Raw genomic sequence first — 72,089 nt, 5'->3', positions numbered from 1 at the left:
TGCTCTTTGAAGCTAGGAGGAGGCAGTGGTGCAGCAGGGGTGTGGCAGGCTAAAAAGGAAAGAAAAAGCAGCGGTCGAGGAGAGGATGAGCCATGGTGTGGAGACTAAGATGGAGGGGTCCCAGGAGCCAGCTCTAGCTAAAGGAGAGGGACTCAACTGGGAAGGAAAACCGGAAGTCTCTGAAGAAGACAGAACAGTCAACTCGCCTAGACAAGGTGAGAGACATGGCAGAAGCTGCGGGAGAAACAATCAAACAAACAAACAAAAAAAAGAGAGACCCACGGTGGATTCCCAATGGGGCAAATTCAGGTCGAGTTCATTTTTTTTTCTGTATTGTTTCCCTGGTATTGTTTGGGGATCTTGATATGGACAGATGGTGTTCAGGGAGCCAAAAGGAAAAGTGAAAAAAGAAGCAAGAGACTGAAGAACGTTCTTTGTAGTTTAATGAAAGAAAGACAAAACAGTTAAAATCATTGACTTTACCTATGTTCATGCATGTTGTTTGCATTAAATAAACGCACTGAAGTGTCCTGGAAAACTGAAAAATAAAAACAATTTAAAAGATTATTTTGTTTTACAATAAAGCAAACTGATTGACCACATAAAGCAACAAGTGGATTCTTTTTAATGGCAAAGGGCCTGGGGTTTGTCCAGAAGAGGGGGAAGTGAGATCAATTGACAAGAAAAATTTCTATCAATATTGCTGGGATCATTCTGGGCAGGGAATGGGAGGGTTCCAATGGCTCCCATGGGAAATTGTATGAAAATCAATGAGCTTGGGAATGCTGGAAAATGTAGTTAAAAAACCCCCCAGAAAAATAAAAGCCAGAAGAGCTCACCACCACCACCTACAGTGACAGCAACCACCAATCAACCGGGCACCAACAAACACCCACCCACCCACTACTCTAAATCCTGAACATTTTATATCATAGCAGTTATAGTAAAAAAAAGAAAAAACACATATATTTGTAAAACGGTGGGATGGGAAGGCAAAGAAATGGAAGGGGAAGATTCATGCCGCTTGTCTTCAGGATTGGGTTGGCGTCTTTGGAATCGTGTACTGATAGAGAGAGACCAGACAGACTAAGCATAGGCAGGTGCAAGTGACAGGGCTTTTGGGGTGACCATAATTGTGCCCAGGGGAGACTCCCAGTGAGACTCAGGACTGTCTAGTGAGAGTCCAGGGGTGGGGACTGGGGAGGCCAGGTGGTTTACATGCACCTCCTGCTGTAATACATTAGGAAAGACATTACAGGAGGTAAATTATTATTTGATTCCCCCTACTGTAATTTTCAGGGAACAACACATGGGGCTTAACTCTCTTGAAAGCACCATTTGTACAAACATGAACACCGTGTTGTGCTAACACAAACTCACTGCACCAAAAAAAGCCATGTTAAATTTTTCAGGCACTCTACATTAACACTTGTGTTATCTACACATGCCCTATAGTACTATCTCTTCCATAACTTGCAGAAGAAATTAATAAACTAAATGATAAATAAAGTTAAATCCACTTATAGTACTGGACACTACAAAGTAGCAATGCTTGCAGTGGTCCAGATTAGTGTTTGTGTACATATTTAAGTGCTATTAGATGTCCACTTCTAGACCAAATGCAGTGACAATATTTAATTCTTGGATTTAAAAAAAAAAAACTGTTCAGGAGCAGACACATGGGGCCTGAACTTTTTCTTACCTATACATACTTTACATGGGTGTAATTCCCAGATTGAATTAACTTTCTTTTGTTGAGTCTTACACCCATTAAACTGAGAGGATGATAAGGCCATTATAATCCATAATTTTCCCCTCTGTATTTTTCCCTTGGGAACACTTTTAAAGCCATTCTGATCTACTTTTTGAGTATGAGCAAAAACATGCATGACATAGTGATATAGAAACATATGAATTCTGTGGAAAAAATAATGTAAAGGAAAGTTCTTTTTTTTTTGATCTTGAACCAAATCTATTTTTTTGTTCTTAAGAACATGTCTCTACATATTGGTACAGTAATTTACCAGCTGTTCATTTCCAAAATGAAAATCTATTTATAAAGTGATTTCAAGTTTAATGTGGTGGAAAATGACATCATGCATCAGTTTAGGCAGAACCTCAGAAAGGATGAAGATGAGAAGGTGCCCATGGTTCAGAGAATGCAAAGTTTTACCTTGTTAGTGCTTGTCCAAACTGAGGTTGATGTCAATTCTGGAAATAATTACAGACCAGACAAAACAAGTTGTAAGTCTATGAAGTGATTCCAAAGTAAGGTTGTAAGATAAGAATACTACTTATGGAAATAGAGCAGGGGGTCATCAGCATCATAAAATAAGTAAGCATCATGTGTTCTTTCTAGTTTGATTAAGTATTGTATAGGTAAACCATTTTTTCTTGTAGAAATTCACTATATTTTCATTTTCTTCTGCCCTGATCTTCCAGGTAATAGTACTGTCTACAGGGTTTCTGTCAACATGTGTTTTTCCTCTAGATGATTTAACTGGTAAGGTTTAATTCTATTTTAATTCATACTGGTCACATCTAGGAGTTCATTAATGAACCATAATAACAGTCCATTGAGTTTAGTAACTGTTACTATTTAGTCCAATACACATTACTATTATTAGTACTGAAGTGCAATTGTACGGCATGTCCAGACACATGTGCATGTGCCTCTTGCAGCATCTCAAAAGGCTTTGGGATGCTGCAAGAGACATGTGCGGGAACAAAAAAACCATTCCCCACACTGCAAATTTGCAGCACGGGGGCAAAAATAGACCCCTGGATATTCAGGAGTCAAAAAATAGCCTCGGTGAAAAAAACAGGGCAAGGTCCAGTCTGGACCTTGCCCTGAGGACTGGACCTTGCCCTGAGGCAACCAGAGGTTGGGTCCTCCACAGAGACACTCTGGTAGCCAGCCAGAGCATCCTATGGCTAGTCCTCACCCCAGTGCTGAAGCACGCTGCCTGCCAGCTGCAGGGAGCTGGACATGGCCTCTGTGCCAGTAAGTGGGGGGGCCGGAGGAGGGAGAGGAGACCATGGGACTCCACTGGTACCATCCCCTGCCCACTCCCTGAGCTCCCCGGATCACTGCCCTGCCTGGCCCCATCCACTACCAGCTCCTGCAGCCCTCCTGATGGCTGCCCTGGCCAGCCTCAGGATCCCAGCAGTCCCTGAGCTGTGGGGGGCTGCACCATGTGGGGGGCAGGGGAGACACCCCTCCTGAGCAGCTGTCTTCTACAGTTCCCCCACAATCCACCCACACATACCCACACACCCCATGGCCCCCCACATCTGTTCACAGCCTCCCACATCCCCCCACCCCTTTTCCCACCCCCCTTCTGCAAACCCCACATCCCCCCCAGCACACACCCTGCATGCCCAGCTGCAAGACAGGATGATACCTGCTGCCAGGAGCTGTGGCTGCAAGGGCAGCTGTCCTCACATCCTGGTTAGTGAAGGGGTCAGGGAGAGTTCTAACTGCTCTATGGTAAGAAAAGCAAAGGTATTTAGAATTCGTTGTATTATGATGGTAGAGAAACTGGTAGGCTTCCAAATTGCATTAACACTTTAGATACACAAATAAAGCACTGCCCAACTGATCACTGTCTCTCTCTCTCTCCCTATATAGTGGTCTTTTGTTTTAATTATGAAGGAACGTGTATTTTGAGGTATTTTACAGAGTGACTTTGGGATTTTTTTCTCAGGGATTTTTCAGTTTTCAAATAGGGAACACCAGAATTCCTGCTAGGGAGGCAAGTGGCAGGACCCAGGCAGAGGAGCCTGCTCAGACCTGGCACCTTGGACCCAGCTGGAAGTGGCTGACTTCCTGGCCAGTTGAGGCCAGAAGGATGTGCTTTGACAGTTTAAAGCAGGCCACTGCACTGGGAACATCTTCTGAGCGATAGCTGCCCAGATGGCCAGGCAGGGGCACAAATGGCAGTAGTGCCTCACAAAAGCCAACTCTGAAGCCACAGCCCACTGGCAGCTGGCCCAGAGGAGCAGATGCCTCTACTGGCTGTGCAGTCCCCATCTGGGTCTGGCAGGTGTGCAGCAGGTCACAGCCAGGCAGCCAGTCCACACTGCCATACTGCTGCAGTGGGTAGAGGGTGCAGGGAACTCTCAAGGTTGCTTTAGCAGTCCAGCTGGCACAAGGGGTAGTGTCCCCAGGTACCAATTGGCTGGGCCCCAGAAGCTCTGGAGAGTGAATAGCCAGGGCAGCTTTTTGTACCCATGGGGCCAAGACAGGCAGCTTTGTACACTGCTGGGGACAGCGCAGGTGCTGGCCCTAGGCTCTAGCTCCCCTTGGCTGCAGATCCAGGAGGAGCTGGGCAGGGTTATTTTGCCTCAAGTGGCACAACTTGCACCACAATAAGTGCATGTCCAGGCATGTGCACTAAGGCAAAAAGCCCTGGCTTAAATTTGCACCACTTCTTTTTGAGCTGCTGCAAGTGCATGTGCCTGCATGTGTGGATGCCCCCATATAGTCCAAGTACCATTGTTTAGTCCAATGCAGTAGCACCAATTATGGTGCTTTAAGTTTAGTACCTGTTATTACATGCAGGTTTTTACCAATAAGAGGTACTAAACTTAATGTGACATAATCAATGCTACTGCTCATTAGCACAGATGAACACTTTCTGTGTGGCGCTTAATGTTTATTGGACTAAATCTACTGTGCATTAGTGCATTAGCACACTTTTGCCAGCTGCACTGGCAAATGCACATTAGAATTAGTCCAATGAACATTAAGCATATCGTGTAGATGCATCCACTGTTTAGGACATGGCTTTCTATGTGCCTGTCTGGGCTATTTGCTCAAGATAAACTTCTCTAAATGTCCAGTGATTAGATTGCCTAGCTTTTTTTTCTGTGCCCAACATGATGCAGGTGAGGCCTCACTTGAGAGGCATGAGGCATATCCAGCTTCCTTTGATTTCAGGTAGATTTGCAGGTGCTCACCAATTCAATTGTTCCAGGTGCCTCAGTGTACACAGTGAGAGTAGGCCTCCAAATTTAATGATTTATTTTTTAAGAGTTTTTTTATTTGCAGCTCACTCTCTGCAAAGTTAGGGTAATAATATATGCCTGCTTTGTCACACTGAAGATGGAAAGTGGTAGTCTTTTCCTTTTTCATGTTTGTATTGTACATCTGTGAATGTCATCTGAGACAGGCTGGGAACGTGCATATGCTGCAGTTGGAGTACTGCATCCAGTTCTGAGCACCATACTTCAGGAGGGATGTGGACAACATTGAGAGGGTCCAGAGGAGGGCCACTCGCATGATCGGGGGCAGCAGGGCAGGCCCTATGAGGAGAGGCTATGGGACCTGAACCTGTTCAGCCTCCACAAGAGAAGGTTGAGAGAGGATCTGGAGGCCATCTATAAACTGCCCAAGGGGGACCAGCAGGCAATAGGAGAGTCCCTGCTCCCCCGAGCACTACTGGGAGTAACAAGGAATAACGGCCATAAGTTGACAGAAAGTAGATTCAGGATAGGCATCAGGAGGCGCTACTTTGCAGTCAGGGAGGGTAGGACCTGGAACCAACTTCCATGGGAAGTGGTGCTCACCCCACCCTGGGTGTCTTCAAAAGGAGGCTAGACAATCATCTAGCTGGGGTTGTTTGACCCTAACATTCTTTCCTGTCCATGCCGGGAGTTGGACTTGATGATCTGCTTAGGTCCCTTCTGACCCTACCAACTATCAAACTAAGAAACTATGAGTTCCAGTTTGATGTATCTGGGGAGTAAAGGGTCTGGTTGGTCTCTGCCAGAGTCTTCCCACCCCAGAAGCCTGGTGAAGAACTAGAATCATTACTGCAACAAGGGAGATTCTAGGAGACGCCACAGATTGGCAGTGTTTTTGGCAGCTATAATTCCTGAAGCAACAATTATCTCCATGTTTAGCAGGGTGAGGCTACTGAAGACTCTAATGAAGCCAGGGATATGGGGCAGATATTCTTTGCTTCTAGAACAGAAGTTCCCCAACTTTTCTTATTGAATGCCCCCTTCCACATTTACCAACTTCCTGAGTATCCCTACCAGTGTGTTTTATATTTTAACCTAGTGTTTCCCAAACTTTTCCTCAGTGTGACCCCATTTATGACCCCATTTCCTCAGCATGATCCTATTTCCTCAGCATGGCCCCTCACTCCCAACCCACAGCCCTCCATGCCCCCAGGTGCCTCAGGGATAGGGCTCACAGACCCCTGCCCCCTACCCCCTGCCCCAAGCAGTGCCCAAGCCCCAGCTGCCACCTGTGGAAGGTGGCAGCTGCTGTGGCTGGAGTGGAGTGCAGAGCCCAGCTTTGCCCCCCCACACACATTGTCCCCTCCCCGATGGGCAGCACTGCAGAACTGCTACCCGCTGAAGACTTGGGGCTTCTCACCCTGCTGCCCTTCCCTTCCTTGGGCCAATGGGTGGGACCCAGCATGGAAGAGAGGGAGCACCATGATGTGCCACACCATGCTGGCATGGCTTTTAAGTTGAGGTGTCCCCTGCTCATCTGGAAGCAGTGGGGGCACAACTCTGAGCTGCCACCACTGCCATGCCTCACTTTGGGAACCATGGTGGTGCGGCACTCCCTCCCACAATGTATCCCACTCTCTGGGCTACAGAGGCAGCTCCTACCCAGAAGTGGTTTATCCCAGCTGCAGCCCTGCACCCTGCTGTGGGTGCAGAACAATCAGGGGGCACATTTATTGCAACCCCATCAGTTGATGTTGCGACCCCACTTGGGGTCATGACCCACAATTTGGGAACTATTATTTTAACCCTATAAATACCCCTTATATTAATGAAAGTTAAATCTGACATTACACAATTTCTCCTGTGTACCCTCCAGATATGTCTTGCCTTTCCCCCAAGCCATGGTTTGAGGACCCCTGCTCTAGAAGATTCATGGAGCTGATCATTTCTGAAGGGGGCCTCTCCTTTGAGATAGAGGGATCAGTTTAAAAAATCAGAGGTGTAAATTCACACCATGTCTAGTCTTATTTAGGTTACTTCTGTAAAGGGGAATAGCATGCTGAATTGTTTCTATTGAGTCCCTTCTGTAATGCATGCCAGAGGCAAAATGCTGCATATTTTAAATAAGCCATTCATAATTTTTAGCGGCAAACAGAATGTTCCCCATAGCAGGGGTGATATGGGCTGTAGAAAAATTACTTTGAAGGCTTCATATGGGTAGTGCATAAACAATCATTTGGTTAATCTATCATTAGTGATAGTTTCTTCAGGAATAAAGTAAATCCGTGAAAAAGATTTATTTAAGTTTTGTTCATTAAGCCACTCTACACTGGGAGTTAAATTAACATGGAAAAATCATAACAAAGCATAAAATCAGTAATATTGTACTTCAGTCATATGGAATGCAAATCTCTTTTGCTGTAAGTGAAAAGAATTATGTAGTTTGTGTATTTGATGTTGTACATAAAATATAAAGCAACTAATCAAAATATAGAGCAAAAGATCCTTTTGTATCAAATACTTTTATAACAATATTTTTTTTGCAAGTGCTTTATTTACATTCTGTTCTCATGTGTCTCACAATGATGTACTCAGGAAAAAAAGTTCTGTGAGTGAGTTTTGTGTGTGTGTATATGTGTAGGGATGAGTATATATTTATGTGTATTAACTTTATACCCCATGTATACAATTTTAAAAGATACATGTTGTCTTTAAGAAAAAGTTAATTTTGCTCAGTATCACTTCCAAATGATAAATTGTTTGCATTAACATCTTCATATGGGCAGATGTTCAAAGGCAATTACTAAAAACAGTGCTGTCTTGCTTGTTGGAAGTTATGCTACAGTGCCTTGACCCTGCACTGTATGTCAGCATATGATGTGTCTGTATCCTAAAGGCATAAATGAAAAAAAGAAAAAGAAAAAAAGAAAAAAAAAGAATGTGGTAAACCAACTGTAATGACGAGTTGTAATAATAAGAATTCATATGATCCATGATTGTAGACCGGTATGAAGCCACCATAAGTCATTTAGACTCCATTTTATTTCTGCAGTTTTTTAGGTTACTTTTTTCAATAAAATCAACATGTTTGAGTCAGCTAAAGTGATAAAAAAATAAATAATTTTTGCTCTTCCACCTTTTAAACTGTAAACAGTTCAGTAGTCTGAGCAAAAGGTCCTGTTACGGGAAAAATACACATTTCCATATGTATGGTCTGGAATTTACTTTGCAATTTTGGCAAGTGTTGCATGCCTTCCTTATGGTGGAGTACCACAAGTATTTGAATGCAAGTGCTAAGGAAGACAAATTGGGATTAGAATATATTCTGTATGGGGAAGTTCATTTTGGAAAGACTGAAAACCAGGATGGATAAATTATCCTATGTTAATTATTATTTTTTTAATAAGAAACATCATGCGAGCAGATGAACAATCAGTAAATCCTTTTTCATTTTTTGTTTTCTGGGTATCTCTACTAAAGTTATTCAAGAGAGCAGGCCATTCATAGAAATCCACATTCAGACACTTATGTTTTGTAGATGTACAGTGTGCTCTGGGATATCACTACTGGGCAAATCAAGACCATATTTCACTCATGATCCTTCTGTTGTTGGAGGAAGATGCTGTTGAGTTTCCAGCAAAATGAAAATAAAACCTGTGATCATTCATTCTACCAAGCCGTGCCCTTCCTGTTCTATAAAGGTGAGATTCCTATCCTTATATGTTCTTTGCTATAGGAGAGTACATCTACACAATCAGGTAATTAGACTATCCAATGAGTGCAGATTTTTGTCAGTGAAGATTTGGACTACCACTGTGAGGAAGTACTACAGGCCATAGCCTCTGTAATCACTGCCTTTAACTTCCCAACTTTGACTGGCCAGTCTCAGCACTGAAATCTTTTTTTCCCTGTGTGAAGAAACAGGGGTAATAAATAAAACACTCATGACAGGAAAAGGCTCTGAAGAAGACAAGGACAGCAGAACAGGAGGAAGGTGCAGATTCCAGAGCAGCTGTTCTGTGAGGATTGAGAGACCAAAGGCAGAGATGGGTGGGGCCCAGGAGAAACGGATGTCAGAAGAGGGCAGAGAAAATAAAACTAGTGAGAAAGTGGGGAACCCCCCTTCCTCCATAGGACCAGGCTCTAAGGTAGTGAAGGAGGCAAATGGAGCTAATAAAATGGGGAATTGCTGATGAGGAATCCTTAAAAGGTAACTCTGCAAGAGAGAGAAAGTGGCATTTGAGGATACTGGGACTGGGGTTTTGTTGTTGTTTATTGTAGGGCTTTGTTGTGAACCAATCAGGCTCTAGATAAAAGGAAAAAAAAGAAAAGGAGATTGGTAAAAGACACAGCAAGTCCTTGGGAAGAGAGACCATGCCCAGATAGGAAATAAAGAAATAAACCCAGGGCGATATAAACCCGACTGACTAAAAAGTGTTAGATAAGCAGTAACACTGTTAAAGTAAAATCATATCCATGCTGTATTCTGTTTAAGTCGATATTAGTACTTAATTAATGTAAACAAGTAATAACAGTCATGCAAACAGGAAGTTGACTGTGGATGTAAGTTTATGGATAAATAAAGAACATTGTTAAGCTAAGCCACATAAGACTGTGATTTTAACTTGATGGTCAGCATTAGTAATCCTACACAAGAATTACCAGAAAAAAAGGGTAACTCAAGAAGATCCTCTTCCTTACTACAGATTAGCAGGTTTTCGCTGCGGTAAATAACAAATAACACCTCCCGACTTATAACATCGTATATTACTCAAGACATGGCAAGCGAGAGTCAGAAAATACTGTTATTATTTCAGACAGTGCAATGTGAGAAAAAAGAGTCTAGAATATTGCATTAGGTTAGATGCTACCCCCTCACTGCCCCCCCCGCCCCGCATGATGCCACCACAAAAGGATGCTACTGCCAGCAGCTCAGTTCTCTGCAATCAGCAGCTGATGGAGTAGAGTATCTCCACCTGTGACTGACCAACTTTCTAGTGCCTCTGTATTCCAGACCCTTGGGTGAAGAATGGCACAAAATTAGAAGTTGTCCAAGTGTACCTAATAGCAAATTATACATACGATTCTAAAGTAATGTATATATATATTTTTAAATCCTGGTGTGTCAAAAACAAACAAACTTTGGATTGCTCCAATAAAAGGAGACAACACATTACATTAATTTGTCTTGTACATTATATATTCTAACACAATCATTATGGCCAGTTTTCTGGTATTGTTTTAAAATATTGCTTCATGTGCAAACAGTGTTGCATATTTAAGACACTTATTCCTCATTTTTGTTCCATTTCCTTTTCTGGAAGTATTTTTTTTTCTTTAAAACAGTATACTAGCTTCTGTCCCAAGCCATTATACTTTGGATGGAGTTATTGACATCTTGCAATTTCTTATATTAAGCTTTTTGTTTGGAATACCTGTCATTTCTTTTTTATTATTTTCTTGTCTTTCTCTCTCATGTATGAACAGACACACAGGGTTTGGGTTTTTTTTATGTGTGGTCATTTTGTGTATCCTGAATATTTCAGTTTAAAGCCACCATTTAGAAAGAAACCTTTGATATCAAGGCTGAAGAAGTGAGTAGTAGCATATGCAAATATGCAGTAAGACCCATTACCAAATTGAAAATGATATCCAAATTATCTTTGGCTATATGCATTTCATCTCTCAATCAGTATTCTAAAAATTAACTGCTGCTTAAATTATGAAATAAGGTGGGGATACCTCACTAAATGCAAATTAAAGAAATAGGCATCCATTCTATAAAAAAATTTCTAGGGTCTATTCAACCTTAAACCTGCTATTTGTAATATTGCTAAAAGCTTGAGCGGGCAGCTAGTGGGTTATAACCACTGCTTATCACACTGATCATAATCACTTCACATAGTTAAACTTAAGCATGTATTGAAGTGGTTACCCAAATGTGAAACTATTTAAATGTGTGGTCTCCTGAAATGCGGCCTAAAATGTTACATAGTTTTCCAAGAAGAATCTGATTCTGCAGCTTTCCTCAGCCCTTACTTAGGCAAAAGTTGTAATAAAGTTAGTGTTTGGTTCTATATACATAAAAGATGTACACATTTGGACACATTTTTATTGTATGACATTTACAATCAATGTTATACTATATTTCTATAATATTATTATTCCCTGCTGATCATTACACAAAAGTGGACTAATATAGTGATGAATCACTCCCAATCAGTGGTGACTCATAGGGATACATGGGGGTACACCCCCTGAGAGCACTGGTGCACTCCCTGACAGGCAGTGTTCCCTGCTTAGGCGATGGGCAGGGAGAATCAGCGGCAATGCCAGTGCCTCCACTGCAAGTGCCGGCTGGGGAGTGGGGGCGCCAAGTGACGCGCTGCAGCCGCTTCTGGGAATACAGCAGCCACTTCCGGGACTGCAGCTTATGCTTCCCAATCAGTGCAATCAGCCCATTGGCAAGATTGGCCATGGGGGATCCTGACTCAGGTGGCACCAGTTGCCCATGTTCCCAACTATTTTTAAACTAACTCAAAATGTTGTCATCCCAAATAGTTTTTCCCTTTTAATAAGAAATTATTAACATTAAAGTATTACGTTTCTCCCAGACTTGACATGTAAATTTAAACCTTTTATCAAAGGCTATAAATTGGCTGTTTGAGATCTTGCCAACTAGTTACTCAGTCATTTACCTTTTTAAGTTGGGCCTTGTCTAAGGAAAGCTATATTTAGCTATTACTTTTTTAGGGGTTATGAAACTTTTCATTTTGCTCAAACAGCTACATTGTACTGACAACTCTGTTGTCAACTGATCTAATTAAAAGGATTATAGTAAAAGAGATTATTTAGACATGCCTAAAAAAAACTTGGCTTTTTCTGAACTGCTTAAGTTGCTTCAGAGGAATACACTAGCAGAGTGCTGAGAAAAGCCAAAGCTGAATGGACTGAAAGAATTCATCAAATCCTACAATGGAAACATTCAACTTGAGGAAAGGGTCAGAGCTTTGCCTCATGTTAGAGGAACTCAGCACATTTTATACCCCCTCCTCCACCCTCCTACACAGCTGATATGGCTAAAATTAATAAAAAATAATTTCTGTTTTAAACTGTTCTCAGTTGGCCTGTGATACAGTTAAAGTTAAGTTTCTTTGTATTAAGGATATTCCTACTAGTCTAACTTAAATTACAGATGCTTTACATAAAACCTCAATTCTAGTCCAAATAGTACTTCAGTTATTGAAGTTTTATTGCCTGTGTTTTTGTAGCACATATTTCAATTCTGCTTCACGTGCTTTTCAGTCAGGAAGAAAGTTCTCTTTAGAGAACTATCTCTGTCTGCACAACAGTGGCCCTGTTGCTTCTTGCAGCCTTCAGCTTTCATTTTAGATGCAGCCAGTCCTGAAAAAGCAAGATCTTCAGAGTTACCAGTAGGGATATATATGTATACAAATGGAGGGCACATGCAGCCATTACATTTGATTGACCTAGGATTAGGATTAGGTCAATATAAATGCTTATCTGTGCAGAGTTGGGGAGGGGGGATAAATTAGGCCAAAATGGCAGGTCATATCTAATTAGTTCACCTAAGTAGGTGAACTTAATTAGGGTGCATACAGACATTCAGAGAGGTTAGATCAGGTTAAAATGGCTGCCCAATCTAACTTAGTACTATCCCACTGTCCAAATCCAGTTTACCTTGCAGCCACCCTCAGTTGAACATTCTCATACAAAGAACACATCATGAAGACAAAAGCAAAGCTGAGCAATCAAAACAGCATTCTCTATAAGCTCATCATCTCAAAATGGGAAGCTAGCCCCTCAACCATCCAAACCACTGCTCTGGCTCTTAGCTTCTCCTCTACTGAGTATGCGTGCTCTGTACAACCCCATTCTGAAGGATAGCTGCTGATGCATCACAGGATGTAGAAAGCCTATCAGCCTAGACAGTATGTACCTGCTAGCTGGCATCGCTCAGCCTAACGTCAGAAGATAAATGATCAAGACAAGCTGAAAATGTGAGACACTCACTGTACAACCATCCCACAGTGCACAAATGACTCAAATCATACAGGAGCTTCCTCACCAATATCCAGCCTCTCAATGCCACACCCAAAGAGACATGACTACAGATGTGGAATGAAAAGCTGAAAAAAACACTTCACAGCAAAAACATGGACATTCCTGTCGCTGAGTCCTTACCACTGGGACTGACGAACCGTGGCAAAGGTGGTGATATCTAAACCACCTATGTATCAGACTCAAGCGCTCCAAGGAACTAATGAAGAAGTGGGGCTATACCATTGATTCAGTCACCTGTGACTGAGGCACAGAGCCTCAGACTTTGCAACACCTGCTGCAATGCCTGCTGCTTCAAGGCACATGTAGATTGAAAGATCCTGCAAAGTACAATAAATGAGCACAGCATGTTTAACAAAATGGTAAAATGTGGCATAGAGACACAAAGACAAGAACTTGAATATCTAACTTAGTTTGTCAGTGTGTGGACCTTGCACTTACATCCCTAGTTAGGTCAATCTAAGTACAGACATTCCCTGAAGGTTAGATCAGTTAAAAATGGCCAGCCCAATCTAACTTTAGTGCGCCTCAGAGGTGCAGTAAATTAGCCACCCTGACTAAAATAGTGCCTTCTAATGTCCAGCCTGAACCTACTCTCAAACAACTTATGACCATTATTCCTTGTTACTTGGGAAGATACTCGGGAAGATCGGGTGAACAGGGTCTCTCCCATTCCCCACTGGTCCCCCTGGTAAGTTTACAGATGGCCATCAGGTCCCCTCTCAGCCTTCTCTTGTGAAGGCTGAACAGGTTCAGGTCCCATAGCCTCTCCTCATAGGGTCTGCCCTGCTATCTCTGGATCAAGTGAGTGGCCCTCCTCTGGACCCTCTTGATACTGGCCACATCCCTCCTGAAGTGCGGTGCCCAGAACTGGACACAGTACTCCAACTGTGGCTTGACCAATGTTGCATAGAGGGGGAAGATCACCTCCTTGGCCCTGCTTGTGATGCATCAGTGGATGCATGACAAGGTGCAGTTGGCCTTACTGACCGCATCCTCACACTGGCGGCCCATGTTCATTTTGGAATTGCTAATGACACCAAGAACTCTTTCTTCCACTGTGCTTTCAAGAAAGAAGTTCCCCAGCCTATAGGTTTGCTGCTGATTTTTACCGCCCAAGTGCAGTACTCTGCATTTGTCAGTATTAAATCCCATCCTATTCTCGTTCGCCCACCCCTGTAATCTGTCCAGGTCCAGCTGTATCCTGTCCCTCCCTTCTAGCATGCCCACCTGGGCCCTAATCTTGGTGTCATCAGTGAATTTGAACAAGGTGCTTTTCACCCCCTTTACCAAGTCACTAAAAACCAAATTAAACAGTGCTGGCCCAGGGACTGAGCCTTGGGGGACTCCATTGCCCACATCCCTCCAGGTCGAATATGACTCATCCACTACCACTCTCTAGGTGTGGCTCCTCAGCCAATTTGCGACCCATCTGACTGTGTAGGCATCAATGCCACAGTTGCCTAGCTTTTTAATGAGAATGAGGTGGGAGACAGTGTCAAAAGCCTTCCTGAATTCCAGAAAGAGTACATCCACTATGACACCTGCATCCAATGATTTTGTCACCTGATTATAGAAGGCAATCAGGTTGGTCTGACAGAATCTGCCCCTAATGAACCCATGCTGGTTGCCCCTGAGCATCATCTCCTCTGCTGGTCCTTTGCAGATGTGCTCCTGGATAATCTTCTTAAAGAGCTTCCCCAGGATTGAAGTAAGACTAACAGGCCTATAGTTGACCAGGTATTCCCTCCTCCCTTTTATGAAAATAGGGACCTTATTGGCCTTCTTCCAGTCATCTGGCACATGGCCAGAGCACCATGAGTGCTCATAAAGCTGTGCCAGGGGCCCCTCAATAACCCCTGCCAATTCCCTCACCACCCTGTGATGGAGAGCATCTGGACCTGCTGATGTTAACATGTCCAGCCCCTCCAGAAGTTCCCTAACTCAGTCCTCCTGGAACCTAGGCTGGCAGAGACTCTCCTGAGTCCATCTTGAATCTCAGTGGAGGAGTCCCGGTCCCTGCACAAAAAAATGGAGGCAAAGAAATTGTTAAAAAGGTCTGCCTTTTCCTCTGGTGCAACCACCAGATTGCAAAGCATATCCTGCAGGGGCCCCATGTTACCCAGTGCCTTCTTCATACTCCTGATATATTTAAAAAAGGGCTTTTTGTTATCCTTGATGCTAGCCCTAGTTTTGTATCTGCCTTAGCTTTCCTAACAGCCCCCCTACAAACCCGAGCGATGGAGGTATACTCCTCTTTGGTGATAGCCCCTCCCTTCCACTAGGTGTACACCTCTTTTTTGGCTTTCAGGTGTTCCTGAATGCCTTTGGTGAGCCAGGGGGGGCTTTTGAGCACACTTTCCCCCTTTGATTCTCATTGGGACTGTCACCCCTTGGGCCTGGAGGATCATCTCCTTAAGGAACAACCACTCATCTTGGACACCCAGTTCCCCTACGCTTCAGGACCCAAGTGCCTCTCCTACCAATCTCCTTAACTCATTGAAGTTGACCCTCTTGAAGTCAGGAGCTACTGCCTTGCTGCAGGCCCTTGACACCCTGCACTTGGTGGTGAATTCCAGTAGACAATGATCACTGTCACCCAGGTGGTCAAGAACCTGGAGTCCCCTCACCAGGTCATTGCTTGTGGCCAGGAGGGCATTCCCCCTGGTGGGACTGTGCACCTCCTGGGTTAAGTGGAGGTCCTGTATCTCAGCAAGGAACTTTTGTGAGTGGTCTGACCTGGCTGACTGCTCCTCCCAGCAGATGTCTGGGTAATTTAGATCACCCATGACAAGTACATCCCTTGCCTTAAATGCTTCCTCAAGCTGACCCGAAAATTCACGGTCCAGCTCTTCCCCTTGGTTGGGTGGTCTGTATTAGACCCCCACTGTTAAGTCCCTTTCCCCATGACCCCCCTGTATGCTGACCCACAGCACTTCAGCCTGCCTCTCCTCTGACCCCATCCTGTTAGTTGAGGGTCATCCGGGTTATGTGAGGGTCAGGGGGATAAAAATAACTGTGGAGGAGAAAGAGAGCCCCCAAACCCTCCAAACCACTCCAACCTCCCCCCAGACAACAGACCACCAATCCCACCAGCCACCCCCCTGCAGAGCTGCTAGTTGCCCTGATTCTCTCTGCTCCTCCCCCAACTCTGACTTATTGTAATCCGGCTCCCAGCACTGGCAAAAACTGGTAAAATTGGCTTCAGGGGGTGGTTTTTGGGATCAGAGGGAGGAGAGTGGAGATTTGCGGGGTCCAGATTGGTATTTTGGCAGGATTCGAGAGCCTCTCCAATCCCACCAACCCTCCCCAATTCCTACAAGCCCCCTGTGGGCCCTGCTAGCTACCCGGATCCTGCCAAGCCCTCCTGAACCCCATCATCCACTCTGCAGATACCACTAGCCACCCTATCCTCCTAAGCACCCCTGCAAACCCCACCAGCAAGCCCACCCCCACCAAACCCGCCCACTCCTCGTTATAACTATATTTACCCTATCTATGGCTCCCAGCACCTATCTGGATTGGGAGGCCATTTATAACCTGATCTAACCTCCCAAACTTCTAGTGTAATGTCAGTACACACCCTTAGACTGGGAATAAATTAGCTCAATCTGCCAAATATCCACATATGTTCAAAGCACAGCTCCAGAGCTGAGAAAGCTCAGATAATTACACCAGCCTCAGGACTGTGCTCTTCCTACCCGCTTCCTGATCAGGCTATTTTTAGCCCCCAACCCCTTCATACCAGAACAAACAGCCGCACAGACCCATCAGCTCCCTCCCTCCTGCGGGCCTGCCAATCCCCTCCATCCTGCTAACTCCCTCATCTGTCCCCTGGACCTGTCAACCCTCCTCCTGCAAACATGCTTAAAGTAAATTGCATGATTATAGACTGGGTCCAGAGAATGTCTTCACATACCCAGAGACTTTTTTTAATGTATGTTTGACTTGATCAGTGATTAGTTACTGGCATGACAAGTGAGTTACAAAGATTCAGAAAGAGGGGAAAAAATAATATTGGTCTCAGTGGGTCTGTGGCCCTTGCAGGTACATGTAGAAACTGATATTGCTGCTCGGAAAAGAGGGACAACAATCAGGGTCAAACAATGCCCTTTCTGTTAATATTTATTGGTTCTGTGTGATGTTAGACTGTAGAAGAATGCAGCAAGGAGAAGCAAGAAGGAAGAATATCAGGCATAAACAGTGGGGAAAGTTTTCTACACCTTGACCCCTGCTTGTGAATATCTTCTCCACAGGTCTTCTATTTTCAGCGTTTGAAACTTATACGTCTAGATGAAAATGAAAAGTTAATTTGTGAAGCAAAAACCAGCTTCCAAAAACTTGATAATAGCCTAAAGTATTATTTTATTATTACTTGCAAAATTTGATGTTAGTAGTGATGACAGTTTTCCTAAAGGGGAAGGTTAGAAGTGTGAAAAACATCAGATTGTGTAATTCTTCAGGTTTTTTAACCCAATGTAGCAAAGAGGAAGGAAGAAGAAATTCTAGGTTTTATGTCAGCTGGAAATACAATTTTCTTACGTGCCAAAATTTATAGTTTTTCTATTAATAACTTTCTTATGGAGGTCAAAGTACATACTTCCAAATAGAGATACCTATATAAAGATTTCCAGCTATATAAAAAAATCCCAAGCACTTCATTTAGCTACAATAGCAGTCTGACAGAAATTAGCATTGTTTATTTGTAATAAGCAGTTTTTCTGATCTGTCCATCAAGTTTTAAGTTTCTTTAAACAGAATATAATCCTCCCATAGTTTTGATATAAAACAACAACCCAAGCTGCTTTGATGAATTTTACTCTTCAAAAAAAAGCAAAATAAATAACTAAATAAATAAGATCAAGATGAAACTGTTAAAGGATAAGACTTTCTAAGGAAATACTGTAGGATATGGATAGTGAGATGCACAATGATTAGACATGAGATGACTTGAAAAGGAATGCCCATAAATTTATTCAAGGTAACATCACAGGAAGGAAAAAAGGAAAATTGAGCACAAAATCATAGAACAAACAAATAGTTACAGAGGAACACTAACAGAAAAAAGAAAATGGGAGGGTTTAATAAACAAAGGATGTTAGAAGAGAGAAGGGGTAGGAATTTGTAATAAGTCGTGGGGAGAGACAAGAAAGATAATAAGGAACATTGTCTGGATCCTGTTCCCACTGAAGTCAAGGGGAAACAGGATCAATGCCAGAAGGAACTGAAAAGGGTGGGGAGGGTTGGGGGGGATTTAATGGATAGAAGACAGAATTGAAAGAAAGATGTCAGGGAGTAAAACAGAAGTGGAAATCTAAGAGGACAGGTAGAAAAAAGGAAGAAAACAAGTGTCCAGAAGAGAGGAGCTGCGGGGTGGGAGGACTCACATGAGATGAGTCCTCTTCCATTTAGTATAGAAGAGGAAGAAGACTTTGGAGCTTGGTGCAGATCTTTCACTAGAAGGGCCAAACAAAAAAAGGGTTGAATGGCCTTGAGCCTGTAGCTCTGATTCCTTCCTTCCATTACCCTTCATTGTGCTCTGATTCCTCTACCTTTCACCTTTCCTTCCAGCTCTTACACACATCCCAGGTCCTCTTCTCTCTCATCTCCAGTGCTCGCTTTCTCCATCCTTCACTTTCATTGCTCATCTTCATCTGTCTTTCACTTAATGTCTCTGCCTAGTAATGAAAAAAAAATGCCATAGTAGATCTAGTGTTGCAGGAGTTTTGGTTGTAGCTGTGTTAGTCTAAGGAGATAGGCAGGCAAGCTTCTTTGAGTAGATGTGATACCTTTTATTAGACCAACTGAGTACTTGGGAAAAAGTTCTTTGCAATCTTTTGAGCACAAGCAACCTTCTTCAGGTATAGTAGGGAGTCATAGTAGATCCAATGTCATTAAATCATCTGATCTAGTACCTGTCTCCAGCAGTGGCTGGTAGCAGATGCTTCAGTGGAAGACAGAAGGATCTCAAAGTGTTACCCTCCTTAAGCGATAACCTGTCCATAGAGGAAGTCTTTTTTTCCTAACCTCTACTGTTAGTTTACACTGAAGTCAGTGTAATTTTCCAAGTGTGAATAAGGCCCATTATTACTTCCTTAAAAGCAGCTGGCAATATTTATTACCAACTGATCTCTCCAAGCAAGATTAGATCTTAGATAATGGAGTTTTTAAAACTGATCATTTAACTTGAGGACCACTTATTAGATGTTAATATACAATACATTTTAAACATTGGGGTGAAATCCTGATTCCACTACTTCAACACAGCTAAGATTTTACCCTAAGCGTCTTACACCCAGAATGCCATTGAATAATTGTTTCTTTGTATCTTTGAGGGTGAGGGATCTTGTCTAACAGTGAATTATTTCAACACGAAAATACTTGAGCTTACCATGCACTGGAAATTCCTCATAGATTTCATGGGAAAGCTAAATTTATAGTGAAAATGTATGGTCACCAGATGTCCCTATTTGTTCGCTATGTAAACTAATGTTGTGACTCAGTGGATCTTCTATATGTTGGAATGCAAATACTGTCTGAAGGTCAAATGAACACTAGATTATCTAGCCAGTTGGTTGTAGAAAGCTGGTTCTTGTACTCTTGTATTCAGGATTATTGTACCCCAATAAAGATATTTCTCCTGCAAATCCTTTTTTTTCTTTTTTCTTTTTCTTTTTCTTCTCTTTCTTTGTTTTTCTTTTCTTTTCTTGCCTTCCTTCATAAAGACCTCAGGAATATATATTTTTCAAAAATCAGTACTAATCATAGCTTTAGGCTTTGTTGTATTTGTAGTGGATCTTTGTGGAACCCATCATGCTTAAAGTACGGTATAGCTGAAGTACTGTTATAACTAAGAAAAGGTTAATAAAAGAAAAAATTTCAAATAAATGTCAGCTATTCATAAAAGAGAAAGCATGTTCAAGAAATGGCAACAATGAGAGTTCCTCACAAGTTTAAATAATTGACTTCATTTACTGCTCTTGTTAACACAAGTTGAGGAATGGGTCCAATAGGTGCATTGTATATTTAGTTGGTTTTGGATACAGCTACAAGGTAAATAAAAAAAAGGACAATCTTTTTGGTTCAGTGTCCTTAATTTTCAACTGGTTTGCCTTTTTTCAATACAGTCATTTTCCTGGCCTTAGTTCCATAAAATTGTTTATATTTTCAGTCAGCTTTTATTGTGTGGCTCATGGTGGAAATTTCTAGGCTACCGTCTCCTTAGATGAACACTGATGAGTGAAATAGGTATCTCTTCAGGCAGCTGTTGAGCCCTTATACTGCTAATAAATCACAAGAAGGAATGTTCCTTTCCATGGCTAAGTGTCTCAGATTCTCAGTGTCTGAAAACTGCTTCTGTTTGCTGACTGTTGCTTTCCGTAGTCACAGTCAACTTCAGACCTACTGGAGAACAGAAAACTCGGGTACAATGAATCATTCAGCCTGCCGCACAAGGAAGGAAATACTTGGATGGCTAAAGGCAGGATAGAGTTTCACTTAGAGCTGCATGAATTTCCCTGAAACTTTCTTAAAAAGAAAAAATACAGCTTAATGCTGTTTTTAGTGTGTTCTGTTTGTCATTCAGGGACAACACATTAGCAGCTTTGAACCCTTGGGCACTAAAAATATTTAAGTTACACAAGCAGATGGAATGAAGGACTGAATGAAGCTTTTTAATTCAAAATATTCTCAAGCATCTTTCCACTGCCTCTGTTAAATAGTGCAGTTCTTGTAAAGGGCTGGGCTATCAACTCTGGGATGGCCAACCTATACTAGACAGGCTAAAGAAGGATTTGAACCAAGATAAATAGCAAAGCAGATTTTCAAGCTTAGGAATGAGGAGGAATATTAAATATAACTATATATAACATGCTTTTAAATAGCAAAACCTAAGATTTCATAATCATCAGCTGGGGGAAGGGGTTCTACCTATATTTTTGTCTTAATCTTTCTCACAACCATTTATTTTCCCAATCCGTTGTTATGGAGCAAAGAGGTGATAAAGGAGCTGAAAGGCAAGACAATGATGCATTTAAGTACTATTTTAGTTTGGGTGTCTCAAAACAGCATGAAGTTTAAAATTTAAAATAAAACTTTTGAATCATCATTTTTCAAGTAGGCTGAGCCATTTACACTTAAATGTCTCAGCCTGTTTGAAAAATAATTATTCAAAAGTTTTATTTATGGGATATGACAGGAAAAAATACTCAAGAATGATGACAGGATGTCCTTAATTTTTAGCTCATTGAGACTTGTGCATTCATAAATTGACTCATTTATTGTATCGTTACAGTGCTTCCCCAGTGCCTGGTCTCAGATGTATGCCACTGTATATTTTCATGTTTGCTCAGAGTTTGCCAAAAGAGTAGGGCTTCTGTGTATAGAAGTCCTTTGTGGATGCTGCATCATGGGGGGGAGGGGGGAAGGTAGGGAAGCAGAGGCAGTTGAGAGGGTTTATTTAGTGTTACAGAAGTTTATTCAATGTATATACAACAGTACAAGGCAAAAGTGCAAAGAAGCATAAGGAGGCCTTGTACAATGTTAATCAAATGACAAAAATTTTTAGTGTCCCAAATATCTTTAGGTGTGTTTATTGTCAGAAGATGTTTTCTTAATGCTCCATGCTTCATGTTATAGTGGTGCTGGATTCGTGTTGTAGTTATGATGGTTCAGGAAATATGCAAGAGACAAGGAAATTTTGGGTGATACCTTTTATTGGACCTAATCCATCTTTCATTTTTTAATTTCTTCTTACCAGTAAATCTTTGGGCATGTGTAGATGAAATGGGGGCCCTAAATTGAAGTGATGGATTTTTAAAAACACCACTTCAATTTAGGGTGAAGTAAACCCCTGTGTCACGTACACCCGTGTCTTACCTGCCTCTCTGGTGGCAGGGAAGGGAGGGCAAGGTGCCACTAGGCAGAGGAGTCTCTAGGCTGAGGCTGGTGCTTCCCTCCGTGGCAGCAGTGCCCCCCCATGGGTGGCACCTGCCTGTAGGCACCCCAAGGGGCACTGCAGCTGCAGAGGGAAGGACTGGGTCCCCACACAACTCATGCAGGCAAGCAGGCTCCAGGGGGAAAAAAAGATCAGGCTTCCTGGGGTTTTTGCGGGGGGGTTTTGGTTTTTTTGTGGACCTGCCTTCCCAGGCTTCTGCCAGGCTGCCTGCACGGGCTGCCTGCACAGTCCCTGAGCCACACAGAGCCTGGTGCTTCACTCCATGGCTGTAGGACAGCAAACTAAAACTCCTCAGAGGTGTTTTAGTTTGCTGTGCCCCAAAGTCATTTAAGGCGCATTACGCTGCCAAATGAGCTTCAGCGGCTGAAATGAATGCGCAATACACCAATAACATGTGCAAACATCAACATCATTAAAGCAGTTCAAAAGCATTTAATCTGCTTTAAGGTGTCATGCCCCACATTCCCTTTGTGCACGCCCTATTTGAGTGAAAAACCTCTTCAGCTGCAGCAGATCGTAGCACCACATACAACATGTCAGCACTTGTCTGGACATGGCCAGGGATTTTATTTTAAAGATGTCCCTCACAACAAAATTTTTTAAGCAAACTTTGTTCCCCAAAAGGAAGTTTGAAATTAAAGTTTAAAGCAGCATGGACCAAGCAAATAAAGCAAATGCTGTTACCTTGCTCTAAATTTAGACCAGCCTATGTTCATAGTTTTTCACAGGAAAACCACAAACCCGTGCTAGATAGGGGAAAAAATACATGTAGCCAAATTAACCCAAATACCAATACAATCAATAGTTGTGCAAATGAAATGTCTTAGGGAGAAAAATGTATGCAGTTTAAATGTGAAATCTCTAAATCTGAAGAATGAGAAAAAAAAAGATGGTCTTAATTAGCACCAGACACAGACATGAAACAAAATGAGGAGGGGCACAGGATATAGGAAACTATTTCAAATATGTTAGCACTTTAAAATGTCAGCCAGTTTGAGGCCATTATGGAGAATTTATTCCTTGGTTTGGAAGGCCTAGCAGGCATGGAATAAAATTCGCAACAGTATTAATATAGCAGGAAGAGACAAGTGTAACAATAATCCAATCCAGCATTTCCATTTCTGAAAAGAAGGTAATTACTAGCAGAGACTTAGTATGTGTGTGCATCTGTGGGTATACAGACACACATCAACCGTACAGAGGCCAGAAATTCTGTTTCACGATGGATTCAGAGACCTCAAAATTTGCCTTCAATTCAAACTTGATTGAAACTTGAAAATGTTTAACATCTCTGAGAAGGAAAATTAGGAAGAAAATCTATTTCAATACATGAATGGTTGTGTTTTGGTTTTAACTTTTGTATTTAATTTTTTGATTAAAAAAAGAAAATTCAAAAGGCTTTTTTCTGCAAATGTTGAAATAGAATCTTTTTCCGCTGAAAAAATGCAGTTCTGTTAAAAGTTGAAATGCTTTATCAGACTTTGTTGGTTTTATTGATATTTTGTTTGGGGGAATCCACCAACATAAAAAAGGGTTCTAACAATATCCAAATTTTCTATCTAGGGCTCTCAATTAATCATAGTTAACACACCCGATTAACACGTTACACGGTTCTTGCAATTTTTTTAATGTATTAACCTTGCATGTGGCTGTGGAGCCTGTGCCTAGGCTCTGCTCCACCACCATCACCACCACCTCTGGGATGCCCTGTGCAAGTGGCTCAGGCATGGGCTCCAGGCAGCTGCAGTGGGGGGAGCAGAGGAGGAGCCACTGGTAGGCTTCAAATTGCTTTAAAACTGTAAATGTATCAATAAAACATTTCCCAACAACCAGGATTCCTGCTAGTGAGGCAAGTGGCAGGACCCAGGCAGAGGAGCCAGCCCAGGGCTGGCACTGTGGACACAGCTGGAGGGTATATGAGGTGGCTGACCTCCTGGTCATTTGGGGCCAGGAGGGCATGCTTTAACAGTTCAAAGCAGGACACCACACTGAGCACATCTTCCAGGTGACAGCTGCCCAGATGGCAGGGTGGGGGCATACATGGCAGCAGTGCCACACAAAAACCAACTGTGTAGCCAAAGCCCATGGGCAGCTGCCCAAGAGGTGCAGACAGCTCTGCTGCAATGACCATGCCACAGCCCAGGCAGCCATGCGGTCCGCATCCAGGTCTGTCAGGTGTGCAGACATGGGGCTGCAGGTCCAAGGGGGTGTATACTGTCCCAGGTTGCAGCAGATCACAGCCATGCAGAAGCCCCTACTGCCAGACTGCTGCAGTGGGCAGTGGGTACAGGAGCCAGTCTAGGTCAGGGCTGCTGTAGCAGTCCAGCTGGCAGAGGGGGCTAGTGTTCCTGTATGTCAACTGACCATGCCTCAGAAGCTCCTGTCTATTTGTATCATCCAGTTTACCATGGGCCCTAATGCCCACCCACTACCTAGTAGCCCTTACTATATGGGTTTAGTGACTGAATGACACAACAAATTCTTCAGACAACAAAGGCAAAAAGCAGGACAGGAGTGATGTGAGGGTCAAAGGGTCAAAACATGAAAATAAGTGCTCCTGAGGGGGACACAGGGCAGAGACCCCCTGGGCCATGCCCACTAGTCCTCAAAGGCATCCAAGGAGCCAGTGGATGCTGCCCAGTGGTGCTCCACTCAGAGATGTATGTGGACCAATGAGAGGAAAGCGGTCTCACAGTCCCCGGACACCTTCCCGGCTACAGCCTCCTTCCCGGCCATGTACAGAGCCCGCTTGGCCAGGGCCAGGAGGAGGTTGACCAAAAGGTCCTGGGACTTGGTGGGGCTGCAGATGTGATGTCCAAAAATAAAAAAGTGGGGGGTAAAGTTCATCCAGAACCTCAGAAGGCGGTACCAGAGGTGGAGACCTCAGAAGCTTTTGGGAGCAAGTAGCCCTAAGCTGCTTACCAGGGCAGCTTTTTTTTACTGCTGGGGCCAGCACAGGTGCTGGCCTCAGCCTTCAGCTCTCCCTGGCTGCAGATCCAAGAGAAGCTGGGCAGGGTCAGTTTGCCTCAAGTGGTACAACTTGCCCCACACCAAAGTCTATGTTCACGCATGTGTGCTGAGTCACAAATCCCCAGCACAAATGTGTGCCATTGCTATTTGAGCTGCTGTAAGCACGTGTGCCTGTGTGATCATCCAGATGAACGTGGCCCTAAATGAGACTTGATTCCATATATATGGATGAATGTACATAACAATTAAAAGTCCAATTAGCTCCCAAGATGTAATGCCATGATCAGTACAAAGGATGAAATGGTCCTCTTGCCCTAGTGAATTGCTGAGGTTACACCTTTTCACACTATGAGAAGGGAATCAGACTTGATGGCTACAAAGCAGCAGGGGAGTGTGATCCAAAGTATGCTGCTTCCCACTTTGAAAGGGGGCATTCTCTCATGTCATAGTTCCAACTTTGTCCTTACATGCTCCCTTTAGGCAGGCTACAACCACAGTTTTCTTCTCTCTTCTTCCATTCCATACCAATGTAAGACTAGTCACAACATAGCCCTATGATTTTACAGCTCTGATGCGAGACCTGCAAACATTTGCTTGTGTAGAACTCCACTAAAGTCAAGAAGAACCTGGATCCATTTCAAGTTTGAGGCTAGTGTTGTCTAATTGGAGAACAGGTGTGAATCCTCACATTATATCTTCCAACACAAATAATATACAACTATCGTGTATTTTAATGTGTCTTCTTTTCAGACATAAGTAATGCATCTTAAACAGAATTTAAAAAAATACCACAGGTTTCATCAACCTGTAGAATCAAAAGGCTGGTAGCAGCTCTGTTTGTTACAACCTGCCTATGCTAATTCTGCCAGCAGACTGTTTAAAGACTGTGGCTTGAAGAAAAGCCAGTCTTTACAGAAACAGAGATTTCTGTCTGCCCAGCACAGTTCCGAAGTATTCATTCTCAGCTCTGATAAAGAAAGTCTTAGAAAACCCTAAATAATTTAAATCACATCTTTTTTTAATATACCATAAGCTTCTTCTTAGACATGGCTATTTCTAACACTTTTGGCTCAGCAAAACTGAAAGGTGTTATATATATTATCCTGCCTGAAAAGTACATGCTATCACATATGCAAAATGTGATGATTGGAGTTAAAGATGACTCAGGCGATAGCTAAATAGGCTACAGAGATTTTCATCTCTATATTGAGTGTCTAAATCCATCCCAGGTTGATCATCACTGACTGTGATGCTGCCAGAGTTGGATGTCTCAGTCCATTTCCTAATTGTCAGGTATTCATTTATGATTCTCTTGTCAATGAGCTATTATTTGCCAGCAGAAGACAAGGTGAGGTTTGGGGCTGTATACAAGTTTCCAAAGAAGTTAATGAGATGCTACATAAGCCACTGATGGAGCAATTGTAGCCAACTGTGAACTAGGGCTTGTGAAATTCCACTAGCTGTTTTGTTTTAATGCTGTTACGACTCATTTTGAGCTCGAAACAGTGACATTGAAATTAAACAAAAGGCTTTAATAAAGCCTTGAAATAAAATGAGGGAAGTCAAAATGTTTTGAAAGTTTTGAAATGTTTTGCGTTTCAAAAAACAAGCTGGGTTTGCTTGCAGGGAAACAGAAAGTAAGGAGAGGGAGGAGGAAGAGTGGGGAAGGACCACTCTGATACTGACTGTGTAGCTAGTCAGTGACTGTGATCCTTCCCTGAGGTCCCTTCCAACGTCAGTGCTCTGGGGTAGGGGTGGAAAAACAGCATAAAAAGTAGCAGTGTGTGAATTGGGCTGCTTTCTGCCTTGGGGTCAATTACTGAGCTGTGTCTTCCAAAGGCTATCATTTCCTACTTGCTAGCCTGTTCCTAGCAAGGGGGATTCATCAATATGTTTTGCTTTCTATACCCTTTTATTTTATTATTATATTCATTCATTCCTTTCAATTTATTCTCGCCCCCCCAAAATCCTGTTTTTGTTTTTGTTAGTCTATTTTGATTCTTTTCCCTTAAAATAGAAATCTGTACTTTCTTTCAGTGTGCATTCCATTCCCTGTGCAGGGAAGCACAGCATATATTGCATATTATAATATAGATTTGATTCAGGAACACACACTACATATATTTATATATTTTATTTATTACATAAATACATCCATAAATACACATCATTTGGTGCCCTGATGGAGATACATATTGTATTGTGAATGTATCTCCATACTGGAGATATTGTTGTCAGGTTTTGCATGTCTTGTCATGGCATAGCCTGGATCCATTCAGCGGGTTTTGGGCTGTTGGCTTCTGGTGATGAGGTTAGTGAGGTTCAGTGCTTGTTTGAATTTACAAACCACTTTTCACAGGTGAACCTATGAACTCACCTGCATTTCATCAACCTCCTAGGTACAGAAACTCTTGGGCTCAATATAGACATTGGAATTCTGACACGCTACAACCTGCCAGACATCTGACTCCCCAGGTACCTCTCCACTTTTACCTGCAGTGCTACATCCCCCTTCCCCTCCTCACCCCAGCCTGTCCCTCACCCCCGATACCATTAAAAGGAATTCTTTCTCCAGTGTAATTTCAATTCAGTTACACCTATACAAATGTCTCCAGAAGAAGAGAGGATATGCAGAGCCCAGATATATTCTTACATATTTTCTGTTGGGACAGTACCAGTACCATGCCTAGAGCTGGAGCTTTATCCATGTTTTGGAATTTTGTGGACAATTAGTGTCCAAGAAGGAGCAGGACTAAATGTGATTGGCTGGAGGGTTAAGTCATGAAAGTTGGAGAACAAGGTCTGGAAGTAAGCACTGGACAAGAACAAAGACCTGTGATACCATGTCCTCTCGTGAAGAGGGGTGTTCTATCACAATAAGGAAGGCTTCTGCTCTGTTGTTTCTTGACATGATACAATAATGTTGGCCAATGGTCTGTCTGATCTTGAACGAGTAAAATGGTGGGATTAGATGCAGTACGTACCAATGGAAACCACAGAACACTGTCAGCTCACTGTGAACAGCAATCGATGCCACAGTTTAAAATGTATTTGTTCTGTGGATAAGTGGAGCACATTAGACAAGTGCTGTCGAATGTAAGAATGGAAAATATTTCATTACTAGTGAATTGATGGGGGGGGAGGGGGAGGGGATGCAGAGCTCCACCACCCACAACTCCGTGCTGCTGCCACCAGGAGCAGGGGGTTGTTCTGCCATCCCCTCAGTCCCCCTCTTCCAGCACCCTGTGCTGCTGCCTCCAAGGAGCAGAGGCAGGGCGGGGGGGGGGGGGGTGAGGCCAGCATCCCCACTCTGTCCCCTCCATCCCCACCATCATAGTGGCACTACTTCATGTGTGTCTGTTTGTGTGGAGCACTCAGAGTGGTTGTTTCAGTAAGCCAATCAGAGTGCTCCAAGAGCATTACAGACAGACATACAGACAGATGAACTAAGCCCTTTATATATATAGAATAATAGATAACCTATAGATTTTAAGCCTACTGTAAAATGTAAAAATATAAAAATGAAATAAACTATTTTATGCAATAGATATCCTATGTTCTCCTCCCTTAAAAATAATTAAAAATGTAATTGCTTTTCTCCAAAATGATTTTTTCTGGTATAAAAATTAGTTTTTTTATAACAGCAATAATCTGTTTCACTATTGAGTTTTTCATAGTAAGCTGCCTGGTGGCAAAAACAATTGCTTTTTTGCTCTGCATCCTGCTTCAGAGTTAAGTTTTATGAGGTAATACATCATTATTAAAATAAAATAAAATAAAAAGGTGAAGTCCATGCACACTAACAAAGAGAATGAATTGGCAGGTCTACTCCATCTCTGCAGTTTGCTTAATCTACATAAGGGAAGAAGAGTTGGAGTCTCATGATTGTTCCCATATCCAAATCTCTTCTATAGTACATAGCTCATCAGTGGTATTTAAAAGGTGCATCTGTCTTATGGGACAGTAAAATTTTCCAGGGTTTCCCCAGGAACCAGTAATGCTGGCTGATCTTTTGGATTTTTTGTTCCAGGATAGAAATGCACATAACTGCTTTTAATATTTGAAACTTTCATTTCTGATTTCTTTTGCATTTTATGCAGAGCAAGTTTTGTTTCTCAGTACTTATCCGTTGTGGCTAGGTACAGACATTTAAAAAGTCTGAGGTGGAATCAGTCTAAGTTATGTGTGGGCAGGGCAAATCCAGGTTCCACCATTTTTAAATTAGTGTGTGTGCGCCAGACTTCTGTTCTGTTGTGCATATAGACAGGTTTGTGTGCTGAGCTTCTGTTCTGTTATGGGCAGAGACTGGTTTCTGATCACTTATTCTAGTAAAAGTGTAATAACTGTACCTGGCCTGTGAGACTTTACCCGGGTCTCTTTGTTTCCATTCACTTTTGTGTCATTTTTGTTTTTGTTTTTGAGAGGGCAGCTGTCTCTTATTAATCTAAAAGAAAATATCTTTTCTTCATTTGTTTCAGTTGCATCTAAATCCTTTTTCCAATTTCTTGCCATTGGTTTTTTTTTTTCAGAATTCTTTTTGTACCTTTTCTGTCTTCAGCTTACCTTGCTGCTGCCTTTCACCCACATACCTATATAAATCTCACTCAGATTTCTAAACCACTTACTATATAATCTGAAAACCCAGCAGCTAAGTAAAAAAGCTAATTCTGGATAATGATCAGTCGGTAGAGGCTGTACAGGGACACCATTGGGAATTATGAGTTATTATAGAATTAATACAAGAGCTGTAGAAAAGTTGAGATAACCTGTAGTTTGAAATGAATCACTGAGTATGATTAAATTAGGTGACACTGAAAGGAGCTGACAACATTGTGACATTTCCATTGTGACACTCACTTTTGAAGTCAAACCCAAGTTAAGGAAGGCAAGTGGAACATAAAACTTGTCTGTGCTTTTTAAGTTTCTGACACAGAATACCATTTGTCTTGCTTTGACATGGTGAATTTTGCAACCAAGTGAGTTCATTATCCATCATCCTTCCAGGATTCAGAAGGATAAAAAAACTGAAGTATAAAAAATTTTACTACTCCCATCCATTTAGGTCTTTCATTTTCTTGTATCACTGTCAAGTTCCTGCATTTTCTGTGCTAGTCCCAATGTTTACAATGATCATAGGATCATAGGAAAGTAGAACTGGAAGGGACCTCACCAGGTCATCCAGGTCAGCTCCCCGGTTTAAAGCAAAATTATCCTGAACTAAGTCAGTCCAGACAAGTATCTGTATAACCTGCTCTTAAAATTTGTCAATGATAGATATTCTATAACTTCTTTAGGTAACCTGTTCCAATGCTTGACCACCCACATAGTCAGAAAGTTCCTCCTCATATCCAACATAAATTTTCTCTGCTGCAGCTTGAGACAATTGCTTCTAATCTGTCTCCTGTAGCTACAGATCTTATCTAAGTTTTCACTGGGTGCATCTACATGTGGTGATTTAAGGCGAATTAGCCATTTTTAAGGCACATTAAAGGCATGGGTCTACACTTGTACACCCTTAATGCACTTTAAAAATGGTGATTTTAAGTTAATCACATCTAAATTAAAACCTGCTTAAAGCAGGCATCACATTTAGGCATGAATAGTTAAGGTGCCTTAACCCACATGTAGATGCTGTAAGGCACCTGAATGCTATGTGATTGAATGAACCAAAGATGACCTTGCAGGCTCCACACTGCCTCTGGGCACCACCAAGATGAGGAAGTGGCAGGTGTTGTTCTACAGGGTGCAGATGCAGGAGTAGCAGAGGCAGCAGGAGGTGTGAGGGCTCTTGTCAAAGCACAAGGGCCAGTGTACCTCCATGACTCCTTACAGGGGAAGGGGGCAATGCAGGATGGGTAGGGGCCTTTGCTAGAGGCTCCCGTGCACCTCTTTCTTGGGGCAGATTTGCTGGCTGGGTACCCGGGTGGAGCGGAGACTCCCACCCCCTCGGCCAGCGCTGGGCAGCACCACCTGTCAGTCCTGTCCTTATCCACACGCACTCAGTCCTATTCTTACCATCTTGTTGCCCTGACCTCCTTCGATCGTCATTTGAGGTCTGAAAACAAAACCTTTGTAAGTCAATAGAAGAATAATCATTGACTTCAGTAAGACTTGGATCAGGCTCTTAATTCTGTTCTGAAAATGTTTTTCTTTCATATCACCTGCACAGATTAATGTCACTATTATGTAGGGAAAAAAATGCTTTGGTCTCATATGGCTAGGTAAAATATTCTGACCTAGCTATATTAGAAAAAGCTATACTATTATAGCTTTCTAGGAGTAATTGCATCATATGAATGTTAATTCTGAAAGAAAATACATGGTAAAGAATATATATATTCAAAAAGATATTCAAATACCATATGAATGCTTAATTCTGAAAGCAACATAGGGTAAAAAGGTGTTTAATAGCTATGGCAAACAGTGTTGAATAGTTTGCACTTTAGAAGTCTTGATGTATAAGCTCACAGGCATTAACTCTCTATATAGAATCATAGAAGCGTAGGGCTGGAAAGATCTTCAAGAGGTCACCTAGTCCAATGCTCTGCTTGAGGCAGAATCTTTCTTATCTAAACCATTTCAGACAAATATTGATATAACTTGCTCTTAAAACCTTCCAAAGATGTAGATTCCACATTTTTTTGTAATCTGTTCCAATGTTCCACCCACATAGAAAGAAAGTTCTTCCCACTACTGAATCTAAATTTTCATTTCTGCAATTTAAGGTGCTTACTTTTGAACTGGCCCCGGCATACATTACAGTTGTGTTGTGATTAAGATGTTAACCACATCATAAACCGTCATGATGCAATTGATTTATGGTGCATCTGATTTATGGTGCCATAAAGTGGCAAACCAGCCACAAAGATGTTCCAAAAAATATGTGGGATATCTTTGTGGCTTTGTTTGTATGGCACCATAATTTGAACGTGTTGCGGCTGGACCTGAGGCTGTCCCAGTGCTGAGGCTGACAATTGGTGACTGCCTGATTAACATAATGTTGGCAGGCAGGTGGGGACAGCAGTGTTACAGCACCTCTAGTAAGTTCTTGTGGCACCTTGGTTGAGAATTGTGGACCCAGCCAATCTTTTCCCATATATGTATTTGTGTATGTGTTTGTTCCATACTGTTTTGTATGGAACAAACACATACACTTTCATGGCACACCAAAGAAGCGATACAAAGACACCCCAAAGGTGTCCCTAAAGAGTTTTGGTATCAACTCACAGTTTTAGGAGCAAATCACTTGTGACCATCCATCCTGGAGGTCATCAGTCCAGAGCACAGCACTGGCTTTAGAGCAGTGGTGCATGGCAGAGGCAGTGAGAAAGTGCATGGACAGGAAAACAAAGACCTATCATGTCCATTCCTCATTGCTCTCCTGCCTCTGCTACAGCAGATTGTTCAGGGCAAAGACTAGACTTAAAAGTCACCTGCGTACCCATCCAACCTAGCCTCCACCCTCTCCTCTCTCTTTCCTCTTTCTTCTTTTTCCTCTCTTTGTCCCTTTCTCTTTTCTCCCTCCCTTTTTTCTTTCCTGCTTCCTTTCTCTCTTCTGCTTCCCCCCGCCCCCCCCCGGATGCAGTCATCCTCACTTGAAGAGGAGAAGCAACACTTATTCCATATTAATTGCATGACTTTCCACTTGCCCTTATTGAATAATATCATTAATTTTGGACCACTTTTCCAATTTCTCAAGGTTATTCTGTATCCTATTGTCCAAAATGTCAAAAAAACCCACCTTGCCTGATGTCTCTGCAAATTTGCTAAGTGTGCACTCATCACATCCTCTAAATTATTAATGATGGTATTAAACAATAATCCAGGAGAGACCTCTGGTACTTCCTCCTGCTTAGACACTGAGCCATTGATGACTACTCTTTGAGCATGATGTTTCAACCAATTAAATGCTTCAGCCACTCTACAGAAGTTTCATTTAAAGTGTATGAAATTACTAATGATAATGTCTTGGGAGACTGGGTGAAAAACCTTGATAAAGTCAATTTATATCAAATGCACTGCTTTCCCCTCAGTCACAGAGTCAATCACCTTGTCATGGAAGGAAATCAGGTTTGTCAGGAATAACTTACTCTTGATGAATCCATGTTGATTGTTCCTCATCATCTTGTACTCCCCTACATGTTTAAAAGTAGATTCCTTGTTGACATGCCTCTTAATATTCTCAAATACTGAAGTCAGGCAGAGAAATATATAGTTCCCCAAATCATCCTTATTTCCTTTCTCAAAGATAGTCCTTATATTTACTTGTTCTAGTCATCTGGAATCTTGCCTGACCTCCATGAATTCTAAAAAGGAAGTGTATCTAATCTCTGTACAATTATCTCAGTCAATTTCTAGAATGAATCTCATCCAGCTCTATTGACTTAACTTGAAAACTGTTCCTCTAAGTAATCTCTAACTTATTTTTTCTCTCCTCTGGGATCCCCCTATCCTGAATCCTGACTGTACTCATAATCTTATGGCTAACATTATTCATAAAGACTGAAGCAAAGAAGCCAGTAAAAGCTTCAGCTTCCTCTGCATTATTAGACTGCCATCTGTGTTCCATACATGACTTATAATATCCTTGATCTTCCTCCTCCTTCTGACATGTGTGTATGATGTTTTAATTGGCTTTTGTGTCCCTTGCTGGGTGCATCTCAATTTATCCCTTGGTCTTCTTGTTTCTTTTTATTGCATGCCCATGTTACACTCCTGTATTTATCCCTAGCTTCCACTTTTGGCAGGATTCCTGTTGAGTGAAGAGTTCATTAAACAATTCATTGTTTAGTAAGACCAGTTTCTCGCTGGGCTTCCTGTCCTTTCTTTGCATTAGGATAGCTTGCATCCTTAGTATGGCCTCCTAAGAAAGAGATAAAAATGCCATGCAGTAACTGCTCTGAGAGCAACTGTTATGGGTATATCTACACTTTGTTCTCTGCTATGACCACAATGGAGGTGATTCATAGAATCATAGAAGTAGGGTTGGAAGGGACCTTGTAGATCTTCAAGTCTGACCCCCTGCTTGGGCAGGAGAAAAACTGGGCTTAAATGAGTCCAGCCAGGTAGGCATCAAGCCTCTTCGTAAAGACCCCCAGTAGGACCCAGCACCACTTCCCTTGGAAGTTGGTTCCAGATCCTAGCTGCCCTAACTCTACAACAACTTATGGCCATTATTCCTTGTTATGCCAGGGGGTGCTAGGGAAAACAAGGTCTCTCCCAAACCCTTCTGGTCCCCCCTAGTGAGTTTATAGACGATCACCAGGTCCCCCCTCAGCCTTCTCTTGTGAAGGCTGAACAGGTTCAGGTCCTGCAGTCTCTCATTGTGGGGTCTGCCCTGTTGTCCCCGGATCATACAGGTGACCCTCCTCTGGACCCTCTCAATGTTGTCCACATCCCTCCTGAAGTGGGGCACGCAGAAATGGACACAGAAAAAGTACACAGAAAAGTACTCCAGCTGTGGCCTGACCACTGTCGTGTAGAGGGGGAGGATCACCTCTTTGGCCCTACTTGAGATGCACCTGTGGATGCGTGACAAGGTCCAGTTAGCCCTGCCAACCGTGACCTCACATTGTCGGCTCATGTTCATCTTGGAGTCAATGACTCCAAGATCCCTTTCTGCCTCTGTGCTCTCAAGAAGGGAGTTTCCCATCTTATAAGTGTGTTGCTGCTTACTACTGCCCAAATGCAGCACCCTGCACTTGTCAGTATTGAAGCGCATCCTTCCTGTTTTTGTTAGCCCACCCCTGCAACCTATCCAGGTCTTGCTGCAGTCTTTCCCTCCCTACTAGCGTGCTCACCTCACTCCAAATTTTGGTATTATGAGCAAATTTAAACAGGGTACATTTCACCCTGTAGTCCAAATCGCTGATAAAGAGATTGAACAGCATGGGCCCAAGGACCGGGCCTTGGGGGACTCCATTGCCCACTTCCCCCACGTTGAATATGACACGTCCACCACCACCCTCTGAGTGCGACCCTTCAGCCAATCTGCAATCCATCTGACTGTGTAGACATCAATGCCACAGTCGCCTGGTTTTTTAATGAGGATGGGGTGGGAGACGGTGTCAAAGGCCTTGTTGACATCCAGAAAGACTACATCCACAGTGACACCTGCATCCAATGCTTTTGTGACCTGATCATAAAAGGCAATCAGGTTGGTCTGATATGACCTGCCCCTAATGAAACCATGCTGGTTGCTCTTGAGCATCACCCCTGAAGCTGGCCCATCACAGATGTGCTCCTTGAGGATCTTCTCAAAGAGTTTCCCTAGGATACAGGTAAAACTGACAGGCCTATAGTTGCCGAGGTCCTCCCTTCTCCCTTTTTTAAAGATGGAGGCCACATTGGCTATCTTCCAATCATCTAGCACCTGGCCCCAAGCACCATGAGCACTCGTAAAGCAGTGCCAAAGGCCCTGCAATAACCCCTGTTAGCTCCCTCAACACCCTGGGATGGAGAGCATCTGGACCCACTGATCTGAACACATCCAGCCCCTTCAGAAGCTTTCTAACCCAGTCCTCCCCAACCTGGGGTCTGAAGGTGTTGCCCTTGAGTCCATCTTGCATCACGGTGGGGAAGTCCCGGTCCCTGCCCAAGAAAACAGCGGTGAAGAATTGGTTAAAGAGGTCTGCTTTCTCCTCTGGTGCAACCACCAGATTGCCCAGAGAATCTTGCAGGGGCCCCACATTCCCGGTGCTTTCTTCATCCTCCCTATATATTTGAAAAATGACTTTTTATTATCTTTGATCTTGGATGCTAGTCCTATCTGTATGTCCACCTTAGCTTTCCTGGCAGCCCCCCTACAGGCCCCAGCAGAGCAGGTATACTCCTCTTTGGAGATAGCACCCCCCTTCCACTGGTTGTATGCCGCCTTTTTGGCAATCAGGCATTCCTGGACACCTTTGGTGAGCCAGGGGGGCTTTCAGGCACTCCTGCCCCCCTTGCTTCTTGTTGGGATGGTCACCCCTTGGGCCCTGAGTATCGTCTCCTCAAGGAACGACCACTCATCTTGGGCATTGAGTTCCCCTGCTCTCGAGAACCCCAGCACCTCCCCCACTAATCTTCTCAACTAGTTGAAGTTGGCCCTTGTCACAGCCTGTGTGCTGCAGAATATCTGCAGGGCCTAAGGGGAGCTCTTTCATGAATCCTGGATGGAAGAAGCACAGCAGGCAAAGGATACCTATCACCAGGAGTTCCAGCTGCAGAAGCATTGAAAATAGCAGCCCCCCCTCTCCCCCAGGGCCCCAAGTGAGCCACACAGCCAGCAGTGGTGGCCAGGGCACCAGGTGCAATATGTGCTGGCCAACCACCTGCTTCTGAACTCTCTACTGTAGCGAGTCTGCCAACCGCTCCCCAGCCACAGTGACCAGCTGGTCCAGCAGCCAGATCCAGTCCTGGATCATCTACTGCTGGAGATAATACGTCCATAGGGCTCCAGCCAAGACTGATGGTGACTCTAACAGCACATTCCAGCTGGCAGTTGTTGCCTCTCCCATGCAGATGCAGAACCTAAAGAGGAAGGAGAAAGCCCAATCCCCGGCTGCAGCCACACCTGTCCCAGCAGCAAACTGTGAGCGTTTGCAACGTTTCTGAGATAACATGCACTATACCAGGGGCCTGTGCACTGCCCAGCTTCAGAAAGAGGATTGTGCATGCATGGGTGCTCATGGACCATGGTAAGTTGGCCAGGCAGGCCCTGGCACAGGTGGCTGTCAACTGATCACCCTGTACCCACTCGTTCCCCAGGGGCAGGTGGGCTTCTGGGTGCTGGCCTCAGGAAGCCCGACTTTCTTGCCCCCTTCCCAGGCTGGGACAGGCCTGGGTCCTGGAAGCACCTACTAATGTGCCCTCCCCCCACCCTCGCAGGCCAAGTCTTCTCCTCTGTTGCTGCCAGGCCTTTGAGCCACCTGGAACATGGAATTGGTGGCACCCACCTGCCCTTCCCCCCCACACTAGCCCTTTTCCTGGAGCATGACCCTAATGAGAATGTCCTGGGTGGTCCATGAGGAGCTGTTTGCATGGACTGAGGAGTGCCTGACCTACTATGCTATGCTGCTGCTGCTTGCCATGGTGCCCCAGGTGCATCTGAGAACCCGGTGCAGGACTCTGAGCTTTCATGATGTGGAGAGCAAGTGTGCACTGCTCCATAATGTCCACTGCTGGGATGGCTACATGTGGCTGTGCTACACATCCCTACCCCCTACAGCTGAGGAGGACATGGCTGCTGGCATCAGTTCATTATTCCATGTGTGAGAGGCTCATGCCTGTCTAGCTGAAGGTGCACAAGCTTCTCAATAAATTTTTGCACTCCTTCCTGCCTCCCCACATGCTGCGGGAGGGATACTGGGGACCAGGGGGAGCATGGGTGGGCCAGGTGGGGATGGGGAGCAGGGGAGGGGGAGGGATGGGGCAGGGAAGAGAGGGGAGGCAGGGCCCTGCCCCCAGTGTGGGGCTTCCTGTGTGGATGGAAGGTGTGTGTGGTGGCCCAAGTCCATCCTCACTGGTGGCAAGGATGTGTATCTCCCTGTGTTGTCCTGGGGTGCAGGGGTGTGGCACGTGGCTGCCTAGGCAGAAGTCCTCTCCAGGGAGGAGCTGGAGCTGCTGAGGGCTGATGGTGCCATGGCTGGGCTAGCATCCTAGGTGGGCTGCAAACCTGGAGCTGGTGGGACAGGCACTGGCCTGGGCTGCTGAAGTTGCTCAACAAGGCTGGGGGAGGGGACTATGGTGGGACAGGTGCACTGAACACAGGAGCTTGGTGCAGGACATGCAGGCAGACAGGTGGGGACACTCTGCTGGGGACCAGTACTGGGTTCTGGGCAGGCTGCTGAAACTGTCTGGGGGCCTCTGCTGTGCAACTCAGTGGCCAGAGGCTGGCTCCAGGTGGCCCAAGGTGCTGCCATACCTTGGCAGGTGTCTGCAGCATCCAGTAAAGTGAGATGACATGGGACAGGCAGGTACATGCCAACACTATGCTGGGGACCAGTATCAGGGTCTGGGCAAGTTGCTGCAGCTGCCTGGGTGCCTCTTTTGTGTAACCTGGTGGTCAGAAGCTGGCCGCAGGTAGTCCAGCATCCCTGCAGCCTTTTAAGGGCCAGTGACTGAGGCAGGCAAAGAGCTGACCCAGCCCTGGGGCTGGAGAAGCTTCCAGCTCCATGCCCTGGGTCTAGCCCAAATTTGCTCCCAGTCAGTGTCTACATGTGCATTATTGTGCAGTAAATACTCCGTGGTTAATTTGCCACCTCCAAATGCACAGAGGAGACCAAATTACTGCACAGTAAGCAACTGCACATGTAGATGGTGATGTTTACCACACAGTAATTTGATCTATTGCACAGTAAATCATCTCATGTAGACATGCCCACTGTGTGTTTATATTCCACTTCTTCAGCTGATTTGAAGCAAGGTGTTGATTGTTTCTATTTAATATTAGCAGGAACATTTCCAGAAATACTAAATGTCCTGGTTTGACTGTTACTATTTATTATGCAAGGGTCAGCACTTTAAAATCTTCATCTTTTTTATAGGACCCTTGTCAAATGGATCTCTGGAGCTTATCAACTCCTTCCACAAGAAAGAGGAAGTTTTAGTACAGGCTCAAGAATTATCAGGGTAGTTTACAAGTTAGTGCTTTGGGTTTGTGTCTGTGTTTGTGCAGGAGAATGCCCAGATAGTTTGACTGGTGTTTTCATGGAAGTGAATGGTCAAAGTCATCAGTCTCATTGTACTTGGGGGGGATAGCCTGACATATTCTGAAGGGAGCTTACTGGTACATTAATTTATCTAGTATGGAAGTCCTTAATCTGAATAATTTAGGATAAAAATACCAGAAGAAATATATACAATTAACTAGAACTAAAATCCAAATGAAACCATTAGTTTTCCAACTGGGACTTCAAGTTAAGGGGAACTTTGGTATTTCAAACTTTGTACTAAAACTTTAGTACTTCAACTTCTGAATTAGAAAAATAATAATTTTTGGTTATGTAACTTATTCCATTTTTCTTATAAGCAATGTGGATCAATGTTTTTGACAAATGACTCAGTTCTTAGATCAATCCCTATCTATATCTCTTACATATACTTTTAAAAGTATGAATTTTAATTGACTCTATGAGAAACTATTATATTTTTAGCTTATTTTTGAGAGAAGTGGTGACAGAAAAGTGATGCAGAATCAAGATGGATTAGTTGCTTATAGGTGCCAGGTGATCAAAAGGAAATATCTCATTATAGCCTTAGAGACTTCCTAAAACGAATGTCCATGATCTATCTTTGAAAGCTGCCAGGTATTACTCCATTTATAAACAAATAGTGAGTCATTAGCTTTGATGCTGAACAGTTGGAGATTGCTATAAATTTATAGAATGAATTTAAATTTATCTCATGTCAGTGACTCACCATTTCCTATACAAAATAGTGGCTTCTAGCCTTCTTATTGTTTTCTCCTTGTATATTGCATGACAATGAAACTTGCCACTTAAATGTTTACACTTCATGTTAGAGAAAACAATACATAGAGGAAGCAGTTCCTGAGCATATTTCCAAAGGCAAGAATCCAAGGAAGAAAACAAAAACCTTTTGAAGACACTGGTGTTTCAATTCTAAACCATTTGTTTGATGTTCAAAAAGTTTTTAATGTTTCCACTTGAGTTCTGGCATTTTTCTTTCTTCAGATATGTGCATGCATACATGCAGAGTTTTACATAAATACTTTGGAATATGTTGAAGTATTTATGTTGAAGACCACTTCTCAGGCCTATATGGTAAATTGATAGTATAGACATAATAATAGAAGCAGAATACTGGAGAAGCTTAATCTGATGAGTTCATCTGCTCCTGGTATTGGTATTCTGTATGATCAGATCTCAGAAATTTTGGAACCTGGTACAGGTTACACTTTAGATATGATTAAACACTTAATCACATCTTAAATAGTAACCTGGCCATACCTTTGTGCAATTAATTGTGCAATAAAATGGGAATTGAGACCCCAAAATATATGTAATGAGTATGTAGTTGATTTCCATTATGCCTAAAATTGAACATGTGGCAGGGTCCCCATTATGTAGCCTGATGTTTGCTACATGGTGGGTCTCTGGGACCAGCTTCAGTGCATTTGTGAGGCTAGGAACCAGAATCAGCTGATTGTTGGTCTCATCCCCAGGACTGCACTAGAGTCATGAACTGGCTCTGTGTCAGTCCACAGTTAAGTCAGTCCCAGACCCAGGGCCACCATGACTTCAGTGCTCTGCTATGGCCCTAGGGCTGGACACTGGTCCTGGAGTTCAACACTGAAATGCATTGGGTTCTAAGCTTTCTTTTTGCCCATATGGGGGAAAACTGGAACCACACTGGATGCATCTATTTATATTCTTTATTGCAGAGTTGACTAATTAGCTCCATAATAAAGTGTCACTATCTACACATGCGCTAGTGTTAGGATGCAGTAAACTAACTAACCCTGCCATAAGATAGTAAAGTTAGGGACAATACTATTTTACAGCAGAGTAATTAACTGTAACAAAACATATGTAAAGACAGTGACTGTGGGCAAAAATTGTGCCTGGTCACCACAACCAGTTTGGGCCACACAGCTGCCTGGCCCTTGTGCCCCAGCCAGCCCTTCTGTCTCCCTCCACAGCTACCAAGTGCCTGCGGCTGACCCCCTGTGCCCTCTGCCAGCCTGTCACTGCTTCACCCCAGCTCAAATTGCTACTGTCCTGGGCCCATGTATAGATGCTTGTCACAGGGCACTAACGTGCCTGCTCCTAGAAGATCAGAAACTGCCTGGGGAGAGCCCAAAGAGACAGACAGAAACCCAGGTGCAGATTACCAGGCAACAGGCTAGTGATCAAATTAGCCTGCACCGCACCTGGTCAGCTGGCCAGAGGAGACAGGGCTCTGGGCTCATATAAACCCCAGGCTGGAACTAGGGAAGGCAGTTCTCTGCTAGTGGCCAGGGGGGAAGGAGCCCTCTTAGAGGAAGTGAAGGGAAGAGGCCTGACTATAAGTTCTCCTCCTGGTAATGTCAAAAGGCAGAGTACACCTTGTACAGCTTGAGTTATGGTATAGCCTAGGGACTTGCATTTTTTACTTTTGTTTATAACACCGCTGGTTCGGGCTGAAGCTACTGGGGAAGGAGGAGGCCTCATTAAGGGGCCCAATACAGTGTGGGAACCCCAGTGCCAGAGGGCGCAGTGTTCGGGTGTTAATAGCCCTGGCGCCAGAGGGCCATGGAGAGCCCAGCACCAGTGTGGGTGGAGAGCGAGATGGGGCTGTGGAAAGCCCTGTAATGACCCGAGGGCTGAGTGAAACCAAGGCCTCAGAGGGACACTGTGTCAATACCATCTGTGAGGCTTGGAACATGGTAAAGGGGTGGTTTGGAGCCACGTATATAGCCCATAAAGCTGGGGCTGTCCTGAGACATCCATTTTGAAATAGGACCCACAAGGGGTCCAGAAACCCATGGAGCTCAGTGGGGTCTGTCAGGACCATGTCCTACTAGACTTGAAGGCAGCCTTTCTATTTTCTGTAATTACATCAAGACATGGCATACAAGAAAAGAGGGTGCCCATCGGGCCAAATTGGCACGGTTGAGGGGCCCTAGGAGCAACATGGCCATCCTTGGAGACCTCCCATGACAATGCTGCACCCATGAGCAGTTTTCTCTGACTTATCCTGCTCCAGAGTTTATTGTATTGTACTAATTGCATGCACCCATTTGGTGCATCTACACATGCGATTAATGTACACAAATAAATATTGGTGTTTATTGCTGTCAAGTTCCTTCCTCCCAGGCTCACTATGTGTATGTCAACTTCAATGTGCGCAGTTAATTAGTCAACTGCCTTAAACACCTCATGTAAATGTGCCCACTGCATGTCAGACTTACTTTGGTGCAGTCCTGGGGCTGGAACAGCTAATCAGCTGATTGGTGGCCCCAACCCCATGCCATACCAGGGTTTTGAACCAGCTCTGATCCCAAGATTGAGATCAAGAAGCAGCTTATTGTAGGTCCCAGCCCCAGGACTGCACCAGTTCACTGGGTATAACAGAAGGTATAATGGGAATGGGGAGCAGATGCCATCACACCTTTAAATGAAGTATGTATCCTCTCTATTGCAGTCTAAATTTCAAAGGAAACAATAGTCCTCCATACCTCTCCATTATTCATTGTTTCATCTACAAGTTAATGTACCTCCCCATCCAAAGTCTTAGGGTGTCTTTACACGTGCTCTGGGGTGGGAGAGGAGGTGTTTTAATTAGAGTGGTTCTCAGGCACCACCTTAATTAAAATGCCTGCAGCATCTCATGAATTCAGGATCCTGCACTTCAAAATGACAGCCAGGGTACTTTAAGTATAGCTCATCAAACAAGCTTTAGTTAAAGTGCCCCCGCTGCCACTTCGAAATGTGGGGATGCTGAATACACGTGATGCTGAGGCTGTTGCTCTGACATGTTTTAATTAGAACACTTTGGAACAGGTGTCAGGCACGTGCCCTTAGTGCAGGTGCTCTTAGTGACTGGCACATGGAATTCTTTGTTTATTATAAGACTTTTAAATTCCTGACAGTTGCTTCCTTTTTCCTCTTATCCATATCAGTCATTTTCTCCAAGTTTCCAGTGTACTGTTTGACTTTTTTAACCCAATTTTGTTCTTAGAATGAGCTTTCTTTTGTAGATTCTTTCCAAGTATCATTTAGTTTCCAACTATCACTATTACTTTCTCGCCATCATATTCTGTATTTCTGTTCTTCTGCCTCTGCTCTACAGTATCCTCACCCATCTAAGCCATCAATGGAAACAAAAATTTCCCTTCGATCCTGGTTTTCAGCAAACTGCTTTATAACTTTCTCTTTCTGAGCAGAGTTTTTTAAGTAGTAGCTTAAAAAAACACAGCTCTTTTACCACACAGCCATAGCTTTGACAAATCTGAATCCTGGTTAATCCTGGTTTCAGTCTCATAATCTCTCTTTGTATCCTTACTAGTCTCATTATTCTTTGGGTGGTGGTTGTCTCTCACTCCCCTGTACCTACAGCCTTCAAAATTTTGGAGTGCTACATCAAGTTACTTAGTTTTCCTATTTGTGTCAGCATTTCTGACTCCTAGGTTATAAGTTTCTGCCTATCTCTATTTCCTTTGTTTCCAACCATGATTCTAGTTTTTGTTCCTAGACATCACCCTAGAGATTCACAAAGCCTTATTTCCATCCCTGTATCTTACATTATTCATTTACTCTTAATTTCTTTTTATTAGCAGTGCCCAATTTGAAACCTCATATGAAATTCCCTTTCAACTCTTTTTAACAAAGTAGTTTCCGTGGAGAGAAATATAAGTTAGGTATATAGCAGAACCATATGCTTCAGTCCTATACATCCCAAATTCCCACTGGTTTGAAGCATGCAACACTAGAACACTAACATATTGTATACATAACATTCATCAAAACCTCACTAATCCACATACTTTATGCTCTGTGCAAAAATAATAGGAGTTAACATGGTGTATATATTGTGTGAAAACAATTTGCCTTGAGTCTTCTTGCGCTGAGTCAGAAGGTATCAAGCCATGGCCCCAAAGACTAGCACATGGGCAGTACGTTAGTCACTGTAAGATCAAAGCCCCAAGCGGTAAGATTTTCAAAGACAGCTGCTTCTTCCTGTACACAGTACTAAAGCAGTAGGGTAACTAGGGGTGGTTGAAAGGTGCACCTACCCCAGGTGCTAAGTTGGGAAGTGAACTGAAATCACCCTCCACCCTGTGTAGTCATGCCTCAGCAGCTTTGCCATGCCCTTTGATGTCACTTTAAGAGCAATAGCTGGGGTGGGCAAAGCACATGTGCTACCAGCAGCTCAGCCAGAACTGTGGAGTCCTCAGCATGGATAACAGTGCTGCTCCCCTTCATTTCAGAACTTGAGACTCCACCCCCAGCTCTCAGCTCTGCCTCCTGCCTCTACTCTTGGATCCTCCAGCCTTTCTTGGAACCTGCAACCCACTCCCTCCCCCTGTTCCTTGAACCATGTACCTCCATCCACTCTCCCACAGGGTTTGGCCAGGGCAGCAACTCCACTTCTTATGTCACCAAGGGCCTCACTACACAGGAATCTTGCATGGTTCCTGGAGCTCTTAACTCCTGAACTGTCTGCACATTTACCTTAAATTGGTTCTAAGCACTTGTTAAGCAGCTCAAAGTTAGGCCACTCCAGGGCAAGATAATCTCTAATCCATATTACCCAGCTCCTGCTCCATTAAGGTGTGGGCACTCCCCACAGATGTGCCACCCAAGATGAAGTCCTCCAGTATCCCAGGATCTCTCACTCCCCTGCCCATGGAGCAGGCAGAGAAGCCCGTCCTGGTTTACCAGCCCTCTAGTTGCAACTCACAGCTACAGCTCCTAGTCCTGCCCCTGCTCACCACGCCTCTAGTGGCAAGTCACAGCTGTGCAGGTGGGGGACAGTCAGAGAAGGTTTCTAAACTAAGGGTGCATCTGCACAAGACACTATGGCACTGCAGGCACTACAGCGGATTGACATCAGCTGGCACTAATCCTGAAGCTGCTGCTACTGTGCAGTAGGAATGAGTGCTATTGCTCTCATTGCTTGTTGGTAGTGTGCAGTAGGGTTGGAAACAACCCGTGCACCACCAGGACTGCGCACTAACAACTGTGCAGTGGGGCTCATGTGTAGAAGTGCCCTAAGGGCTTGATCACTGCAAACTCCAGTCTAGCACTAATCCTAATCAATATTTGTGTGGCTCATGCATAGGGTATAACAAGGCCCTGAGATGCAGACACATCTCTGCTATGCTTTAATCAATTAGAGGTCTTTTCATCAACCGGCAGAGGCATTTTCCTATATGCTGCTATAGTTATTTTTCCTATAATAACACATCATATTTTAAAATATAAAATACTTGTCTCTTAGTACATAGTTAATAAATATATTATCAGATATATGCCGAACTCCAGTTCTCAAAATACAGCTGTGACTGAAGTAGTGGTATATTTTGTGATGAAGTGTATTAATGTTTTTAAAATTAAGTTTACCCCATTACTACCTTGGAAAAATTGCTGTGATATGCAATGTGTTTTCCAGTCATTAGAGGAAATTTTTAGTCTGATGTATGCCAGATATGTTTGTGTATGCAAGTCTATTTACACTATTACAGCTACTGAAAAAGATTTTTGGAGCACTGTATTTTTAAAAATATATATATCTTTCACAATTCAAAATGTTGTTGTTGAAATAATCTATACATTTTGAATTCCAAATATACTGAACCCTCTGGCCCTATTTGGAACAGTATACCTGGTATACTGTTTGTTCATGACAAGATTAGATGTGGGAAAATTCAAGAGATTCACACATCAGAATATTCCATGACGTTCATATATATTCTCAAGTGCATGATTTTCTCTCTCTCTTCTAAGCTATAAAATAATAGGTAAAAGGTAAAAGAAAGTGAAAAAAACTAATACGGGATTTATTGAGCAAGTTATTGAGACAACTATGATAAAGATATATGATATACATGTTGTTATTATCATCTATACTGTGATTGGGCTGTGTGTTAACTAAAATTGAATTTGATTTTCCCTGGTAGCTAGTGCCTGTTTTCAACATGTTTATAATATTTTTTATTTGAGAGAAGACTGTCTTCTTCAATTAGAAATTAAAATAACACAGAGATTAAAGCCAAATCTTCAAGGAAGGACACAAAATCCAGAGCTTCCAGCAGTAAGGCCAGCCTTCAGCGAAGTGCTTCAACATGCACTCAGCTTGAAGCAAGAGCTAAAGGGCTTTCCTGAATTGGACTCTCAGCTGCTGCTGTAATACATGCAGAGTTGTATTTTGCTTGGAATAATAAAATGCTCAAATGAAGATTATGGATGACAGTTTCAGGAAGTTTCAAGACCATTCACCAAAACTTGCAGACTTCTAAAAGGCTAATGGTACTTCAAAATATTTACTGTATGAGGGCTTAAAATAATATTTCTCTCTATACTCATGCCCTAAAGGATATTAGGATGTTTGACTTCAATAGCTCTTTTTCTAATGGTACTTATGAAGTCACAGAGTAGGAATTAGGCGGTTTAGCAAAATGTGCAGTTACAGGTGACCCATATCTGCAGCAGTGTATGGAATGCCTGAATGTGCACTTGCTGCTTCCCTGATGTAAGAACCAGACATCCCCTGTGGCCACTGTCAAAGCTATGGCCTGCCAGTCAGTCCTGCTGAGGTGACTGGTTTCCATTCAGAATGCTGCTGAACTCTCTGGCCCCATACCAGCATGTTAATTATCATTCACATCATGCTATCTACTCAGTGAATGAGAATACAGTTAGCAATGGATTAGATCAGCTGAAAGTTCAGCAACTTTTTTACAATAGTCCTCAATGCAGAAAGTGTTTGATCAGAGGTCTGGGCCTGATATGTCTTTTCATTTAAAAAAAAAGCATGGAGTGGTTGACTCGCTACTAATGTTGAATCCTTGCAATAACGGTCCCTGTTAACACACATGGTATGGCAGAGTGTATCTCTTTTCATCCAAAATACTTTTGCACCTCTGATATGCAACAATATGTTTGTGTGGGAGGCAACAAACAGTTATGATGGCTCATCCTGGTAGCAGAGAACGAGCTGTGCTCATGGATAATGCACTAAAATCATATGACCACACACTTAATTGGTGTAAATATATGTAATTCCATTTTCTTCAGTGAATTTATTCTGATTTATGCTGGGGGGTGGGGGAGGATCTAGTCATTACTCTGTCAAAAGATGAGATATTTAAGGACAACTTCTCAGTGAGAGAAACTCCAAGACTGGGCAAAATTCTGTACCTCGATTTTTCTTTGCAAGCTTTCAGGTATAAATACCCTTTGCCAGGTTGAGGAAGCATCTGTAATTGGTGTGTGCTCTTCCTGGACCAGATCCCCCCCCACCAGTATAAATCATCATAGATTCCATCCAGGAAGAGCACATGCCAACTGTGGATGCTTCCTTAGCCTGACAAAGGGTGTTTATACCTGAAAGCTGGTAAAAAAGAATTTTTTTCAACTATTTGAGCTGGTCTAATAAAAGATACCAGATTTACCCAAAGACCTTGTCTGCTTATATCCTTAGACCAACATGGCTACAATCTATACCCCTGCACCTCCATTTTTGCATGTATTCACTATGATGAAAAAATGTAAAAAATACCTTTATATTCAATTACTAGACCTGCATGCACAATCTCAGTAATTGCATATGAACCTTGGTCTTCTCACATAAAAATGTAGCTTGTGTTCATATAGAGCTGAACAGACTTTATTTTAATGCCTTCTCTGAAAGTTCCTTCCACAGTATTGTGGAACACAGTTTATCTTCCCTATGAGGCAATGAATCAAGGGACCCTTGTAGGGATTTGAACTTTTGGTTCTAGTGTGTACGATTGTTTCAACACTGAGGGTTTAGGGACATCTTGTGAACATCTAGCTAATGCTGGTAAGCAGTTACACACATGACTTGTCCCATCAAGAGACCAAAACTGTTTATGATTCCTGTTCCATGGGCTATCACCTTATCTATTAAGCCAGGACTGTCCAATTTCTGGGAAGCCAAGGGCCACATGCTCTTCTAGCCCTCCCCACTCTGCCAGACAGTCAGCCCAGCTCCTCCACCATCAATGGGCAGCTTCCATCTTCCAGGCCACATGAGCTGCATGGGTAGCCCAACTCCTTCCTGCTGCACATACAGCATACCCACTTACCTCCTACCTGCCCATGTTGTGCCAGCAGCCCACAGGCAGCCTGGATTGTGCCTGACTGAATTTATAACCTGCCTGACATCTGACTCCTCAGGTACCTCTCCACTATTTACCAGCTACATTCATTCCCATTCCCCCTCCCCCCCCCCCCCCCGCCACACACACTGACTCCTCAGTTTACATCTTTATTGACTGGCTTTCTTGTATGCATACCAACCTCTGGCTTATTTACTATTCATTCTATCCAGGAAGAGCACGCACCAACTGCAGATGCTTCCTCAGCTTGACGAAGGGTATTCATACCTGAAAGCTTGCAAAGAAGAATTTTTCCAAGTGTTTGAATTGGTCTACTAAAAGATGTCAGATTTACCCAAAGAACCTTGTCTGCCTATCTCCAGGAGAGGGTTCACAGAAGGCCAGATATTGGTTTCTAATTCTTTACTTGACATTTCCTAATAGTTAATGTAGGCATGTCCGCATCCAGGATACTGGCCTTTGTGAATCCTACTCTTAGGTGCCTATGCATTATACAAGAAGCCTGAGGGGCTAAGACAGTAAAAGGTTTTGCTGGCAGAAGTTACACTCAGTGGTTCTCTGTGGTGGGAGAACCCTCTTTTTACTGGCAGAGTTAGTCCACCTCTGTCCAGTGGGGTAATGCTTCTGCTGTTGTCAAGCTGTATAATAGCATATAGACACTGACACTTTCTATTTGCTGCTGCTGTCCCTTCTGTAGCTTGTCCCTTCCTAGGGTGCTCAATGCTCTAATGGCATAGCTACTGGAGTGAAGCTGCAAAACGTACATGGGTATGCATGTCTCATGGCAGCTTGTCACTAATGGGTTCTGTCTGCTATCAGAACTTCGGGTGGCAGAGGTGGATAGGTATACATTGGGTGTGTCTACTAATGCAAAGCAATAAACTCTGGAGAAGTTCGAGCCAGAGTAAACTGCTCCTGGGCGCAGTGTCTACACATGCACCCAGGATAGCAACAATGTGAGTCAGAGTAGAGTAGGCCCCTGGCTGGCTGTGCTGACTGGGCACAATTTACACCCCTGGGCTGTGTGTTTCAGTGCAGTTAATTACTCTGCCTTAAGATAGTACTGTCCTGGACAGTACTATCTTAGGGTGGAATTAATTAGTTTTCAGCACCCTAATACCAGCACCTGTGTAGATGGTGATGCTTTACTGCAAAGCTAATTAGTCTGCTCAGTAAAGCACATATGTAGATGCACCCACAAAGCCTAACTCAGGCCTGTGGATCCCACCAAGTGCCAGGTCATGTAAGAATTAGGCATAGCAATGCCAAGCTGTTTCCCTCATGTTGGTTTAGCCTGAATAGACTAACATGAGAGTCATTTTGGCCTTTCAGTTTCTTTGCCCCAGCAAGTCTGTCTGCATTGTGACTCTCCACTGCTCTGGCATTTCTTTCTTACAGCAAAAAGAGAATTAAGTAACTTCCATTTCTGAATCACTCTTGGTTTTTCAGTTAGCAATGGATTTGATCAGCTCTTTTAAATATTACACTTTCTTTTTAATAGATTCTACCTCAGGGAATTTATATTGGGTTGTCTCTGTCATTTTGCAAAATAGTCTACTGTTTTCAAATATAGCAACCTCCTGTTTCATGACCCCTTCAGTCAGGATATTAGTTTCCTCCTGAGAAAATTTTAACTGGCCCCTGGCATGATAACTGGTCTGTTGCTTTTTTCTTTGACTTGTGAAATGTCCTGTGTGTTTCTACTACCTTTTGTGGACCACTTTAAAAAACAAGAAAGAGGTAAAAAAATGTTATGTACTGTGAGTCAATACTTTAATGGGCAAGACCTAAACTATGCTACCCATGGCCAAGAAGTCTGAGTGAGGGAAAAAAATGTACTAAAGTAGGTATGTACTACTGGCAAGTGCATGACTGAAAAGCACATGCATGTCATGTTAGTAGCTTTAAGTAGCCTAACACCTGATCCCTGACTTGTTAACAACATCCTTAGAAAGTAATAGTGGGTGAATAGGTCACTATATTTGGATAATCACAACATTAGCCCTGAGAGGAACAGGAAAACAGATGGCAAAGCAAGAGAGGCAGTGGCCTCCCAGAGCCAAGAAACATGCACCAGCACAGTTAAGGTATCACCTTAAACAGCAAAGTTATGCTAATACAGAAGGCTACTGCTTTTTTCACACCTTATTTCAGTATAAGTGGTATATTTTGGTTTAGCTGAATTCACTGAGTTAACAGGTCTAACTAAAGTGATATGCCACTTTCCTATTGAAATAAGAGTATGGCCACAACTTCTTATGCTAGCCCAGAGACAGATTTCAGTTACCCTGCTGCATCTTTTTCTTTGTGGAAACAAGCCTTCAGTGAAGGAAAAAGAAGAGGTATCTGATGAAAAAATTGAAGTCACAATAAACTGGGATGCTATCTGAATCTTTCCTCCCATGTTACTGTTAGGGAACTGGAGCAAAGACCTCATCAATGTATATTTTGGTTAATTAGGCAGATTAGCTGGGAAATATCTGACAGATAAAAACACAGAAAAAATAGGTTAGTTAGTTAGTTAGTTATGCAAGGAGTTAAAAGTCAACTGAAAACCAGAAAACTCTCTGACAGTGAATTGCATGAAGCTTCACAGAGAAACAATGTTAGCTGTATTATCTGGAACTTCTTAACCTAGTCTGGTAAGAAATATAATATCTGCCTTTTCCAAAAAGCATCTGCTAGAAACTGGAGAGTGCATTATATCTGAGAAATTTGGTAAAACCAATTCTGCCATTTACCAAGCAAAAGCAAAAGTAAAACCTGTACATGATCTACAGGGAACAGAACAATGAGCAGGCTTGGTTCCCTAGGTGCTGCTACTTAGCTCCTTACTATAGGGAAAGGGTTTTTTTTCTTCTTTCCATTTTTCAGATAAAAGTGCATCTTATTCCAGGATACGTTGCATGTACAAGAATATGGGCTTACCTTGTAGCAAACAAAATGTAATGAAAAAAATGATTGATCCCTTCATTGGGTTTCATCTTCTCATGCCTCACCTTGTTCAGCAAACAGAATTTATTCTGATATTAAAAAGTACAGCCTTACCTTATTTTTTTTTCTATTCATAAACCCATTGAGTATATGTATTACATGTTGTGACTGATGAACATTAGGCTATGCTCCCAAATTCCAGAGAGCTAGCTTTGTAGCTTGTCAAAACTTGACAAAACTTCTTTCAGCTGGTCCAGTAGAAGGCATTGTCTCTCCTACTTTTTATGCATCACATTTTAAATCTTGTACTGTAACTCCCCTTCATATAATCAAATCCATGAAAAAGAATTATGTACGAACTAAGGCATGTGCAGACATTCTGGAGAGCCAGTGTATGATCACATGATGCTGGGAGCCACTTTGGAAACACAATCCAAGTAAATTGAGGTGGGGGGAGGGCCAGGTAGGATCAGGGTGTCCTAGCTAGTCCACAGGGGCAGGGTTGCAGGGGGAGGGATGTTTGGCAGGATCAGGGGGGCTGGTGGGTTCTTAAGGGGTATCCAAGGATTGGGCAGGGGGGGGCAGAGGGTTAAAGATAACTTGGTGGACAGGGGTAGGGAAAGTGTAGCCCCAGGGCTGAGGCAAATGGCTGGATTTTCCCAGCCTCAGGGCTGCCTTCCAGATGTGTACAGATTAATCTACGTAGTGCACCTCCTTAAGTGAACTAAGTTAGATCATGACAAACATTTGTTGCCTAATTTAAACTCCCCAAATGTATGTACAGTTCAGCAGTTAGATCAACCTAACCCTACTTAGGTTAATCTAAATGTAATATCCACGCATATCCTAAGATAAAGTGGTTCTGCATAAAAGGAAGTGTAATAGACTAAATGGTACCTAAGCACATTCTTCAATTATGACCTTTCCTAATGAATTCCAGTTAAAATCACTCCTTCATTAGGAATGAAACAGTACTGCGACTAACATGATTCAACACTTATATGGACAGGACCATGGAGACAGAATAGCAAGATTCCTATACATGCAGAACAGGCACAGCCCTTTAGGGTACATCCTCATGAGTAGGCATGTTTAAGGGGTACACGGTTCCTGTGGGACAAACAGCAGCAGCAGTAGCAGTGCTGAGCCCATTGCTTACAGCCTGGCTGGCAGCCAGCATGACCCTGGCTGGCCAGGTTCTGGTTTCTGGCAGTACACATTGCTGCCGCATGCCATGCTTGCTTTATTAGCAACAGCTTTTTTTTTGACACCAGGATCTGGTGTAAAAAACCCCCACCACCTGGTAATCAGCAGTGCAGCATATGGATGCATGTGCACCACATGGATGCATGTGCACCTCAAAATGGCTTTCAGGCTTTGCAAACCACGTGTGCATGATTGTGGGCACATGCCCTTACAGTGCTAGTGTGGATTGGGTGCTTATGTCCTAGGGCAAGTAATATTTCAAAGATAATCTGTGTCTGGGCATTTATATGCTTTGTTTTAACTCTCTCAGGTTTGCTCTGCGAAACAGTCTTCACAGTTTGGGTGATACAGGTCAAAATGTATGATCCTTTAAAAAATTAGTTCATGTAAGGGATTTCTGTATTCTTACAACTTTGCTGCATATTTCTTTCACTAAATTTCTCTTAGGATGCTTGATATCCTGCTGTATTTACTATTTTAAAGCACTACAGGGTGGCTATGGTGTTGAAGTATCATATATACCAATAGTAATATAATTGTGACTGGTGCAAAAGGAGCTATATTGTCAAAAACATATCTTACTAGAATTTTCTAGATTTCCCATTTCTTCACTTCTTTCTTCCCTTTTCTGTGGTGTGCTTCTTTTTCATGCCAGTTTTCACCTGCACAACCATGGGGCACAGTATGGATGGGAAGCTTTTCTCTAACAGGCCATTTAGATTCATACGTAGATGTTTTGGCTTAGGGCCAAGCTAATGGTAAGATGTTCCATAGGCAAGGTCACACCATTAGGCATGTTTTGTCCCTTGCCTCCAGGAGCCTTTTCTCAGCCTTCCAAATTATAGCATCCCTGTGGAACACAGCTGTTTTAATGGGCTGCTGATGAGTCTGTGGTGTTTGAGGTACTCCACTAGAAGACTATTAAAAACTTCATTGATTACAACTATGTTTTTAAAAATTCATTTCAAGAATCAAAAGTGCAAAACCTTTGCTGTGTTTAGAGCAGTGTGGTTTGTTGAGAATTACAAGAAACTGAAAATAATTAAATATCCAAAAGAAAAAATATTCAAATTCTTAATGAACTGAAAATACTTTTAGTAAAAAAGAACTGGAATAAATGTTTCCTCTGATCTGCAATCATAGAATCATAGAAAATTAGAGTTGGAAGGGATCACAGGAGATCATCTAGTGACCAGTCCAACCCCCAGCTCAAAACAGAACCACCCTCAACAATATCATCCCAGCCAAGGCTTTGTCTAGCTGGGTCTTAAAAGCCTCCAAGGATGGAGAGTCCACAACCTGTCTGGGTAACTAGTTCCAATGTTTTACCACCTCCTAGTGAGAATGTTTTCCCTAATATCTAGACTAAAGATCCCTTGCTGCAACTTAAGCCATTGCTTCTTGTTCTGCCAACAGACCCCACTGAGAACGGTTTGGCTCCATCCTCCTTGTAACCACCCTTCAGGTAGTAGAAGGTTGCTACTAAATCCCCACTTGGTCTTCTCTTTTCCAGACTAAATAAGCCCAGTACCCTCAGCCTCTCCTCAGAAGTCATGTGCCCCAGTCCCCTAAACATTTTCATTGCCCTCTGCTGTACTGTCTCCAGTTTGTCTACATCCTTTCATAGTGGGAGGACCAAAACTGGACACAGTACTCCAGATGTGGTCTCACCGGTGCCAAATAGGGAGGAATAATCACTTCCCTCAATCTGCTGGCAACACTCTTACAAATGCAGCCCAGTGTGTCTTTAGCCTTTTTTGTGACAAGGGCACACTCCTGGCTCATACTCAGCTTATTGTACACTGTAACCCTAGGTCCTTTTCTACAGAGCTACCGTTTAGCTAGTCAGCCTGTAGTGGTGCATGGGATTGTTCCATTCTAAGGGCAGGACTTTGAACTTGTTCTTTTTGAATCTCATGACATTTCTTTTAGTCCACTCCTACAGTTTGCCAAGGTCTCTGAATTCTAGCCCTACCCTACAACATTTCTACTACTCCTCCCAGCTCAGTGTCACCTGCAAACTCACTAAGGGTTTGCATCCATCCCACCTTTTAGGTCATTGATGAAGATATGGAACAAAACTGGCCCCAGAACCAACTCCTGGGACACTCAACTTGATGCCATCTGCCAGCTAAACACTGAGCCATTGATTACTACCCATTTGAACCCCAGAATATAGACAGTTTTCTTTCTAGCCCATTCATCTAACCCATACTTCCTTAGCTTGCTTGCAAGGATGTTGTGGGAGATAATATCAAAAGCCTTGCTAAAGCAAGGTATGCCACATCCACTGGTCTCCCCACATTCACAGACCCAGTCATCTCATGATAAAAGGCAATCAGTTTAGTCAGGCATGACTAGCCACACTTATGGTTTCTAATCACCTTCTTCTCCAGCTGTTTAGAAATGAATTAATTGCAGACGAGCACCATAAATTTTTCCAGGGACTGATGTGAGGTTAACCAGTCTATAGTTCCCCAATCCTCCTTTTTCCCTTTCTTAAAGATGGGCACTATATTTGCTCCTTTCCAATCATCCAGGACCTCTCACAATTGCCAAGAGTTTTCAAGGATAATGGCCAGTGGCTCTGCAATCACATTAGCCAACTCCCTCCACACCCTCAGGTGCATTGCATCTGGCTTCATGGACTTTGACACATCCAGCTTTTCTAACTAGTCCCTAACCTATTCTTTTGCCACTGGTGGCTGCTCACCTCCTCCCCAAACTGTGCTGCCAAGTTCTGTATTCTGAGAGCTGACCTTGTCTGTGAAGACTGAGTAAAGAAGGCATTGAGTACTTCAGCCTTTTCCACATCATCTGTCGCTAGGTTGAATCTTCAGTATCATTATTGCAACTCTTTTTTGTAAGTTTATCTGTACAAATTATGTATGCTTAATAAATAACTGATTTTTCAGTTTACAAGCAGTCCAAAGATAAATAAATACAGAAAAAATGCCAAAGCTTGTCAAACACCATATAAAAATATCCCACTTGAAACAGAATGTTTAATTTGACTGAGGACAAAATATCACATTTGAGGTTTTAATTTTGTTTAATAAAAGGAAAGAACATTTAAAAAAAATGTCTTCTAATTGAACAAAATAAAATCCTGTATTTAAAAAGACTCAAATGATTCTATCCAACTTTTTCAATTTGTTTGCATGAATTTTTTTTTTCTGAAAACGACGAGTTCATGATGTTTCTGTGCAAATTTGCATTTTTGAGAGAACATTTTTTGACCAAAACATTATGCCCAGGTCTTACATCTAGCTGATCTCATGCAAATCACTGTAAGCAGAAGCTCATTTTCTGTCTCTTTAGAAAGCATTTTGTGCCTGAGCCATAAAAGATTAACTCGGATATATATCCTAAAATTCAGATTTTGATTTGAGACTTTAGATTGAGATTTGTGTTGGAAGTTTCATATAAACATTTTTGCTGCAATATTTTGTTTCTTAAAAATAGAGTGCACTATAATGATTAAATACGTATTTTTTGAAAGCTAACCAATCTTTCAGATGTCAAAATGAGGGCTTTCTTTGTGTTTTCTGTGAAGATGCAGGCTGATTCTGTCTTTTTTAAAACCCAAATTAGTTATGCAAATCTATTAAAAGTTTAGCCTGAAAGAAGTTATGTAAGAATTAACAGAATGGAATTAGTAGCAGTAATGGAATGTGGCAGCATAGATTCAAGGAGAGTTTGGGATCTCATCTGAACAGCCTCTAGACATTCAGGTGTATACACACTCGCCTGATTTGGCTCGTCTGGCACAGCAAATTCCTGAGAGGAAGAGAATAGGTTAAAGGTCAAAAATAAGCATTATCTAATCAAGATATATTCAAAAGTTCATGCTGCAGCATGATTAAGCCCCAGGCACTCCCAGATAATCATTTCTATACATCTAGTCTAATTCTTATTAAAATAGTAATTTGAACAAACAAAACAAAAATACCAGGAGTAATATTACCTTGCTAGATATAGATATAGATAAATATGTATTTGTGTGTGTGTGTGCGTGTGTGTGTATCAGAGGCCAATGATTTCTGAGAACTGGATTTTAATTCTAATCATAATAAAATGCCTTTTGATACCGTCTCCCACAACATTTCCTCAAGTAAGCTAAGGAAGGAAGTACAGGTTGGACAGTAAGGTGAATAGAAAACTGGCTAGATCATCAAGCTTAGAGGGTAGTTAAAAGCTCTATTTCTAGTTGGCAGCTGATATAAACTGGAGTGCCCCAGAGGTTGGGCCAGGGCTGGTTTGTTCAATATCTTCATTAATGTTCTGGAAGATGGCATAGAGTTCTCCCTCAGCAAGTTTGCAGATGACACCAAGCTGGGAGGAGTAGTACATATGCTGGAGGGTAGGGCTAGGATTCAGAGAGACCTTGACAAACTGTAGGATTGGACCAAAAGAAATCTCATGATGTTCAAAAAGAACACGTGCAAAGTCCTGCTTTTAAGACAAAACAATCCCATGTACAGATACAGGTTTGGGGCTGACTGGCTAAGCAGCAGCTTTGCATAAAAGGACCTCGAGGTTATGGTGGACAATAAACTGTATATGAACCAACAGTGCGCCCAACAGTTGCAAAAAAGGTTAACAGCATACTGGGCTGCATGAGTAAGAATATTGCCAGCAGATCGAGGGAAGTGACTATTCCCCTCAATTTGTACTGGTGAGGCCACATCTAGAGTGCTATGTCCAGTTTTGGCTCCCCGACTACAGAAAGATGTGGTCAAAAATTGGACTAGATGACCTCCTGATGTTCCTTCCAATCTTAGTTTTCTATGTTTCTGTATAAAAGATGAAGCATGATTAATATATTGGTGGTGATATTTATAGTGTGTCAAAATCTCAACACTTGTTCACCAGGTATATTGTCCTGAGTGGAGCCCCAGGCCAATGGCTACTCTATTCTCAGTACCTGAACATTGTACAGTGTTGACATGCCTTCAGCGCCTTTGTTGGAAATGAGATTCATAATCCCAGAGGAATACAGCAGTAGATCTGGCAGATGTGGCAGTAAAGTTATGATTTTTTAAATGTATTTTTGAAAAAATGCTAGGATTTTTACCAATAAGTTTATTTCTAGGTACGTTTGGTTTGCTTTTTATGGTCAACAGGCCTGCTGAAAGTCTCTGGGCCAAGTTCAAGAGGAGAGCAGCATGGGGCATGTCATGGTGGGCATCTGTACAGGCCAACAAACCAGGAGGAGGAGGTGGATGGGTCTTCTTTAAACAACTGATGGAAGCTTCCAAATCTCATAACCTGGTTATCATGGGGGGGCTTTAAATATTGGGATATCTTCTAAAATGAAAACATGGCAGTTCACAAGCAGTCTAGACAATTCTTGGATAACTTTTGATACAGATATTAGAGGTGAAATAAGGCAGAATCTCTTCTCTGTTTGCTGCTCACAAAAGAATGTAATAAGAAGGTATTGGTTGAGAATGTGAAGGTGCAAGGTAACTTGGGCGACAGTGACCATGAAATAATGATAATGTGCAAGATTCTAAGGAGAGGAAGAAAAGAAAGCATCAGAATAAAGACACCAGGCTTCAAAAACACAGACTTTAACATACTTAGGGAACTGGTGGACAGGATCCCCGGGGAAGCACGTCTGAGGGGGGAAAGAGTCCAGGAGAGCTGGCTGTATTTAAAGAGTCTCTTTTAAAGGTACAGAAGCAAGCTATCCCAATGTGATGGAAGAATGAGAAGTGCAACAGGAGGTCTGTCTGGCAAAACAGCAATGTCTTCAGTGGGTTGAAGCTCAAAAAGGCATCCTACAAAAAGTGGAAACTTGATCACAGCACTAGGGGAAAATATAAGAGTATCACATGGTGCACAGGGAGAAAATTAGGAAGGCCTAGGCATGATGTGAGATTCAATTGGCAAGGGATATAAAAGACATTCTACAAGTATGTCAAAAGTAATAGGAAGCCAGAGAAAGCATAGGTCCCTTATAGGATGCAGAAGGCAATCTAGACATAGATGATTGGGAGGCTGAAATATTTAATGCCTTTTTTACTTTATTCTTCACGAATGGGGCAGCAATGATGAATGAGGTAGGCAATAAAGATAGAGAAGGAGACAAACAACTTAGAATAATGGAAGAAAAGGGTAGAAATTACTTAGTAAAGTTTGGTGCCTTCAGGTCATCAGGGCTCAATGGGATGCATCTTGGCATGCTGAGGGAATTGCCTGAGGTAATTTCAAAGCTACTGGCTATCATCATTGAGAACTTGTGGAGGTTGAGTGACCAGGGCTCTTCAAATATCCAGGCAAAAACCCCCAAAACACAGTAATTAAATTTAAGTAAGAGTGATTAACTCTTTTAAAGTTGGCCTGCCTATATTTTTAAAATAGTTTTAAGAGAAAATAGCTAGGGCAGTAGTGAAGTTTAGCTGGAGATGATTGTGAAGCATGTCTTAAAAATAACTAAGCTGTTTGTTTATTTGAAAAAAGAAGTCCCAAGTTGAGAACTTAGATGTCAAGTTGCAGCTAAGTGTAGACCTTTCTGTTTAACTTATAAAGAGCTGAAAAGTACATTTATCATAGAAATGGTGATAGATACTACATAAGAAGTGTTATGACCAATTCCCTTGTAACGCAGTAGGCAACATCAACAATGTTATGCCTCCCAAAAACTGTACAGTAAATTAGTCTATGTTGGATAACAGCTTTTATTCAGGAAAATTATCGGGGGTGTTCTTATATGCTATCAGACCTCCAAGAGTGCATTGTCTTCCTTTGACTGCTCATATGTGAAAGTAGGGAAGCAAGAAGGGTATTTTGCAGGTTTTCAATGTGGTAAATGATAGCACCCAGCAGCTTTATTTACCTTACTATATAAATATGAATTGAGCTTTATTCCTGATTTGAAAGTAGTGTTGTGCATATGCAATCAGTCTGCCTATGCCAAGGAGCATTTAGACAGTTAAATGTTATGGGAGTTCCCTGGAGATGTTTAACATTCATGCACTGTAGAAAAGTTATGAAACTGTCTACTGAGCTCAGCTGAGCAACATGATCCTTGTGAGATAGACTGTGGATGGCCTTTACATCAGTGCATTACCAGCCTCGCTTTGTACTACAGAAAAGGTATAAGTCAAGTACATTGTTTCTTCATACTCCTTCTGCCTGTATTTACCTTTTCTCTCTTGTTTTACTCTTAGATTATAATCTTGGGATATGGCCCATTATTTTGTTCTGCGTTTGTACATTGCCTTGCATGACTAAAGCTCCTAGGTGGTACCAAAGTATAAACAGTGAATTAAACCCATAGCTGAGATGAACAGCTCTTTTGTGGACTGGTAGCCTGAGGGAGACGAAGTCCCAAATTCTTGTAACATACGTTATTAATGTGTGAGTGGGATGGTCACAAGGACTGTTCCCTGTGCTTCTACTGCCACAAGTGCCTGGATATATTCCACAATTATAAAGTGTGACTAACATGCAAGGGAGTTAATTCTGCACGACCTGAAAGTTAAAATGTGGCTGCTTTGAGTAGGATATAAATAAAATCTACCCCTTAATTATCTCTGGGCATTTTTTTGTGACTAAATTTAATTAAGGCTTTATTGCACATTAATTTTAGATGGCTCCTGGAACTCATAACCTCTGGATTGTCCATACATTAACACCTGAAACTAGTTTTAAGCACACTTTAGGTGGCTTAAAGTTATTGTCACTCAAGGGCAGGTTTAGCTCTGATCCATGTAACCCAGCTCATGTTGCATTAATATATGGCTGCTCCCCACAGATGAGCTGCCCAAGCTATAGTCCTCTGACATTTCAGGATGCAGTGTCTATTCCCATACCCTCCTGTTCTGTATAGAAAAACTTTCCACCCCCTGATCTCTACTGACTATTGGGTGGTTCTGGTACCAAGCCAACCTGCCCTCCTGCTGTTGGGGGTGGGCTCTTTCCACAGCCAGTGATGCAACCCTGTGTAAACAGCCTGCAGAGCACCTGCCAGCTAGCCAGGTTGCAGAGCATGGACAGTCCAGGAGTAGGATGTAGCGAGTTTTGGTTGGGAGCAAGGTAGGGGGTCGGATAGGGTCCCTATGAATTATCTGATCCCCTTTCCTTCCCATGGCAGGGCCAGTAGCTCCCCCAGACGTGCCTTTCTTCACCAGTCCCACCTTCCAGCCACCCCAAGAAGAACAACCAGCACCTCCACACCCCAATCCCTAATCCCAATTTATTAAAACATTAGGCATTCCTTAATTTACTTCCATTTCTTTCTTTTTCAATTATTTTTTCCCTACTTCTTTTTATTTTGTCCTTCAGTGGCTGACTTCTTTCATTCAACCACCCTTTGCACAACCCCATTTCCTTTCCACCTCCCATTTTATTACCCAGCCCCATCCCATTAACTCTCCACCTCCCATTTTCATATTCTCATCCTCCTCCCCAACCCATCCCTCAGGCCTCCCCATCACGCACCTAGAACAGGGATAGAAGCCTGTCCTGGTGCACCAGCCTGCAGTGGCAACTCACACATGTAGCTCTTAGTCAGACCAATGCTCACCAGCCCGCTTGTATTAAGTCACAGCTGTGCAGGGGGGTGAGCATCAGAGAAGGTTTTTAGCCTTAAGGTGTAACTTCTCCAAACTTAAGCTAGCTTTAACACTGATCAACATTTGAGCAGCAGAAAGTGCAATCAGAAACAAGACCTTGTAGATAATGTAGCATGGCTTTCATCTGACACCATGTATAATAATTTGCATGTGGTTTTGGTAATATTATCTATTGATCCCTTTGTCTGCATTATAAATCAAAAGAGTAACTTTCACAAATATATCTAAGTCCCATTCTCAAATTAAATTAAAGGTCCATTTTTCAAAGTTATGTAGGTGCCTAAAGATGTAGGTAAAAATCCTGTTAGGTGCTTGCATCTTTAAGTACTTAAATACCTCTAAGAATACAACCTAACCCAATTATTTTTGACAAGGTTTAGGTTTAAGCTCTGCTATGATTACAACACTCATTGTACCTCTGTATGCTTTCTTGTTCTTTCTGACTGTAACCCTCTCAGCTCTTGTCCCTTCACTTCTCTTAATGTGTAATCATACAGTTTTGTCTGTCTTAGGTCAGGCTCTTAGTTGCAGTATCTAATGGATACTCCCTGAAGACAATGGACACTCACAATTCTTTCTTTCATTACTTTGTGAGCATTGGCTCACAGTCACCAAAAAACCTCTCTCAACACCAAAGTATTGTGGACTACGTACATGTCTGTCTGTCAACAGAGATCCTGGCTGGGCTAAGTTTCCTCAGGCCCCAACTCAACAGACTTCCAGTTGTTAGTTTCAAACACCTAAGCCAATGTGTATCTTGGAAAACCTGTCTCAGAAACCTGTTTGAGCCCAGGAAAGAATCACACCAGAACATCAAAGTGGCTTGGCTCTTACTTTGTACCTCAGATGTTTGCTCCATTGTGTGCCTTAGCTAACATTTCACAATCAAGTGTTTGGATTCACAACCAATGTAGGATTGTCATAGGTATAATGCAGTGCAATCCTGCTATTGAATTAACTCAATATTTACAAAGTTGACACCTCAATAAAGCAGGTCAACACATAATATTACAGAACTATGACAGGCAATTCCAACTCTGTCTTTGAAAATTTTACATGTGATGTTTAAGGAAGTGGGTTTTCAGCACAGACTTTTTTTCTTAAGCCTTTCTATATATCCCGAAGGGTAGTTTGTGATTTTTATGTCATCAGATATACCATACACTAGAATACTGTATTCTTTCTGACTGAAGCTTAAACCTTTTTATGCCATTATCATTTATCTTTCTAAACTTGGTATGTAGCAATGGTTGCTAGAATGTGCTGACTAATAACAATATCTAATGGATACACTATGCATGTCAGTATTTATATGCCTGAAATTATTTTCATCTATAGTATCTTCTTCTGGAATATGAATAGTACCTGCTTTATTTTTTTCCCTGACAAACTATATTTCACACTATTGCCTGAAAAACTCAAGTCCGCTCATTCTTAAGAGTCCATATGAATTTTCAAATCTTCAAATTTAATTTTTCATTGCTCAGTAAAATCTGAGTTTTACATAATGGCTCTAAAAGTATTTTTAGGATGAATATGAATCTTGAAATAAGTATAGTAAGCCAAGGCCCACTTGTCTTGTAATTCAAAGATCTCATTGAGACCATTTATTTGGTGCAAGGTCAGGTACTTCTCAACATAATGACTGTTGAATCAATCACTTTGAAAAAAAGCTTTTATCAGTTCCAAGAATACAGTTAAATAAATAGAGCAGAATTCCGAATCTGACTAGATATTTTCCAGGAAGAAATTCCTGACTGATAGAAACCTGATTTTCTTAGGAGGGTGAGCCAAGTAAATAATGTTTCAGAAAGTCTCAAAAGAGTTTCTTTCACTCGATTTCTAAAATAGGAATTAATTGAAAATATTCTGAAAAGGAGAATCCTTCTCCAAAGTGTTGCACTAGGGTGCCCTGCTCTTTTTAAGAGCTGAAACTGCTAGTGGAAGAGCCCTAGCAGTGAGTTTGAAGCCCCAGCTGCTGATTACCAGGGCAGCCAGAACGAGTTAGTGGCCTACACCTGCCAGTGGTCAGCTAACTGGAAAGGGCAAGGCCTGGCTCATATATAAACCCCAGGGCTGAGGCCAGGAGGGCAGTTCCCTACCAGCAGCCAAGGGAGAAGGAGCTCTCCCAGAGCAAGAAAAGGGGAGAGGCCTGACTGCAGGTACAGCTTATGATACTGTTGAGGGATGGAGTACCCCGGTGTGGCTTGAATGATGTTATAGCCAGGCGGCTTGAATTTATTCTATAGCCCAGGGGCTTGTGTTTTGTTTGCTGTTGTATAAGAAAAATGGTTTGGATGAGGCTGCTAGGGGAGGGAGGAGGCCACACTGGGGGCCCACGCCAGCGTGGAGACCCTGGCACCAGAAAGGGCATGGCATTTGGGGGGCACCGACCCTGGCACCAGAGAGGTGCAGAGTGAGACAGGGCCTGGTATCTCCTGCACCACTGGGAGCCCACCAGGCCACCCACTCCTGGAAGGTGCAGTTTTAGATCATACCCAGGACCAGGAGGTTCCTTACCATCCATTACAGCTCCTCCCTTACCTCCAGATGATATCAGCAGCCCTCCGGCCACGTGATGTTGTTGCCTGGCCCCCAGCACCAGAACTGCTGTGTTTATATGGGCAGCTCCAGATCCAAAATGGTTGCCTTCATGAAGTACCTGGTGGCTGCCAGCTCCAGGTCCTTAAAGTGGCAGGCACCAACAGTGCCCTGCCGCAGGGGCCCATGTCAACATGGAAACCCTAGCGCCAGAGAGGGTGCAGCATTTGGGGTGCACCAACCCTGGCGCCAATGAGGCACAGAGCAAAACAGGGCTGCAGAGAGCCCAGGGAGGACAAGAGGGCCAAAGTACAACAAGGCATAGACCAGACAACGTTGATACCATCTGCAAGGCTTGGGACACGGTGAAGGGATGTTTGGAGCCACGCATAGCCCATAAGGCTAGGGTGCCCCAAAACAGCCATCATGACATCTATTTTGAAGCAGGATGCACCAGGGGTCCAGGACCCCATGGGGTCCAGAGAACCAATCAAAACGGTGTCCGAGAGGACTTAAAGGCAACCTATTAATCATTCCATCAAAGACGTGGCATGCGAGAACAGAGGGTGCTCATTGGGCCAACTTGGCATGGTAAAGGGGCCTTGGAGAGATTACGGCCATCCTTAAGGACCTCAGCCCGTGACACAAAGTAAAACTTCCCTTTACAGAGTAGACCAGATATTCGGTGTCTGGCAACCAAGGACCCATTGCTTGGCAGATGAATTGTTTGTAGCTAATCAAAATTAGCAGTAAAATTTAATGTACATTCTGCTGAGTTCCACTTTGAAACAGGGGAGAGATCCAAAGCTGGCATAAACTGATTTAACTCTGCTAAAGTCAATGGATCTATACTTATTTATGTGCATGACGATCTTTCCCAAACTAGATGGCCAGCCAGCTGAATTCATTATGTCATTTCCTATTTTTCCCACTTGTTCAAAGATTGTGTGATTGTGAGTAGCTTTATAGGTGCCCATGGGTGGCCACAATATGCTTATGGGATTTTTAAAGAATGGCTTATATAGTGAGATATATGGAAACAATAGAGGCGTGACTGCAGTACATATTAGGGCCATCCGAAATTTCTTTGGCTGTTTTGTTCTGACTCTGTTTCAACTCATTTTGAGCTTGAAACAATGAAATCAAAATTAAATTGAAGGGCTTCAAAACAAAACGGGGGCAGTCAAAGTGTTTTGAAATGTTTCAAGTTATGAAGCTGAAGCTGGGCTTGCCTGCAGGGAAACAGAAACTAAGGCGAGGGAGGGGAAAGAGGAGGGAAGGACTGCTCTGATACTGACTGTGTAGCTGGCCAGTGACTGATCCTTCCCTGAGGTCCCTTCCAATCCCAGTGCTCTGGAGGGATGGAAGAACAGCATAAAAAGCAGCAATGTTTGAATTGGGATGCTTTCTGCTTTGGGATCAGTTACTGAGCTATCTTCCAGAAGCTCAGCTGCATTAGACAACAAAGGCTACTACCCATTGATTTCCTACTTGCTAGCCTAGCAAGTGGGATTCAGCATTCTTCCTATACCCTCTTGCTTTCTTCCTATACCCTTTTATTTTATTATATTCATTCTTTGATTCCTTTCAATTTATTCCTCCCTGTAAAACCTCTTTTTGTTTAGTCCATTTTGATTTTTTTCAAATCTGTGCTCTTTCAAAGTGTACATTCCATTCACTATGCAGGAAAGCACATCATAATTATATTGCATATTATAATACAGAATTTATATAGGAAAATGCATATATACATTGATATATTTTAATTTTATTACATAAATATATACATAGAAACATACATTACATAAATACACATACAGCAAAAGCTGTGTTAACCAGTACTTTATTAGCCAGACAACTCTATTAACCAGCATCTGAGGGATGCGGCAAAAGCAAAACCAGAAATACCGCTTTTAGGTTTCACCACCACCTCAAGCAGAGTTCTTGCCACTTTTTCGGCCGAGGGCAAAGCAGCCTGCACAGGGCAAAGCAGTCTGTGCAGGGCCCCCTTCCCTGTCCCCCAACACACTGATGCCAGGAAGTTCTCGGGGGATGGCGGATAACAGAGAATTTAATGTACAGTAAAATATCTTAATAGCTACATATATTGCATAAATAAGAGATAACATTACAGAAGAAGAAGAGTCAGAATTGCCATCACACCAAGGCAAAGACAAGATGGTATGAAACCCACCATGAAGTGTGCTGGAAAGGCATCGGCAAGCCTTCAGGGAAGGGTGGAAGAGGGGTAGAGGGAGATGTGTAAGTTTCCCCCCCTCCCAAACTGAGACGCTGCCTCCTTGCTACAGCAAGCAGGCATGAGGCTTCCCCTAGTACAGGCAGCAAGGAGAAGGGAACAGTGCCAGTGTCTGTGCCTGAGTCTACATCTGCTCCAAGAGCACCAGCCATAACCCTCCCGCAGCATGATAGTCTCATCCACCCCATTTCACTTGCCATGCTGAGCCTTCCAGTGCCAGAGGAAGAGCTGGATTTTAATCTGCGTACCATAGCAAATGAAATTCTGGGGATGGAGGGGGAATCAGCTGAGTTTGTGCTCCACACCCCTCAAGTTTTTCCTAGAGCTAGGTCTTCTTCCCCAGAAGGCACTTCAGAGGAGGTTGGGGTAGAAGTTGCAGAGGCAAGTGGCTCTTGTTAGACTGTTAGACCCCTGACTCTATGCAGTGCCCAACAACTAGGGAGATGATGCAATTGCTCATGAGTCCTTGTAGCAGGACACTAAGGTGCCTGCTACTCTCAGAGCAGAGGTAGGAACCCAGGTGTTGGTTGCTGGGACAACCAGTTAAGGAGGGAATTGGCTGTATCTGCATCTGGTCAGCTGACCGGAAGGGGCAGGGCCTGGCTCCCACATAAATCTCAAGCCTGAGGCCAGGAGGGCAGTTCCCTGCTGCAGCCAAAGTGGAAGGGAGCTCTGCCAGAGCAAGCAAAGGAGAGAGGCCTGACTGCATGAGCAGCTCCTGGTGCTGTTATGGGATGGAGTATTCCCTGGTAGGTATTGAATTATGTTTTTAGCTGGGTGGCTTGGATTTATGTTATAGCCCAGAGACTTGTGTTTTGTGTTTGCTTTTTGACTGGAGGTTTGGGTGAGGCTATTAGGGGTTGGAGGAGGCCTCATAGGGGACCTGCAGCAGTGTGCCCCCAGAGAGAGGGGGCAGCAAGAAGCCCCAGAGAGAGAGAAGGCAGTGACCGCCAGTGAGGGCGTAGTGCGAGACAGAGTTGCGGAGGGCCCGAGTGCCTGGGAGGGCGTGGTGCAAGATAGGTCTGTGGAAAGCCCAGGGAGGACAAGGGGAGGGACAAATTAGAATAAGGCCCAGATCAAACCATGTCAGTAACATTTGAGAGGCTTGGGCTGTGGTGTTGGGGAGGAAAAGGAGCCGCAGATAGCACCTCCTGGCATCGGGGCAATAAATAGGCACCTTCCCGCTAATTACCATCTACAAAATAAATTTAACAACAAGACATGGCAGGAGAGAAGGCAGGCGGTTGGCCCATAACAGGAGGGCGGGGTCACCAATAGATGGACCCCAGAAGAGGCACTCCTGTCACAGTCCTGTTACTCATTTACCAGAGCAAGCAGGGAGCAAACACCAGCACACATTGCTTGCAACAGCTGTATTCAGAATAGAGACAGTGTCAGGCGAGCTCCCTCACAGACACCCAGTCTATGAACATGGAGAGCAGCCTTGAACAATAGCTTTTTCCCACATTTATACACTTTGGTTTATACTCATTAACATTCACTTCACTCTCACCCCTCCTACGTTCCACCCATTTCTCCTCCCATCTCAAGCTCCGCCTCTGTTTACTGGTTGCTTCATTAGCATGGAATTGCCTATGCATTTTCATATTTCATAGACATTAGGGCTGGAAGGGACCTCAGGAGATCATCGAGTCCAGCCCCCTGCCCAAAGGGCAGGAAGTCAGCTGGGGTCATAGGATCCCAGCAAGATAAGCATCCAATTTACTCTTGAAGGTGTTCAATGTAGGTGCTTGAACCACCTCTGCTGGCAGACTGTTCCAGACCTTGGGGGCTCGGACAGTAAAGAAATTCTTCCTTATGTCCAGCCTGAAACGGTCTTGCAGGAGTTTGTAACCGTTCGACCTTGTCATCCCTTGGGGCGCTCTGGTGAACAGACGTTCCCCCAGATCCTGGTGGTCACCCCTGATAAGCTTATAGGTGGCCATCAGATCACCCCTGAGCCTGCGCTTTTCCAGGCTAAAGAGTCCCATGGCTCTCAGCCTGTCATCGTAAGATCTGTTTTCCTGACCTCTGATCATGCGCGTGGCTCTCCTTTGCACTCTCTCAAGCTTCTCCACATCCTTTTTGAATTGTGGAGCCCAAAACTGGACGCAGTACTCCAGCTGCGGCCTCACCAAGGCCGAGTACAAGGGGAGAATGGCGTCCCGGGATTTGCTCGAGAAGCATCTATGGATACACGCCAGCATTTTGGTCGCTTTACTAGCGGCAGCATCGCATTGCAGGCTCATGTTCATCTTGTGGTCAATGATGACCCCCAAGTCTTTTTCTTCTGTAGTGCTAACCAACGTAGCACTGCCGAGCCTATAACATTGCTGCAGGTTTTTCCTCCCAAGGTGGAGAACCTTGCATTTTTCGGTGTTAAACACCATGAGGTTCTCGTCTGCCCATTTGCTGAGCTTGTCCAGGTCAGCCTGGATCACCCGCCTATCTTCTGGCGTGGATGCTTTGCCCCAAAGTTTGGTGTCATCGGCAAACTTGGCCAGTCCACTCCTGACTCCAATGTCCACATCGTTAATGAAGATGTTGAACAGTATGGGTCCCAGGACAGAGCCTTGAGGGACCCCCCCGGTCACAAGACACCATGATGAGTGACTGCCATCAACCACAACCCTCTGGGTCCGACCACGAAGCCAATTTCCCAGCCAGCAGATCGTGGTGGAGCCAAGGCCACAACTGGCCAGTTTGGCCAAGAGGTGATCATGGGATACCAGATCAAAAGCTTTTTTGAAGTCAAGATATACGACATCAATCTCTTCTCCCTTGTCCAGGTGATAGGTCACCTGGTCATAGAAGGAAATAAGATTGGTCAAACAAGACCTACCTGCAACAAACCCGTGCTGGCTGTCCCTTAGAATGTTAGCCTGGGCCAGTCCCTCAAGGATGGCCTCCTTAATAAACTTTTCTAAGATCTTCCTCAGGATAGAAGTCAGGCTAATGGGCCTGTAGTTAGCCGGATCCACTCTCCTCCCTTTCTTGAAGATCGGCACCACATTGGCCTTCTTCCAGTCTTCGGGCACTACACCAGAGCGCCAGGAGTTTTCAAAGATCCGTGCCAGCGGCTGGGCTATGACGCTCGCCAGCTCCTTGAGAACCCTGGGGTACAGGTTGTCAGGGCCAGCTGACTTGAAGGTATCCAGCTTCTCAAGGTGTTCCTTCACGAGGTCAGCATTGATGGAGGGTAGGGGATTCCGCTCACCCAGATTTCCCTGTCCCATAGCAGGCATGGGCATCCTGTGTGACTGATGAAAGACTGACGCAAAGTACCTATTTAATAGGTTGGCTTTTTCCTGGGCAGCAGTTGTCAGTTGCCCCATCTGGTTTAGCAGGGGTCCAACATTGCCCTTGCTTTTCCTCCAGCTCCCCACATATCTGAAAAAGGACTTTTTGTTGTCCTTGATGCCTGAAGCTAGTTGGAGTTCAGTTGCAGCCTTGGCTTCCCTGGCTTGGTCCCTGCAGGACCGGACCAGTGCGGAGTAATCCTCCTTGGAGGTGAATCCTGTCCTCCATCCTTTGTAGGCTTTCCTTTTTAGTCACAGTAGGTCCGCTAGGTCTCTGGAGAGCCAGGGGGGCTGCTGTTCCTTCTTGCTGCCTTTCCTCCGTGTTGGAATAGATTTAGCTTGTGCACTGAGGATCGCTTCCTTGAGAAGCAACCACTCTTCTTGAACTCCCATCTCCCTGGGGTCATGGTCCCTGAGGGCCTGACCGACAAGCCTCTTGAGCTTGTCAAAGTTGGCTTTTCTGAAATCAAGGACTTCTGTGTTGCTGACTGACTTGCCAGCTTTACGGCGGATGGTGAAGGTGATCAGCTCGTTGTCGCTGTCACACAACTTCCCATCAATCACTAGGTTGCCAATTAGGTCGTCCCACATAGCCAGTACCAGGTCAAGCAGCGCTTTGCCTCTCGTTGGCCCATAGACTTCTTGGATCAGGTAGAGGTCATCCACGCACGAGAGAAAGCTTTGCGCCCGCTCAGATTTAGCTGACTGATCTTCCCACAAGATGTCCGGGTAATTGAAGTCAGCCATGACAACCAAGGTCCTGGAGCAAGCGGCCTCAGTCAGTTCCCGGGCGAACTCCTGGTCAAGCTCGGGACTTTGAGTGGGAGGTCTGTAGTAGACTCCCACCGTTGTGTCCCCTGTGCCGAATTCCCCATGAATTTTTACCCAGAGGGTCTCTAGCTGTCCATGCCGGTCACCAACATCAGCTTGCAGGGACATGTAGTTTTCCTTCACATAGAGAGCTACACCCCCGCCCCTTTTGTCAACACGATCCCTCCTGTATAGGGTATAGCCCTCTATACCCATGGTCCAGTCATGGGTCTCCGTTATCCCAATGACATCATATTTCTTTGCACTGAGCAGGAGGACGAGCTAGTCCTGCTTGTTGCCCAGGCTCCTGGCATTAGTGTACAGGCAGGCAAGTGTGCCCTTGGGGGCTCTTGCCTTGCCCACAGATTGTGCCAGGGCTGGGGCAGGGGTGGGCTCCCTTAAGTGCCCCCTTAAGTGCCTTGGTCCGCTGGCTTTGCAAGGGCCATTCAGTGGGCCAGCAGTGGCAGTAGTCCCCCCATCCCCCAGCGGGCTTAGTTTAAAGCCCGGTGGAGCAGGTCAGCCAGCCTCGCTGAGAAGAGCCTCCTCCCCAGGGAAGAGAGGTGGAGGCCATCTCTTCCCAGCAGCTCGCTGCCTCTCTCTCCAAAGAGCGGGCTGTGGTCATGGAAGCCAAAGCCTTCCCGATAACACCAGCGCTGCAGTCTTTGGTTCACCGCGTGGATCCTCCTCTCCCTCCTCAGCCCATAGCCCGAGACTGGGAGGATCGATGAAAACACCACCTGAGCTCCCAGACCCCTAAGCCCTGCTCCCAACTCCCTGTAGCGCCTCATGACCTGGCTGGGGGTGCTCCGAGCCGTGTCATTGGTGCCCACGTGAATAAGGAGCATGGGGTAGTGGTCTGTGGGCTGGAGGAGCTGCGGGATCCTCTCCGCAATGTCTCGGATGTGGGCCCCCGGGAAGCAGCAGACTTCCCGGACTAAGAGGTCGGGGCGGCAGATTGCTCCCTCAGTGCCCCACAGGATGGAGTCTCCAGCAAGAAACACCTTATGCTTTGTCTTGGGGAGAGCGGGGCCAGTAGCTGCGGTCGAGCCTGGGTTGCCTGCGGGAGCTGGCAACTGCGTGGGCTCTGCTGGGGCTGCAAGAGGTGCGAACCTGTTGCTAAGCTCCGGCGGGGCGGGGGCCTTGGTGCGGCGGGCCTTGGGGCCCTTGACCACCTTGGTCCATGACCCTGACTGGGCAGAGCGGGAGGTCCCAGAGTCCTCCTTAGTTGCGGAGGGAGACGGAGCTCTCCCCTGCAGCTCCTGGGGGAGAAGGGCCTGGCAGTAGGAGTCTATCTCCTGCTCACAGTCCCTGATGGCACGCAGTCTCTGGACTGTGGCCTGGAGCTCCTCCAGCTGGCGCGCCAGAGACCCCAGTAGGGAGCAGACCCCGCAAGGGGAGGTGGCCATGCTCCCAGGCCCCAGAGCCTGAAAAAGGGACAGGCAGCCCCCGCAACCAAGAGCCAGGGGCTCCGTCTGCGTGGAGCCCGGAACCATGGGCTCCGTCTGGGTGGCTGTCTCTGAGGTGCCCAGTGGAGGGGCTGCAGAGCCCGAGGGGACCCTCGGGGTGCGGCGCATGCCCATCCGTGTCATGCCTCTGGTAGGCTGGCTACGGCTGGGGCTGGCTAAGGCTGAGGGGGGGTCGCAGGCAGGGTTTTGTGCCCTCCCGTGCCCTCCCCTGCGCAAACTCTGTGCTAATTCGGGCGCCTGTTCACACAGCTGGTTTGCGTGGCTCCGGTCGCGTGGCTCCCTGCGGGGCTGGGCCAAGTAGGGGCCTGGGCGGGGGCTTGCCCGGCCCGGCACCAGGCAGCGGCCTCCTCCTAGCAAGTGAGGAGTTAACCCCTTCCCACCACGAGCCCACTTACCTCCAGCTGTGCTGGGGGTCGGCAGGGGGCTTGGCGGCTGCTGACGGGGTGTCTGGGGGGCTTCGGGGGAGTGGGGGCGCAGCGGGCTTCACCCGCACGTCTGTCACCGCTCCAGAGCCTACCTGAGTGTGGTTTTTTTTGTTTTGTTTTTTTCCCCCCGTTTGGTGGGCCCTTTTAAACTACACACATGCGCGGTGGGCCTGCCGTCGGGGAACGCTGGCTTCTCAGGCCAGGGGGGCCCTGCCCGGGATTTGGGGGGCCCTGCCCTACAGGAGGGGGACTGAGTAAATTTTACTCATTTACATGTCTTTTTGCAATGAGTGCATGCCTAAGACCTTGACTCCTTTTCTTTGGTCAATGAGTGGACTTTGACCAAAACCTGGAAGCTTCTGGACGCTTCTTCACCAATCACCATTCACCTTTTTGCATGTATTCATCTCAGATTCTGTTACCAATTACATGTTGTTTTCTACATTCCAGTCCGTTTTTCTGTCTCATGTTGTACCTTCCCTACCCTTTTTGGGATCCTGTATTTTATCTCATCCCTCACTGTAGCTACTTCACAGCACACAGACTTAATTGCTGCTTTTTCCAGAAAAATGGTTAACACAATTAAGATGGTTAATGGCTGGCTTAATTATCATTCTGCCTTGTGGTTAGCAGCTTTTGCTAGGCCACAGGTTAAACCTTTGTATTCAGCTGCAGATCCAGTGGTCCCCAAGATGTAAATGTTGTCATCCTAAGAGAGATCATGCATACCTCTCTCTCAGAGGGCACTGCTACAACCAGTCAGGCTGTTGGTGGGCTCTCTTTCAAGCTGAGGTGGTGGAT

The sequence above is a fragment of the Crocodylus siamensis genome, chromosome 1 (assembly GCF_052110815.1).
Source record: "Crocodylus siamensis isolate JL-2025a chromosome 1, ASM5211081v1, whole genome shotgun sequence".
Taxonomy (NCBI): Eukaryota; Metazoa; Chordata; order Crocodylia; family Crocodylidae; genus Crocodylus; species Crocodylus siamensis.
The sequence above is the reverse complement of the archived record's forward strand: the minus strand, read 5'-3'. Positions refer to the sequence as shown.